At 39.1% G+C, this 72089-nt stretch overlaps 1 protein-coding gene across 1 annotated transcript; it reads left to right on the forward strand.

The window, feature by feature from the left end:
- Window positions 1-3560: 3560 nt before the first annotated feature.
- On the forward strand, window positions 3561-7736 carry LOC111913136 (probable serine/threonine-protein kinase PIX13). Its single transcript, XM_052766089.1, has 6 exons — window positions 3561-3842; window positions 4061-4380; window positions 5267-5402; window positions 5482-5624; window positions 6257-6380; window positions 6801-7736. The coding sequence occupies exons 1-6, from the start codon at window positions 3743-3745 to the stop codon at window positions 7130-7132; spliced, it is 1155 nt and encodes a 384-aa protein (XP_052622049.1). The 5' UTR covers window positions 3561-3742; the 3' UTR covers window positions 7133-7736.
- The last annotated feature ends 64353 nt before the right edge of the window (window positions 7737-72089 follow it).

Raw genomic sequence — 72089 nt, forward strand, 5'->3', positions numbered from 1 at the left:
TTCAACCTACAACCAAATTACCCAATAGTCACAAGCATTCTTTACCTCTTCATCTCAGCATAACCATGGTCGTGGTCGCACCACAAACAATCGTGGACGTGGTTGTGGTCCAAACAATCGAAACAATAGAGGACAGTTCAATTGGGCATCTAATCATAATACAATTTATGGAACATGCAACCGGTGTGGTATTGGCCATATTCCATCCGATTTCCCCAACCGTGACCCTACCACTTTTCGCACCAAACAACAATCTTCAGCCAATCATGCTGACTACCGTTCACAAGCTCCTTCATGGCTTCTTGACACAGGCTCAACCAGTCATGTAGCTCCAGATTCTTCTAGCGTCGGCACCACTGAACCATATTATGGTGAAGACTCTGTTAATGTTGGCAATGGTAATGGTTTACCTATATTACATATTGTAATATAGCTAAGTAGTAGAAGGGTACAAAGTGTAAATATCTACTATATATATATATATATATATTGTAATCGTGTTTTCATAATATAATATATACACACAATATTACAATCTGATTATCTTACCCTTTTACACATTTATACAAAATACATATTATAACACTTATTCTAAATTTTAATAAGGTTGTTACAATCACCCCTTATGATGATTTCGTCCTCATAATCTTTTAAAAATATAAGTTGGAATAGTTACTTTTATCCAGGCAAAATTCCAAGGCATCCACTTTTATCAAGTGGCTGTATAGTTACTTTCATCTTACACATTGATATGAAGTATTTAGGTAATTGAATGATATATGTGCTTATGTGCAAAAATGTTATGTGTTAGATGAAATATTAGAAGATGATTTTTATATGATTTTTACCTATATAATATATTGGGTAGTAATGTGTAATAAGGGAAGAATAGAAAAAAGAGGGAGATGGATGATGAATGATGAAAATAACAATAAAAGGACTTAACTCACTAGTACCATTGTACTAAGCGATATAGTCATCTAACTGAGTATAGATGACGACCATCAAACTATTTGATGACAGTCCCGTCGAACGCATGCAAGTTCATAAACCTTAGGCGATAGACTTTATGTCCATATTATGTACTCTACTTCTCACTAATATGTATTGTGGAGAAATCCCTGTAACAATATTGTCAACAACGATGATTAAAATGATCCTTAGGACAGATCCTTATGAATCAAAATAAACAAAAACCTACTTGCATGTATTGCGGAGAAATATTCGAAAACAATACTAACCGCAAAGATGACTATAATGACCCTTAGGATAGATCCTTTAGGAAGAATAAATAAGAAAACAAAGACAGGTAATCGGGTTAATTGTTTGATAATTAAACATATATTATTATGGGTTGACAACCCTATGTACTCAGTAGGTTTCCCAACCTGACCCACTCAACTACTTTGTATTACAGATAGCGGTATAAATCTACATAAATGATGGGGTATTCAAGGAGATGTAGACTAATAGTCCAAGATACTATAAGGCTTGTTTATGCTTATGTTTTGTATCAGTTATGACATCCTAAACTTTTATAAATTAATGAAAAACATTTCTTCGAAAATGCTTTTACAGGACCAAATTTCACATTTATAAATAAACTCTGTTTTAAATAAGCATAAATAAAAAGTTATAAAATGGCCGTAAAAATAGGGATGTCACTCAAGATTTAGACCCAACAGTTATATGTATATTGCTAGTTGTCTTTGTGATGCTTGTAATGAATATTAGGAGGTGGCTCTAGGCACTTGTACATAGGACCATGGTTTGGCTCCTGATATGGCAAGGAAAGACCATGATTGGCTCATGGTTGATAGTGACAACATGACTTTGGTTGGGCCATATCATTCCCTATCTTATGTACGATATATATGGTATTTTGGGGGAACTCACCAAGCTTTGTGTCTGCGGTTTTTTAGTTTAAACATTTTCAAGTACTTCCAGTTTCAAAGGGAAGTGTTCGACTCGACTGCACAACATCCTCTGATGGTTTTTCCGCATTGATTACTTTTGAGTTATTCTGATGTTTGAAAAATACATTTTACCTTGTTGATTTGAAATAAATGGTTGTATGACTTGATGGTTTAAAATAAAAAATTTTATTGGTATTTTTATAGGACATTACATCTAGTTATTTAATATGTGGGTAGGGGATAATTTCATTCAAAACAAATATTTCATTATATTACAATAAGTAAAATGACATCATTATGACAAAAAAATTGAGATTAATCATTTAAATTCTTCTAGAATAAATAAATTCTTATAAAATAAATATGGTTATTTGATATAAAAATAATTTATAATGCATTTTTGTTAAATGTTTAGTTAGATTGTTTGATTAAAAAATGAGTTATCTTTGTTAAGGTTTACTTAAAGCCTAAGATATGTAACATGAGTATTTAAGAACACATTATGAAATGTGATATATTATTGTAAAATTGAAGGTGCAGTAAACATGTTGGATAATTGCAAAAGAAATTGGGTTAATGTTTTTTAAATATGATAAATGACATCAAGTAGATGTATTATTATTTTATTGTATTTTCGTAGAATAAACATGATCGGCTTAATTATATTGCATTTTGCTAAATTTATTCATAGACCTTATAGTATGTAACGTTATTCTTGTAGAATTTAATATGGCATGTGATATGTAACATGAAGTGCAAGATAAATGAAATGATAATACATGATAGTTTTACGAATATTCACTATTTTTAAAACTAATATGTGATTTATTCTGGTAGAATAATCATGATATGTTTCAACAAATATGATTGTTACAATAGGTCAAAAATCTTATAAATAAGAAAGAATTGCATTCAAAATAAATAGGCCATTATATTACAATAAGTGAAATGCCATCATAATGACAAAATGAATTAGGATTAATTAATTCAAAATCTAATAGAATAAAAATGGAAGTTTGATTTAAAAAAATTATTATTCACGTTTACTAAATGTTTACTGAGAGCCTATAATATGTAATACGAGTCTTAAAAATGCATTATGAAATGTGATATATTTTTGTAGAATTGAAGATACAATAAATATGTTCCATAAATGTATAAGAAATTGGGTTAATACATTTTAAATCATAAAAAATACTTCAACATTCGTAGTTGTATTAGTATTTTACTATATTCTTGTAAAATAAACATGATTGATTTAATTATATTGTTTGTTTATTAGATGTATTTGTAGACCCTATGGTATTTAATATTAATCTTGTAAAATGTAAAGCCAAACATGTTATGTAACAAGGAGTGCAATATATTCTAATGATACCAAATGATAGTTTTATGATAAAATACGTGTTTGGATCGATTATTTATATTTAATCTTTCATAAAAAAAAAAACTCTCCAGTTTTCTTTGGGTCGCAATCCTTACGAATAATTGGATTACAAAAATATTTTTTGGACAATTATGTAATTTTTTTTATACGAGTGAATAAAAGCAACACATTTTGATGAGCAAAAGAAAAGCGACGGCAATTGGCCAGCTAAGACCATACATTGAGAGTTTGACACCCACCATGAACAACGAATTCATTTTCTTGGAAAATTCCGTATTCATAACTGTTTATTTACATCGCTTTCCAAAGTCCAAGCAAATATACCCTTACAAACCAATATTTAAATAACGTAATCAGTTTCTCTCTCCAAAATTAGGCAGACTCGAAGACTAAATCACCATATCATCATGGAAAGATAGCAACTGAATTTTCATCAATAATGGGAAATTGTATGAACGTATCTGCTGCTGCTGCTGCAGATGCTAATTCCACCATCTCTGCTAATCAAAGCTCCAACACCAGACCTTCTTCTACTACAGGTTGGTTTAATTTCGCTTATTGATGCTATCGTATCTTCAATTTCCTCGTTTGCGTAAAGTTATCACATGGGTTTTGTCTGTTTCTTCATTTATTGGTCAAATAGGATGTTCAGATTTTAGATAAGTTACCAATTCGGTGACTTCTATATTTGGGAATTTCTCACACAATCAAAATTCAAAACCCCCAGATTATTTGATTGTTTAATTGGGTTATTCAGGGACTTCGATTAGTACGAGTAATGGTGTTGGAAATTCAGCCACAAGTAGCAGCGCCGGCCACAGCCGGTTTTGGGAGGCTACTTCACCAAACGGTGAAGTGTTGCCGGCGGCGGATTTGAAGGTGTATTCGTACTCAGATTTGAAATCTTGCACTCGAAATTTCAAATCCGATATGGTTTTGGGTGTTGGAGGTTTTGGAACAGTTTACAAGGGTTGGGTGGAGGAAAAGACAATGTTGCCCTCCAAACATGGTACAGGAATGATGGTTGCTATCAAGAAATTGAATCATGAAAGTGTTCAAGGCTTTCAAGAATGGCAGGTGTGTAATCTTTATTGCAACTTGTTAACTTTTGGGAACAAAATTTGCAGTTTTTTCCTTATTTGTAGCGAAATCTATTTTAGGAAAGGTTAGCATTAAAAGGGTATTTGTTTCCCACAATGTTGTGTTAAAAATCTCAAAAAAGATGTGATCTTGCGTCTTTTGTCTTGTGAAGATGTGGAAACTCTTTCCATTTTTGGTAAAAAAACATGATAATACTTTGAAAGACATTTTTAGGGTTAGGTTACATAGAAATCCAAAGGCAACTAGGTTTGGTTATGATGAATTTGAAATAGTAGCAACATACACTCACTATTTTTCTTTTCTTTTTAATTTTGTTACTTAACCATGAAAATCGATACTCAAAGTCAAAAGTCAAACCACTGACTTTACAAAGTTGATTATATTGGGTATTTTGACTGAAAAACCCATAAAATGTTGACGTGCCATTTATTTTTATAGTGGTTTTATGAAAGTTGGATGGGTTATTGACTTTTAGTAAACAACATCTGAAGTCCACTAATGAAATTAGAAAATAAGTGAAAAGTCTCATGTCCCTAACATTTTCCATTAAGTTCTTTTTTTGTTTCTCATTTCCTTTCTATTTTTATGTTACTGATAACTTTGGTGCCAAACACACCTTCACGGATGCCAACAGAATTGGAATTCAAGATTCCATTCCATGGCGAGTTTGGTTGCCAAATGGATAGAATTCAGTTCCGTTGCAATCCTTCAAATTACATGTTGCATGGGGATAAATTCAATTCCATTGTTTTTTTTTTTTCTTATTAAAACACCAAATTATCCTAAATGATATTAATTGAAATAAATAAAAAGAAAATTTCAATTATATATATTTACATAACTTTCTTGAAATAAATTGCAGTCAGAAGTCAACTTCTTGGGGCGTCTTTCACATCCTAACTTGGTGAAGCTTCTCGGGTATTGTAGGGAGGATATAGACCTTCTACTTGTATATGAATTCATGCAGAAAGGAAGCTTGGAAAACCATCTTTTTAGACGTAAGGAATTTGACATATGATGAAAAACGAAAACCGAGGGTCATTTTCGTCAAATGCTGAAACTTGTTTGGTTTTGCAGGAAGTTCGGTGGTTGAACCGCTTTCTTGGGATCTTCGGCTTAAAATAGCGATTGGTGCGGCTCGAGGGCTAGCTTTCTTACACAGTTCGGATGATAATGTGATTTATAGAGATATTAAGGCCTCAAATATATTGCTTGATGGGGTAAGAGTTTTATAATTTATATAATCTCATACTTTATTTATATTTAATTTTTACTTTTTTGTTTTTAGATTTTTGATTGCATCTTTTTAAGTCCTCCACTGACATTGATGTCAATTGAACAAAAATTGCAATCTTTTGTCCTACCCAAAAAGGTGGAACATGTAATTGCTCTCGATCTCTCGTCTGTGCAAAAGACGTAAATGCCCTCCTCATCCTCATCATTGAAAATAGCAGTCGAAAGCTTGTCCGGTCTCATCCTGTACAAAAAGACAAGATGAGACTATGCTAAACTGACAAGCTTTCTAGGGCTATTTCTGGGGATGAGGATGAGGAGGACATTTACGTCTTTTTCACAAACAAGAGATCGCGAGTACCTGTCCCACCTTTTTTGTGTGGGACAAAAAGTTATTATGTTTGTCTCATTGACATTATTCCTACAATGCATGTCAAATGCAGTACAACATGTTTTGTCTCATCCTAAAATCTTTTTAGCAGTGTGTACCTTCTGCATAATAAAATATGAAATATTCCTCTTTTAGCCTCATGTTTGGAAAATATAGCATGCGATTTCTCTTTTTTGTGGTATGGAGATTTACTTGATTATTGATATTTTATCTTTTGAGTATTTGTAGAATTACAATGCAAAGTTATCGGATTTTGGATTGGCAAAATTGGGTCCTTCGGGTGGAATGTCACATGTAACAACAAGAGTCATGGGGACATACGGGTATGCGGCTCCTGAGTACATTGCTACAGGTAACCTCTCATTTCTTTTTATGTAATTTTTAACAACACAAATTTTATTTTAAAAAGTTCCGATTTTAGCTAAAATTGTAATGTTACCCATTTAACTGTTACCAAAATAATACACACAAACCAGAATTTACCTATTTTCAGTTATAATCAATACCCATATAGATGCACGAGTCTTCAACTCATCGCATCTCGTTGGGCTATTGCTTTCAGAGTTATTGAGCTAGTTTATTACTTTCAGTTTGACCAAAACTGAAAGCTATAAACTAGCCAAACTAGTTTACAACTGAAAGTTATAAACTACTTTATAACTTTCAGTTGTTGGGTGAGTGATACAAATGTTATCACCCCAAACTAAAAGTTATATACTAGCCATTAACTCTGAATCAACTTAAAAGTTATATATTTATATGAAAATTTCAGGTCATTTATATGTGAAGAGTGACGTGTACGGATTCGGTGTTGTGTTACTCGAGATGATGTCTGGATTACGGGCGCTTGACACAAAGCGCTCGGGCCCACAACACAACCTAGTGGAATGGGCGAAACCATTGCTCCCAAATAGAAAGAAAATAAAAATAATAATGGATGCAAGAATAGAAGGCCAATATTCAAGTAAAGCAGCAATGTTATTTGCCCAACTTACCCTTCATTGCCTTGAACCCGAACCCCGAAAACGGCCTTCCATGAAAGAAGTAACCGAATCCCTAGAGCATATAAATTCTATGAAGCTTAAGTCCAAAGGAAAGGCCTAAAATTTTACTCATTCATCCTATTTATATAGAAAATTTTTTTGTAGCATTTTGGGTTTTTTGTATTATTTATTTTTGGAAATTTGCATGTTTTTTGTCTTTTACCTGAAAAGCTAATGCAGATTTTTTTTCTTGCGGAAAAACCATTATTAATTTAATTTTTTTATTTTTCATTTAAATCGTTATTTACCTACTAAAATTGGTTAGCATGTTACAATAATTTAACCTACATAAGGTATATCATGCTAGATTCTTTTAGACTCTTAACCGATTTTAGTAGGTAACCACTTAAATGAAAAATTAGAAAAATCTGAATTATCAATGGTTTTCTGCAAAAAATAATTAAATTCATAATGGCTTTTTCAGGTAAAGACTGAAAATGTTGGGGCTGATTTGAAATTTGTCCATTATTTTATAGCCATGATCATAGAGGGAATTAAACACCTAAAACTGTGTCGTTTTGGGTGTTGTCTCAGGAAAACTGCATAGATAGTTGTTGTGTTGTGTTGTGTTTTTTTTTGGGTCGTCAGTTGTTTGTTGTTTTGGGAGTTTCTTTGTATATGTTTTCTTGTGAATGATTATATAATATATGTGGTTATTACGAGTGCGCCTGTTGTGAATAGAATTATATGGTATTTTGGTGATGCCTTGTAGTCTTGTATAACTTGGTATTGTTACTTTTTTTTTTTTGACAACGAACTATTCCAATTTCCACTTGTTCAGTTTAGATTGTTACAAATTATTTACAAAGTCTAATAATTAATTTGTATGACCTTGCCAACATGGCATACAAAATGTATAAACGTCACATGGGGAAAAAAATAATCAATCAGATGCAAAAATAAAAAAAATATGGATTATAAGAGGAGGAATCAGAGATATTAAGGGGGAGAAAAAGTTGAGAAGAATAGGGGGAGAAAAGAATATAATTCAAAGCTTTAACGAGTTGTGAAGCTAGTTAATAGTTATGGATATAGTTGTGAAGGCAGATAAGTTGATAAAATTACTAAGACGCCCAACAGTGAAACATTGAATACTCTCAAAAGTCGATTCCATAGTTTAGAGATTTCATTATTTCAAGGGAAGATTAACAGCTTCACGAATCTAAGTTACTATAATATATGTATTATAATTTATACAAATACACTCATATTTCATTCCGAATGCCTAACATGCTATTTGATGGATAAAAATGATGCATGAAATGAAGAAATTTAGGGGGAGTTTGTTGTCAAAATTTATTAAAGCGCTCAAAATATGTTCCCTATTTTCGGTTCATTCAAACAAAATTTCCAGTCAAAGGTCTTGCTATACATGAGAAATTCTAGAATAATATTTGATAACAGCCAACTAAACGTAAAAAGTAAAACATACGAGTTGCAAAGACTTTTAAATGATTCCCACTTCATAATTGCTTCTACTTTTCCGGGTCAACCTTGATACATTTGTAGTTATCCGTATGACCCATGAACTACACCTCTCAAATAATAATAATAAAAAAAAAAACTTAAAAAATTCCACATAAAGCGTTTCCTTATCAACAACTCCAAAACTTCTTGCAATTGTGTTTCGTGTTCTTCCTCGGTTTTCATATAGGTTGAGATATCATCAACAACACGATGATTAAACAATTCAACACCTCCAAAACTTCTTGCAATTGTGAGGCCCTCGACAAGGAATTTCAAGTAAGACTCTAGTGGAGGATATGCACAACTTTGCAACACCCCAACATTGTTTTACAACAATAGTCACCTTAAATGCTCTCTTAATTTTTCTATCTCTAGAGTGAATTCATAGGCATCTATCATCATAATAAGACTCCACATCGATACATCAATACCCTTAATGGTCAAAAGATTGAAAGAATATATATATATATATATATATATATATATATATATATATATATATATATATATATATATATATATATATATATATATATATATATATATATATATATATATATATATATATATATATATAGGAGTGAGAACAAATGAGCACCTAAAAGGTTGAGAACTCGAGAACGGATCTGAACCATCTAAATATTCAAATGTGAGACGATTATCAAACGGGTCATTTATGTAAATTCTAGAAACAATTGGTATTAAAGTGTAACTTGTAAAGGTCATAAGGCTATAATGGTAAATTGCAATTTAACTCATTCCTATAATTTCTCAATCTCTCTCCTAATGTCGTTCAAATTACTTCCCCCCTCTCCACCTCTCTCTCGTTCTCTCTCTACATACCTAGGGTTCAATCTATTAACTGTTTCATCGTCTGCATTCTACAATTTCTTCTTCTCACAGCCTCCCTCCATCGCACCATCTCTCTCGCAGCTCGAATCAGACCATCTTAAGCCGCCAACTCAAGGCTTTATGGTTTAGTCGGCTTCTCTGGTCTTGCATCGATTTTGCTCTAGCCGCCGATTACATACCATGATCTCTTCCTCCCTCGGCCATCGTTTTTCGCAGTCCTATTCGGACCATCGCACCATGGTGGTGTGTGTATCACCGCAACCCATTTAATCACAGTGATAGAATGTTCCTTTCTCCCAACGACAAATCTGAAAAGAATTGAGGAACTAGGGTTCTTTATGACTTGCCATTCATCAATTTCTCCCAACGACAAATCTGAAAAGAATTGAGGAACTAGGGTTCTTTATGACTCGCCATTCATCAAATTCTCCTTACACCCAAGGGTACAACCAAGGGTCGCTGACTTACCTATTCCGCCGTCCTTCCCGTCACCGGTATGCACACATCCTATTTTCTTTATTTTTAATTCTGTAAATTTGGAAGGCCCACCTGACTTTGTGTCATTGATTTTAGTTAACATTTAGTTTTACAATATCAATATCATATGATTGATTACTAAGTTAATCGATTGTGTATTTTGAATTGATGCATTTTGTTTTGGGTGTTGTGAATTAAGAAAAGCGGAATCAACATGATTGTCTTTTGGTGCTTCTCTTGGTTCTCAGTTTTTTAAAATTAGGTAGATGTTCATAAAAAACCAAAAATCACTTTTCTTATATCAACTTTATTTTGATACATTTCATTCAATTTTTCCACGATTGATCTCTTTTTTTGAAGTATTATTATTAAAATTTGGTTTTTGTTAGTGTATGTTTTTCTTTTACTAATCTTAGATTTAGTACGATGACAGGGAATATGGTTATATAATCATAGATGACTAAAACATGAATTATAATTTGGAATAATGTATGGCAAGTGATTTATTTATAATCTTATTCACTAATGATTAAAATGACCGGAAATACATTAGGTTTGTGGTTTTGCAATTGTATTTTAGTATAATAATTTTTGTTTGGGTATTAATTTGTTGTTTTTTTGACTTATTCACTATGTAACAGGACGAACGAAGTGCAATGAACTTGATGAATTTTCATGGTTTAGATGTGCACTTGGGATATCTATTTTCATATTTCTTATTGCGATTTTTTTTTCTCTTGAATGTGTTTATAATTTGTGAAGATAATTGTTATATATATATATATATATATATATATATATATATATATATATATATATATATATATATATATATATATATATATATATATATATATATATATATATATGAGTTCGAAGTCTTTTAATCAGTTATGAATATAATTGCTTTATATATATAGTCATTTATGAAGGGTTTCATCATTTATGAATATAGCGTTTCATCATTTATGAATATACTTTATTCATCACATTTATGAAGGGTTTCATCATTTAGTACTTTATTCATCACATTATTTGTTGTTTTCCGAATATAAATGAAGTGTTTTAGTCTTTTAAAGATACAATTGTATTTGATTTTTTGATTTTCGTATTTTGTTTTATTCATTTATGATTACAATTGTATTCATAAACAACAATATATTTTATTAATGTTTGAATATAATTGTATAAAAATATGATTAAAGAAAAATAATTCAATAAATTGGTAAATTTATATTGTCTACTATTCACTTCTAAATGAGATTTTGTATGAATCAATTGAAAAAAAGTTGTTTTTTTAAATAGTTAGATAAAAAAAATGTATGAATATTCAAAAGCCATGTTAAAAAAAACCTATAAAATTTTTTTTATCAACGAAAAAAGAAAAAAAAATGATTAATTCGCTTTTTAGGTAATTACTTTAATGATCGCTAGATTTAAGAAAATCATAATTTAAATTAATATGTTCAAATTTAATTTAATTAAACAATGTTTAATTTACCCTTATAAAATAATTGGCACAAAAGTATTCTCGCGTTCTCAACCTTTTAGGTGTTCTCATTTGATCATTTCCATATATATATATATATATATATATATATATATATATATATATATATATATATATATATATATATATATATATATATATATATATATATATATAATGGTCGCTAGATTTAAGGAAATCATAATTGAAATTAATATGTTCAAATTTAATTTAAATGAAAAATGTCTAATTTACCCTTATAAAATGATTGACACACAAGTGTTCTCGCGTTCTCAACCTTTTAGGTGTTCTCATTTGATCATTTCCCTATATATATATATATATATATATATATATATATATATATATATATATATATATATATATATATATATATATATATATATATATATATATATATATATAGAGAGAGAGAGAGAGAGAGAGAGAGCTAGGTTCTTTTGTTTAAACTAATTATTGTGTTATTGTATGCATAAATGTGGGCCAATCAAAATTAAACAAAAAATAAATAATTAAATAAATAAATAAGGGTAATAAAGTAATTTTATAAATAACTTCCACAAACACATCCTAAAACTATGCTAGTTATTTTGACTTTGACCTAATTTCTTCTCATTCTTATATACACGGCCGTTCGCTATCAAAAACTCTATTCCACCAAAAAGAAACTTCCACCGATCCCCCATCAATAATTGAATTCGATTTCTGAATCTGAATGTACCCATTCATCTTCAACCGCTCATTAGATCGAGCTAAGGGATCAGTAGATCAATGGGGACAATCGACGGGATCTTCGTCGACAAATAAGCAGAAGCAGCTCACGAGGTAAGGTGGCTTCAATCTTCGATGATCTGCCCTAGGCATTCTTGATCTCATCTCCGACCATGTCCCTCCAGTTCACCATCGTTGCCAACCCTTGAACCACATCCACCGAGTTCCTCCGTCAACCCTTACATCCATGGTTTTTGTCGTCGTACTGGCGTGTCTTCTCAATCGCCACCCCAACGTTGCACATTGCATCCGTACGTACTCTGTTCTCTCTTCTCGATCATCTCTATTTAACAAAAAATAGAGATGCCTGAATGATTTTGAGATTCACGCAGTACACATGTTCTCACATCTCCATTAAAGTGCCCATAAAGTTTTCCCATCTCCATTGAAGTACCCATTAAGTTTTCCCCAATTCTTCAGGAAGCTACGTCTATGGTCTATATGCACATCACCATGAATTTACCCTAAGAAGCGGAGATACCAAAAGAAACTATGATGAAAAGTGCACCACCTGTTTCACCTTCATTGTTTTCAGAATCCCAGAAACTATGATGAAAAAAGCACCGCCTGTTTCATCTATTTAACATATATGCATAATGCTGATGCATCGAATTACTCAATTTATGTTCATTCAGAGCCTAGTTTCATATTCGATGAAACCACCACAAGGTCAAGCTTCTTCTACAATCGACAGTTAAGCAACAACATCAAGGTAATCAAAGATTCCTCTTTATATTTCTTTCCTAATGTTCTATAAATTCTTTATCTTTATAATCATCAAATCAATAGCATTCAAATTGTCTCTTATCTTGTGAAATGATTTCAGTGGTGATGTTGCAGGTAGATTGGGGTGAATCAACCATGATTGAAGCCGAAAGATTGCTTCTTCAAGCAGCTCTTGAAAATCCAGCAAACTAGAGGTTTCTTCTCTTATCAGGTAAGTATATCCTTAAAAGACTGTTGTTATAGTAGCTATAGTTATAGCAAATCAGAGTAAATAACCATTTTACCCTTTTCCTGCTGTTGTGTTCCCTTGTACAATTTTACCTATATTTACAACTATCTCATGGGCTCTTCTAAGAGTTTCATGGACAGGTAAGTGGGCAACCATCTCTTGTAATAATCCCTTATTTTAAAATTTAAATTAAACCTCTCTTTTTTTCATTCTATAAAGGGTATATAAGTAACTTTACTCTGGTCTGTGTATTGATCTTGGGTTTATGTTCTTGTGTTTAAGCTTTCTTGATATGAAAGAAGGTCGCTCTAATCCTACGATGTATTCTATTATACCAATGAGGAAATGGCGAAAAGGCTCACATGTTAATTATATTTTCATTTTAAATATTATTATAAAACTGTATGCAAATGTACATATTTTTACAATTTTATTGGTTTTTTAAAATGAAAATTTCGGTGGACTGCTTTAATTCAAAGCCATGCAAAAGTTGTTGCATATGATGACGTCATATTAAAAAATATTTTTAATGGAGTCTAATGTATGATGATAAAAGAGGCAAATTTGGTCTAAAAGCTTGAACTCTATACTAAAGTTATGTGTTCTGAACATGTCAATTGCTCTAAAAGGTACAGTTTGTTCTTGACTAGTTTTTTGGCTGCATTTTATGAATTGATTCATATTTCAATTTATTTCTTTTTTTTTTCTAATTTAACACTTCATTTATGTGGACAGTGCAGGATCTTGACAAGGTTGAATTCTGAAAAAGGCATCATGTATGTTTATGTAGATGATTCAATGGATGCTATTAGTGAGATTCCAATTCTATTGGAATGGAATCACGAATACCAATTATGTTGGAATGGAATCACGAATTCCAATTCTGTTGGAATCACAGAAGTTGATGCTTGAAGAACGGACCACAAAATTGAAACGAACCACATTATTCTTTTAGAATGTATTAGTAGTTGTTAGATTTTGATGTTTTCTTTCCCGTTTTGAAAGATTTTTTAGTTTTATTCTTTAACAATAAATGTATTTCTTAGCAATTGTTACATGTATTCTATAAGAATTAATATAATTTTTGTTTTAATTCTTCAATTGCTGGTTCGAGAATTTGTTATTCTAAAAGAAAAATATGTTCAAGAATATTTTTATTATTTTATGGTTCAAGATTTTTTTTTTATTTTTGAATATATTCAATCATATTCTGTCAGAATATTCGAATTAAAAACCTAATACTCCCTCCGTCCCAAATTGATAGTCCACTTTTGACTTTTGAAGTCTTTTTTCTTCAACTTTGACCTTAAATATTTTTATTTGTGTTATATATTATTTGATAAAACTTATTACAATGAAAAAACATTTAAAATACAATTCATTCATATATTTTGCATCAAGTACTATTATCTATCAAAAACAAAAATATTTAAGGTCAAAATTGAAGAAAAAAGACTTCAAAAGTCAAAAGTGGACTATCAATTTGGGACGGATGTAGTAATTCGTAAAATCAGATTTTTAAAATTAATAGAATCTATGATCCCTTAAAATATGCAAACTTCTTTTATTAAATCTATGTTAATTGACTAAAATACCCTTCTAGTTAAACTAGATGATATTTTTCAATTATTTTTAATTCAATAATATGTATTAATCACTTTCTTAAAATAAGTAAAATGATTGGCCCATATTTATGCATACAATAACACAATAATTAGTTTGAATAGAATAACCTAGGCCTATATGTAACGATCAACTTCTGAGGTATTAATTAATTTAATTTCTTGAATGTTAGTGGGCTTTGATTGGTAATTGTCATCTTGGATTGGATTAGACCTTCATGATTTTTAGGCCGAGATGTAAGCTGCCCGTAAGCCGTACGCGGGGCGTAGTGCCTTTAGTTTGCGCGGGTTGTGAGAGGCGTACACGCAGCGTACCTAGAGGTACGCCCAACGTACACGACCAGGTGGCGAAACCCTAATTTTAGGGTTTGAGACGTATTTAAACCCCTTTATAGCCTCCCATTTAGCCTCCTCACTTATCCTTCACCCCCAGAAAACCCTAGTTCGTTCCTTTCTCCTTGTTTGTGTGTGGTTGATCTTTTGGGCTTATTTTTGTGAAGAAAAGTTGGGAAGAAGAAGAAGAGAAGTGGAAGAAAGAGAACTTGAGTACCTTGAGCTCAAGGATCTGGGATCATTCCTTCATTTGGCATTCAAAAGAGGTATAAAGCTTCCAACTTTCCTCTTGTAAGCTTAGATCTAGGAGTTTTTGGAAGTTTGGACCTTTTAGGTCCAAAGGAAGAACCTTTATCATGCAACTTCGTTTTTGGAGCTTAGGATTGCTATCCTTGAAGCTCAAAGTGTCCCCATAGCAGTAAAGTTTCGATTTTTGTGGCTTTCATGAAGCCATGCATGATATATAGCCACCTTCTTAGTAATAGATGGTTGTTTTTAGAAGTTTGAGCTTAAGGGAGTCTTGTAAGCCATCAAGTAAGCAACTTTATGGTTTAAGATGTGGGATAAGACCTGGATCTAAGATTTTAGCTTTTGACTCGGATTATTAAGCAGTTAATGAGATTTTTGGCTTAACAGGGCTATACGTTGGGCGTACAAGGAGGTACGCGCCGCGTACAAGCCAACAGCCAATACGCTCAGCGTACCTTGGTGTACGCCCCACGTACGCTGCCAGTTTGGGCTTCGAGCATTTGGGCCTCAGTGTGGGCTGAGTTTTAGACTTAGGGTCTTTGGGCCTTAGTGGCCATCAGAATTCAGTTGTTGTGGGCCAATGATTAGTATTGGGCTTGAGTAAGGCCCAATAAAGGGCTTTGGGCCCAATGGAGCAAATTGGGCCATTAGTGGGCCGATAGTGGGGCCATAGTTGGACTTGGAAGGAATTGAGGGTTTGGGCCATGTTGTGACCCATGCCATAGCAGGGGTAAAATGGTCATTTTACCCATAGGAGAATCCCTATTCTGATTTAGTATTTTATTACCCTTGATAGCCGGGAAGCAGCTGGAGCAGCAGTCAGGGATTTCTCATTCAGGAGTCCAGCCGTCAACATCATGAGGTGAGTTTCCTTCCAATAGGAAAGGGTCTACGACCATAATGCCGGCCCGTTTAGTTAGCAGTCAGTTCTGGACTTTGGTCTGATGTAGTAGTTTAGGGTGCTTGATGTCTTTGTGATTCAAGCATATCTATGTGTTATGTGTTCCGGACTTCAGTCTGATGCAGTATGCAGTATATGTGTTTATGCTAGTTGATATGTGTTTATGCTATACTATGTTCAGTCAGTTCCGGACTTTGGTCCGATGCAGGGGACAAGGTCCTAGTCAGTTCCGGACTTCGGTCCGATGCAGTTAGTTCCGGACTACGGTTCGATGTAGGGGACAAGGTCCCAGTCATTTCCGAATTTCGGTCCGATGCAGTTTCCGAACTTCAGTTCGATGCAGAGGGCAAGGCCCTGGTTAGTTCCGGACTCCGGTCCGATGCAGTTTCCAGACTCTGGTCCGATGCAGTGGGCAAGGCCCAGTATATGTTTATATGTTATTACATGGTATGTGGTAGTTTAGGGGAGCTCACTACGCTTCGTGCTTACAGTTCAGTTTTGGTTTCAGGTACTTCCGCAAGTAAAGGGGAGAGATCTCGGGATGATGGCATCGCACACACCACAACTTCAGTTTTTGTCCTGGGAGTTGATTTAGCTTTTTATAGATATGATTTGATACAGTCTTGATACAGTTTTCTCGTGAGACTCTGTTATGGTTTTGAGTTATGGACGTATGGGTTTTTATTTTATGGTATTGATCTAATGATTTTAGTAATGAATAAACAAAATGTTTGGGTCGTATTTTGGGTCATTTCACTATATATATATATATATATATATATATATATATATATATATATATATATATATATATATATATATATATAGGGAAGAGTTATATGGAAAATGAATGATTAGGGCAACAGATATTTGAACCAATGAAAACATGACAACACATCACTTCCACAATACATTACTTGTGAAGAAAGAAATGGACACGTGTCATTTGATTATTGGTTCCGGTAGATGTTGCCCTAGTTATATGGAAAATGAATGATTAGGGCAACATATATTTGAACCAATGAAAACATGACAACACATCACTTCCACAATAACTTCCACAATACATTACTTGTGAAGAAAGAAATGTACACGTGTCATTTGATTATTGGTTTCGGTAGATGTTGCCCTAGTTATTTGTTTTCCATAGAACTCATTCCTATATATATATATATATATATATATATATATATATATATATATATATATATATATATATATATATATATATATATAGAGAGAGAGAGAGAGAGAGAGAGAGAGAGAGAACACCACCTATGATACATTACTTAACTGCCAAACATAACTTACAAATTGTAACCGCGATTGAGGTGATTCATATCTACATAAAGAAGAATTAATTTTCTATAAATTTTGTGTTTTATGTTTGAGAAATAGACTTATTAAGCTAATTAACTTTTGGTTTGTTTACATCTGGATAACTATCTTTTTTGTTTGTACACATCTAGGTAACGAACTTTTTGGAAATGTTCACATATGACCATTATGACCGGCTGTAGCAGGTTACATCTGGATTTAATGGTCATATGTGAACACTTCCAAAAAATTCGTTACCTAAATGCTAGAAGCTTGTAGTTTCAAACAAGACTTTCTATTCAAAACAGAGTGTTTTGTCAAACATTAGAAGTTAAAAACTCTCAAATGCCCTAAACACTCCGTGCTAAACATGTCTGATTAAATCTTAAAAATTTAATTTTGGGAAAATTATATATATATATATATATATATATATATATATATATATATATATATATATATATATAGTAAGTACATTAAATTTAAAACAAAATGGATGAATATTATAACACCCAAAGTTTTGAAAACCAAGAAAGTAAAGGAAACCCTAAAATTAAGGGGGACTCGGCGAGTCCAAGGAGGAACTCGACGAGTCTGAATGGGATCCGAGTCGAGGAGTAAGTGACCAACTCGGCGAGTCGGCCAAGGCGACTCGGCGAGTAGGGTCTGTGCGAGAAAAACCCTAAATATGGGGCTTGGAGCCTATTTAAACGTCTCATTCTTCTTCCTAGGGCTCCTTTACTGCCTCTCCAACCCAGAATACGAACCTTAAACCGCCATTGTTGCTTATTCAAGCTCTTTGCCATTTTGTGGGTGATTTAAAGGAAGAAGGAGGGAAGGAATCATTGAGGCTTCAAGGAACTGCAGCAAATCCAATGTGGAAGGACCTTTCAGAGCACTTGAAGGTAAAAAGTCGCTTCCTTCATCCAGATCCACTTTGGTTATGAGTTTTGGGGCTTTTAAGCCATGTTTAAGATCAATCTCGAGCTTGAGGTCCAGATCTGAGGTTGCTACTTCAGATCCATGCTTGTTTTGGTTTAGAATCCCGTAAAGTATCAGTCATTGAGTGGATTATGGAGCCTCTTGGTCTTAAACCTTAATTTATGGTGATTTTGCCTAGATCTCCTTCTCTACACGTAAAGTTTGCAACTTTACGTGAGGAGTAGGCTTGGGAAGGGTAGATCTACGGTTTGGAGTCCCTGCATTACTTGAAAGTCCTCTGCATGTATGTGGAACCGAATGGACTCGGTGAGTAGCTTGAAGATGAGGAGGAACTCGACGAGTGGGATGAACAGCTCGTCGAGTCGGATGAAGATGGGCATGAACTCGATGAGTTGGATGAACAACTCGGCGAGTTGGTTGAAGATTGCATTGTGCTCGGCGAGTCTGTTCTTAGACTCGACGAGTCAGGTCGCGTGGTCCCAAACCCTTCGAGTTAAGACTCAAGTCAGCGAGTCGAGCCAGGACTCAGTGAGTGGGACAGGACAGGATTCGGGAATCAGTAGACTCGGCGAGTCAGGGGCTGAATCGGCGAGTCAAGTCACGATTGGAAGGACTTTGAGCATAAGAACTCGGCGAGTCAGTAAGTGGACTCGGCGAGTAGGGTTGACCTGGAAGGTTGACTTTGACCAGGACTTTGACTTGGACCAGAGTTGACTTGGTTGACTGTCCAGGGTCAGTTATACTAAGTGTTGCATTGACATTGATATCTCGGGAAACTAGTAGAGCCGAAGTTCAGTGAGTAGTCAGGCAGCAGCTAGTGGGATCATCAGCAAGTTCAACCAGTGCAGGTGAGTTTCCCTTTGTATGAATGGGTCTACGGCCACAATGCCGACCCATGCAGTTATGAGTAGAAGACCCGGGGGTTAGCCCTAGGCACAGTATGCTAGTATGATATTCGGGACGAGGTCCAACGATAGAGGGCGGGTGCCCAAGGAATGGTTTATGTGATAGTTTATACTTGTTGTCTGTATGATACATGTATGTGCCTGGTAGGGAGTTGAGTGTGGGCGAGGTCCCGTATCTCACCAATAGCAGAGTGTGGATGATGTTCCACATCTCAGTAGCAGCAGAGCAGGGGCGAGGCCCAAGATAGGGAAGGAGTAAGGGTGGGCTGGGCCCGTACCTCACCATCAGCAGGAGTATGGACTGGGATTCCATGACTCATCAGTAGACAAGGGTGGGGCCCAGAGATAGGCGAGGCCTTAGGACAAGATCCGTTAGTATGTGTTTAGATTATGTGATGTGATGTGATATGTTTACGTGCTATATTGTATGTTAGTGGGCGAGGCCCTGTGACAGGCGAGGCCTAAGTGACACAGATCTGTATCCGAGCGGGGCTCGAAGGCAGGCGGGGCCTGGAGCGGCGGGGCCGTTGTAGCGGGCGAGGCCCGAGGTAGGGGGCGAGGCCCAGGATAGCGGGCGTGGCCCAGTATGTGCAGTATGTGGTTATTCAGGTACTTCCGGTAGCGAATGATGGAGCTCGGGATGATCACATGGCACACACCATAGTTTAGGCAGCCTGGGAACGTTTACTCTGATAACGAACATGTATTTTGGAAACTAATACTTTGTTTATATTTTGGAAATGATGAATTTGCTTAAGGTAATATTTATTCAAAAGAAATTTTTAGTCTTGAATTTTGGGACGTTTCAAGTTGGTATCAGAGCCTTGGTTTGAAGGATTCGGGCATACTCTCGGGTGTGCCTGAACTCAAACCGAGGGGTCGGATAAAAGTTTTCAAAAATGAAAAGACAGTTTTGTAAAAAAGAATTTTGAGAACGAAAAACAGTTTTAGAAAAGCAAAAATGATTCAGAAAGAAAAGAACTTTGAAAAGAGAAAAAGGGGTGTGGTGCATGCAATCAGCCGAGCTCAAGTAAGTACCCCAAAATACCCATACAAGTCTATGTTATGATTATCAGTTAGTAGAATAGTATGCTAGAATAGGACTAAGGATCTAGGAATGATGCCTTATGTGCCTGTTATTTGTGCTTTTGAGCTGCATGATAGTGCTGATTAGTCAGTAGTAGGATAGCCTGTTTACGTTATGCCTGAGTTTATGAGTTTGTGTTGCATGCTAGTTCAGATTCTTGCTATGCGGATACGATTGCTTGAGTATGTTATGGTTATATTTTCCCTTGTCCGAATGCTGCTTGCTTTGTGCATTGTGGGATTCTTAGTGATGGGAGTTAGCCATTAGGTGGATACGACACGCCACATGTGATCAGGGTTGAATAATCTCAGAGTGTTGGACTTGGTCCTATTGCGCAGCTCTTGTTTGAGTCCAACCGTTGTAGGAACGAGTCTTGTACTTGAAAGATTATCTGAGCCTCGTCGCATGTGATGGTATCCAGGTGATGGCTAATTGGCATCGCAAGGGGACCTTCAGCAGCTGAGGACTGGTTTGAGTTGAGTCAAAGGTTTCCCTAGGGTAAGCTTAGGATGAGATAGTGCTGGGAGCAGTAGTAGTGGATAAGGGATCTGGTGGAGTCAAAGCAATTCCTGAGGAAAGTACGGATAGATGTGGAAGGTAGTATGGGCCCGTACTACTGAAAGCAGAGGATCCGTACTCGATTCGGGAAAGGCCGAGACAAGACCGGGAACCTGGTAGGGTATGTTTGGTCTCGCATCAGTGATGAGTATTCTGATAGTGGTTGTGGTATATTTTTCAGCATGGTGACGTTGCGAGAGAGACCAGCGGGCGGATCAGGCACCGGAGAGGGATCGGGCTCAGGTTCAGGGGCTGAGCAGCTCGAGGAGCGGATGAGAGAGTTGATATCAGCTGAGGTTACGCGCAGTATTCTAGCTCAGACTCCTGTGATCTTTGGCACGGTCAAGGAGGGTATACTGGAGATCTTGGATGAGAGGCTGGGAGCCTTCCGTACCGAGATGATGGCTTTGTTGGGGGCGCATACCTTGACATTTTGAGAGTTCAGGGCCTGCGGGGCACCAGATTATCATGGGGCTAGGTGATGGGTTTTTTTCATAAGACATCCTATGTGCTCATACAAACCCTAATGCTTGGATCTAGGTTTCTCTATTGTACATGCTTTGAATCCAAGACTATAAACCCTAATTCTAGCATATGGAAATCAATATTAACATATAATTAGGCTTAAGATATTACCTTAATTGTTATGTAACAATAACAATCCCAATTCTTCCTTTGAATTGACTTTGGAAGGCTTAGAGTCACAAGTGTCACTCCTCTAATGGTTCAAAAACACCATAAGCAAGAGGATGATGAGGAGAGAGGATGGAGGCTGCCAAAACTATGTGAAAACCCTAACAAGAAGCTAGTCCACGTTTTTGAGCCTTAAGGGTTCTATATATAGTGAGGCAATTAGGGTTGTCTAACAAGGAAACCCTAATTTGGTTGCTTAAGCCCTAAGCAACCCATGGAGCCCTTTCTTAAAGCCTTGGACGACTTCATATGGGCTTCCCCCATAGAATTCGTCCACCTTATAATAAAAGGCAATCCATGGCCCAAATTGCAATTATCTTATAATTACAATTCCAGTCCCTTAAGTTTAATTAATCTCTTTTAGTCACAAAACTAATTACCAATTATTGACTAATATTAATTAAACAGTATGATTTCTCCTTTAATATATTATTCTCATAATATATTAATAAATCATATTTAATCCTTTCTCTCCATAATTCATCCTATCAAGTTACTTCGGTGAAGGCAACCCAAAAGGACCATGCACCATCGGGTCAAGTACATACCAAAATAGTTATGGACTTAGACACTAATCCAACAGTCTCCCACTTGGATAAGTCTAATAACTATTATGCGTATGACTTCAGATCCTGATTCGCAATCGTAGCTTTCCAAAGCCGCTGTCAACTCTGATCCTATCAGATATGCGTGTCCTTAGATAAGGGATCATATATTCCTCCATTCTAGATATCATATGAGATATGATTTCAAATCATTCTCTTTGTACTATATCTCGATTCCCGATTTATGACGACTGACTAATTGAACAAATCAAATTAGCCCTAACCCGGCCGAGCATTTACGTTTGTCATCACAAAATCATCGAGGGGCCCAAAGATATCGCTTTTATCCTACTTTGGATAAAAGGAACGTATAAACTTTGATAAAATGCTTGCTTGCACTCACTAACCAAATCACACACAACAATATGTTTTATAACACCAAGTTACTAGTGCGTTTACATATTATCAGTGTGCTACCGATTCACAATATACAACTCACACATCTCGGTTTCAAGAATATAAGATGTTATCGTCTCACCAATCACTCGTGATACAATTCATGGAGTGATCCAAGTGAGCGTGGGTTTAATCCAATGCTCAAATCATATTCGTAAGCACTCATGAATGTTGCAGCAAACATTTGCTTATGTCTAATACTTTTCTAGACAATCCACACACCAATTCACGACAATCTTCATTCATATATACTTCCATCATATGAACGACTGTGGCCCGTTTGAATAATTCGATTATTCTTAATAAACTCAATTATTCTGGAAGTCAAAACATGCAAATGTGAAACACAAGAATAATACTAATCCCATATGGCCTCAACCCTTTGAGCATAAATAAAACACCTTTTATTTATCACCATATTGATTACTCATTATTTGTCGTTTCGGGTAATCAACTTCTTACTTAAATTATTACATTTGTCCCATGCTCCTAGCATGCACACAATGTTTACCTATGGTTCTAACTTTGTGAAATAGATCAAATTGAACACATTTCCAATCTTTCTCATTTCACAACTCCAAATCCTTTTCCATAAGTGAAAGAATATCAAATTCTTTCTACTTATAGAATATGCTAGATTCTAACATTCTATGCAACTATCCTTTCGTAATGTCACTGCACCAAAGTCACAAAGACTATTGCCAATGATATTACAAAGTCCTCTATTGGAGATTTGTTACAAGACAATTCCTTAGATATGATGTCTCTCACTCAAAGTACATTCCTTTGAACATCCTTTTGCATAAAGGTTTCTAATCTAGACATAGTTATTTCAATATTCAATTCCCCATATGGACACGTTTCCATATTTTCCATATGACAACTCATTCTTAATATAATCTTTTCTATTCATGATAATGTCGATATTGTCCATCCAATATGGAAACATTTCCATATTTTCCAATACTATACTTCCAACTACTCACAAGCAACCAATCCTCGTCGAACTTTGGATTGTCCTTTGATAGTTGTTTAATTATTTTAGTCAAAACCAATTCTAGTCCCTTTTCCCTCTAAATGCGCTCAACATTTGTAAAATTTTAGAATGGTCAAATATCAAAGCATTTGCAATCGATCCTATACCCGAAGCGTATGGGACACGGCGCATAATGTTTTATTTGCTATGTTCTCAAAATTCGAATTATGAAGAGGAATGCCGTAATCATAATCGAAATTTTAAGAACACACTATGTACCCTTGACTAAATTTATTAACATTTCTCAACCTAAACCTTTAGATTTGAAATGAAGCATAATATTCTCTCCCTTAATTATAGCAAAGCAACTTTACAACCCTTACGACTTTGCAAGGTATAACTCTTGTTTTCTATAATTAATATTGCCAACTTGCAATATGTGCCTTAATAATCATACAATCATAACATTTATGCTCCCACTATCATGATGATTATTATAAAACATAACACTTATGCTCCCACTAGCTTCGACATGTATTCATAAACATCTTAACTTTCAGAAAAACAATGCTTATTGAATTTCTTAAGTTCATGTTTCTAATACTTAGTGCTTCGATAATCTTTTATCAAGGCGTCTTGAACTTATACACCTTTGTGTTCGATAGTTCATATGTGTGTCTAAACACTTAAGACTAATTGCCAAACCTCACAATTCAAATTATGGAAAGGGATACCGTAACCATAATCGAATTCGAGAATGCAATTTTACAACCACTATCTTCTTAAAATCTTTCTTAGTGAAAGCATTTCCTCAAAATCATTTTCATGATGGAGGAAATCTTATGACACTTAGATTTAAACGGTGTATGTGTTCCTATCCATGTGAATTTGTTAAAACCAAAGTTTACGACAAATTCAAACTCATATGGACCGAACTTTCTTAATCTTGATTTCTTACCTTAGGGTAGCACAACTGCCCACCATGTCTTCCAAGTAGTTAAGCATCTCACCCTTTCCTATCAATGTACCTTTCACTGATTAAGGTGCTTTGCCTCTTATGCGTTCAAAATGAGAACTCATAGAACTCACATGCATAATTAACTCGATTGGATTGGCACAGAAACAAAATAATGTCAACACGATAGGTTGTAAACCTCAACTCGTGTGCTAGTGATGATTGATAAGGTTTATTTGATTTGTTCTTGAAACCTTTCAAGACCATTAAAACTCCCACTTACTCCTTGACATATAAGATTCTCTTGTCAAAACATTTCTTGACAAACAAATATTCAAGAGTTAGTGTAGTTTTTATCAAAACACTTCATAAATTGGTCTTAGCTGGTCTTTGTCTTATCCAAGACATCACAACTTTCCACATTTGATGAATGTTATAAACCTTTAATACTTTTCACTCAATGTCACAATCTTAACTTTAAGACTTGTTATTGGAATGAAGTATGATTGACTTCTTGATTTAACCATATCTTCAATCCTTGATTCCTCTTCTTAAACATACAATTGTACTAAGACTTCACTTAGAGGATTAATTGAGATATGGTTCTTAATCATTAAGACCTATCATAAAGCATAAAAGCTACTCTCCCTTCTTCTTAGAATGGAGAAACTTTTATCTTTCTGCCTACTTGATTCTTCTTATTCATTCTGCTATTGATCTAAACCCTTTAATCAATTCAGAATTACACTTAATCTTGTAAGTATAATCATATTTACTAAGCTTTTAGTAAATCATGATGAATATCTTTGTTACTCTTATGGTGAACTTGATCAGCACACAACTTTGTGTACTCGATCTCCTAGTCCTTCACTTGACACTTTGTCAATGAATTAGTCTAATTTCCAAATATGAAATTTCTCATTCATCGTGCAACCAAGTTGCATGATTCCAAGTTTCTGTCCAATTGAAACTTGGGCGATAAGAAACTCTCCCTATTTGGTAAATTCTCGACTTTCCATAAATAACATAATAAGAACCAAATCCATTATTGCTAATAATAGAAACATTCAAATATCAATTTTTCATATACGCCATTGCAAGGATAAATAAATAATATAAAATCAAAATTTATTTTATTGCGGAAAAAAATTGTCCTTACAATGCAATTCATTGAAAAACTATGCTAATACATCTTTCTTAGCAATCTAATTCTAACTCTAAGTAGTAGCTCAAGAATCTAATCTTCAAGTAATGCGATCGAAATCCATTTCTTCACGGTTAGATTCTGCTCACTTCTTCTCTTAAGCTTCCTTTCTTTTCTTTGATCCTACAAAACATCAATTGTAATCTTATCACATTATGTATTAAGAATCTAGAATAGAGGCGTAAAAGAGTTAGTCAATAGATTTTACCTAAAGCAGAGCCATATGTTTCGACTCTCCCATCTCTTAGATCTCTTAGGTAAATAGGGCAGCTTCGTCTCCAATGCCCCTTCTCTTGGAAATAAAAGCAAATCGACTCTTTTGGAACAGCACATGGAACTACTTAAGACATTGCCTTTCTCTTATGATCAAAATCTTCGATCATAGCATGTCTTTCGTTGCCATTGTCTATATCCATAGAGGTCTTGAAGGCAGATTCACCAATCAACTTTGCTTTTTCTATTGCGCCAAAACATTGCTGATTCAGCAGTAATAAGCATATAGGTGAGATCTATAAGGGTCACGTCGCGGTTCATCATATAGTACTCTCTTACGAACTCACTATATGAGTTAGGAAGTGACTGAAGAACCCAATCAACAGCCATTTCCTCATAGACAACGGATCCCAACATTCTTAACTTATCAATGTGTGACTTCATCCCTAGGACGTGTGCACACACCGGCTTTCCTTCTTTATGTTTACTTGCCAAAAGGGCTTGAGCAATCTTCAACTTTTCAAGCCTTTGAACTTGTGGGTTAGGCAGAATAATTGGAGGAGGTGGAGGAAGTGAAGCATGATTTCTTGTTCCTTGATCGAATCGTGGAATATCATCTTCATGTGGAATGCTTGTTCCACGGGATTTGAGAAGACCATAGTTGTCAAACTTTGACATCTACAATACGAGAGAAAATGAATTCAAGTTAGTTGATTGATTGAGTCCTTAGTAAATAACCCAAATGAGATACTAAGGCTAGGACCCAACACAATATTCCACAACTCGGGAGACGGATGTCGTGACCCTAATTGCAGAATATTTGAAGGTAAGTGAATGACGATTCACTAATTTCCACAAAAGAAATTTAAGTTTTAAATCTATGAAAACTCCTAGATCCTTTGAGATTCATTGAACTTTCAATGGCATGTTTAAATCTCGATATGCCCCTCTTGTTTGTGACTGGGATGCCGAGGATCACAAAGCGGGTGTGAATAACCATGCAAACTACATGGTTCCCTCACATGTTATAGTCACCTATTCGATGTGCCGGTAATCCACACACGCTCCACCGAACTATGACAAACATTGAGTCACCCTTTGCTACCTTTGCTTAGAACCATTTAGTGTGCCGGTAAACCACACACGCTCCACTAACGTCTTCGCAAGGGCACAAAGTGTAATTTCATGGAATTGCATCAATTCACTTTTGCCTAAGTAACTAAGATTGGGAATTTTATGAAAACATTTAGTTACTTTAATAATTCATTATACTTATAATGGAAGGTTTCGTCCTATCCTACCCGTTCGGCTAACGACCCTCCACTAGTCAAGAGTGTGGTGGGTAAGAGTGGATACCCATTCAATCGCCATTTTATAGGCAATTTCCTTAAACACCCCTTATAGACCAGCTTCGTGAATGAGGCCTACTAACGGTAAGACTGACTTTTACTCATACATATATATAATGTTAGACTTTTAATGTTATATATAGTATAGGGTGTATTTTATACTTTCAAAATACTAGGTAGTTTAATTTAACAATTATACTTTTAATTCAATTAAATTATAAACCTAAACTTTTATGGATTTATTAAATCTCTATTAATTATACACCTTAATTAATTAATAAAACCATAAGGGTGTGATTTGAACTTTTTCAAAACTATACTTAGAGTTTTAGAATTTAACATTCCTAATTAAACTTTTAATCAACTTTTAAATTCCAAAACTTGAGGGAAAGTTTTGAAACATTTCAACACATTAGGGTTTAGAATTTAAATATACATCAAAATTAAACCATTTAATCAAAATTTAAATTCCAAAACTTGAGGGCAAGTTTTGAAACCTTTTCAAAACATTAGGGTTTCAACTATTTAAATTTCAAAACAACAAAACTTTTGGGTTCAAATTTAAACTATAAAACCTAAAGGGCAAAATATGAAACTTTTCATAACAACAAGGATCAAATAACAAATAATTCAAATTAACATTTAATCACATAATTATCCATATTTGATTTATTTAATGATTTCTTGCCAAACAATTTATCAATTTACTCAAAATAATTAATCAATTATCACATAAGGAAACAATTATCTTATTAATTGATAAATATCTTCAATTAGATCAAAATTATAGTCAAATATATCATATAATCGGATTAATATTGATCTAACATGATAAGGTAACAATCCATAAGCAAAAACATCAAGAAATCGCGAAATACCCTCCATCTTACGAGTTGACTCGTCGAGTCAGGCTTGGACTCGTCGAGTCTGCATGGACTCGGCGAGTTCAGCCATGGACTCGGTGAGTCCAGCCTCCAGAATCCAAAAAATCGAATTTTCCAGTTATACAATGCATCAATATAATTGAAACCAAGCTAGGCTCTGATACCACTGATGGGTTTTGGTCATAAGACATCCTATGTGCTCATACAAACCCTAATGCTTGGATCTAGGTTTCTCTATTGTACATGCTTTGAATCCAAGACTATAAACCCTAATTCTAGCATATGGAAATCAATATTAACATATAATTAGGTTTAAGATATTACCTTGATTGTTACGTAGCAATAGCAATCCCAATTCCTCCTTTGAATTGACTTTGGAAGGCTTAGAGTCACAAGTGTCACTCCTCTAATGGTTCACAAACACCATAAGCAAGAGGATGAAGAGGAGAGAGGATGGAGGCTGCCAAAACCGTGTGAAAACCCTAACAAGAAGCTTGTCCACGTTTTTAAGCCTTAAGGGTTCTATATATAGTGAGGCAATTAGGGTTGTCGAATTTGGTTGCTTAAGCCCTAAGCAACCCATGGAGCCCTTTCTTAAAGCCTTGGACGACTTCATATGGGCTTCCCCCATAGAATTCGTCCACCTTATAATAAAAGGAAATCCGTGGCCCAAATTGCAATTATCTTATAATTACAATTCCAGTCCCTTAAGTTTAATTAATCTCTTTTAGTCACAAAACTAATTACCAATTATTGACTAATATTAATTAAACAATATGATTTCTCCTTTAATATATTATTCTCATAATATATTAATAAATCATATTTAATCTTTTCTCTCCATAATTCATCCAATCAAGTTGCTTCGATGAAGGCAACCCAAAAGGACCAAGCACCATCGGGTCAAGTACATACCAAAATAGTTATGGACTTAGACACTAATCCAACACTAGGGACCCCATTGCTAGCAGCAGATGGTTGGCTGATGTTGCCAACGCTTTTCGTACAAGCAAGTGTCTCGAGGGGGACAAGGTTAGACTCGCCTCCTGTCTTCTGAAGGACAGAGCGAGGGATTGGTGGGAAGAGATTGGTCATTTCCTGGGAGATGATGCCGCTTTGGACGCGATGACTTGGAGTGATTTCTCAGCCAGATTTAGAGCGGAGTTCTCAACGACTATTGAGGTGCACCAGCTGGCACGAGAGTTTCAAGATTTGACGCAGACTACTGAGACTGTGGCGGAGATTACCGCCAAGTTCGGGGAGAGGGCTCTTCTTGTACTGTAGTATGTCGCGGATGAGGAGATGAAGAGGGCCCGATACCATGAGATGTTGAGAGCTGACATTAGGGAGTTCGTGAGCAGGTCCGGCTGTAAGACGCTGGAAGATATGATTTCTCGGGCTAGAGAGAGAGAAATTGATTTGGAGCAGATCCGAAAGAGGAAGCCGGACGAGGTTCAGGTAGCTACAGGTCCGGGCAAAAGGCCCAAGGGATCGGATTCGAGATCGAGGGACTATCAGGACCGCAGTCGGTGCGGGAAGTGTGGCAGGACGCACAGGGGTGCGTGCAGGAGTGGTAGCGGTGGTGAGTCTGGTTGTTTCAAGTGCGGTCGGACTGGTCATTTCAGTAGGGATTGTATTGCTACCACCGCACAGGGATCCGATTTGTTATGTTTTCATTGCCATCAGCGGGGCCACAAGAAGGCCCAGTGTGCCAGTTTGTTTTCAGTAGGATGGGTGATGGCACTCGCCCCTGCAGCCTTGAGGATCACGGATGGCCGTCAGGGCCGGGTGGAGGCACCTGCAGCAGGGAGCAGGGCTTTTCAGATGATGACCTTGGTGACGCGAGCGACGCCAGACGTTGCAGGTATGCAATTTCCATTTTCAGTTCTTTTATTTTGTGCATGATTATGTTGTTATGGTCCTGCATCATTATCGGTATTAGTATTTTGTTTGAGTGGTTGATTGTGATCGAGTTATATGCCATCTGCATACCTTGGATATTTGTATGATAGTAGGGGATGTGATCTATTGAAGAAGGTTTCAAAGGATGCAGTATCTGTAGCATGCTTGGAAGGGATTTGGTAAGTCTTGCTAGTTCGGAGTGGTACAGTGATAGAGATGGATTGGTGAAATCCCTAGCTATGGCTGGCTTGGGTTCCTCAGTAGATGGATTATGGAATGGTAGCAAAGATCAGGATCTCTTTTGAGTATTGAGCAGCAAGGGGTAAGCAGGATCGAAGTGGGGGAGAATCCTCCGAGTGTGCCCAGGGAGGAGCACGCAGACCCAAAATGAGTACAAGACCTCCGAGGAGGAAAGGAAGTAGTTTAGCGTTTGATGGTTTGAGGAATTCAGGGTTGGGAGTTTGAGAAACTCCCCATCAGTTAGTGTGTGTGTTGGTATGGTTAATGAGTGGTTGGGAATTCAGGTTGTGGATCGCCTGAAGGACTCGAGGGAGTCGGAGTGAGGATCTTGAGAGCTGATGGCGCATGGGTGCCTTTGTATTAGCAATCAGTGGTAGGAGGTGATGTAAGACTACGAGGCAGCCGTAGCATTCACTAGCAGTTAGTGGTGGAAGTGTTGTAAGACTACGGGGCAATCGTAGCATTCACTAGCAGTCAGCAATGGATGGTGATGTAAGACTATGGGTAAGCCGTAGCATTCCTTAGTAGTTTCGTTAGCGGAGTTGGGGCGAGGCCCTTATCTCCTAGTGATCAGGATTGGGTAGTGGATGAGAATGATAGGGAGTTGCCTGTACAGCCCTAGAGAGGTGAGACCTTGGGAGAGGCCGCTCCAGGATATAGTTGGGTGAGACCCATGGGCGAGGCCTGTATGAGATTAGCGGTGTAGGTGAGACCTGAGAGCAGGGTTGCTCAGTAGTATGGTTGGGTGAGACCCGAGCGGGAGAGTGGTTAGACAAGTGGGACTAGGAAGTTAGAGGTTGGTGGGACCCGTGGGCGAGGCCTGAGAGTTTTAGCAGCACAGGTGGGACCTGGTAAGGACCTTAGTGTCGAGATAGGGGATCGAGGATCCGGGATTGTGGCGCCGGAATGGCGTGATAGAGTGAGTAGTGATAGGTGGTCAAAGTTCCTTTGGAAGTCGCTGAGAGCGACTAGGAGTTGTGATGGGTCAACGATCGGTGGGAGCCGGTAACCCAGACATTGATAGCTTGGTAGGGACCAGGGTGGTCTCAGTACATCCGGGAGTCAGATGAGGAACAGCAGAATTGCCAGTCAGTGTCAGTGTGAGTATGCAGCGTATGGTGGGAATTCAGCTGGTTGATCGCGAGGTGCTCGACACCAAGTTGTGGCAGAGAGGAGTGTCAATGGTTCCTGACAGTGATGACCCGTGCTGGTAGTAGCAGGAGTGATGGAGTTGGTTAAGGATAGACCTTCACAGCGGCAAAGGAAATAGTTAGTTTTGGAGCGTTACCTTAGGGAGGCAAGGAAATCGTGCAAGGAAAGGAGGGGTGAATCCCTATCGGTTCAGTGTGGTATTTAGAGGGTACCAGAAGGATTGTCGGTTGAGTAAGTTGTGTTCCAGGATGTTCAGGGTCAGGGATTGACCCGAGGTGATTATCTGCAAGGATTGATGTTAGTCGGAATAATTGTTGGGATATTGCAAGCAGACCGCAGGCGGTGGGCCATAGCAAACTTCGAGGACAAAGTTTAGTTTAAGTGGGGGAGAGTTGTAACACCCAAAGTTTTGAAAACCAAGAAATTAAAGGAAACCCTAAAATTAAGGGGGGCTCGGCGAGTCCAAGGAGGAACTCGACGAGTAGGGTCTGTGCGAGGAAAACCCTAAATCTGGGGCTTGGAGCCTATTTAAACGTCTCATTCTTCTTCCTAGGGCTCCTTTACCGACTCTCCAACCCAGAATACGAACCTTAAACCGCCATTGTTGCTTATTCAAGCTCTTTGCCATTTTGTGGGTGATTTGAAGGAAGAAGGAGGGAAGGAATCATTGAGGCTTCAAGGAACTGCAGCAAATCCAAAGTGGAAGGACCTTTCAGAGCACTTGAAGGTACAAAGTCGCTTCCTTCATCCAAATCCACTTTGGTTATGAGTTTTGGGGCTTTTAAGCCATGTTTAAGATCAATCTCGAGCTTGAGGTCCAGATCTGAGGCAGCTACCTCAGATCCATGCTTGTTTTGGTTTAGAATCCCATAAAGTATCAGTCATTGAGTGGATTATGGAGCCTCTTGGTCTTAAACCTTAGTTTATGGTGCATTTTGCCTAGATCTCCTTCTCTACACATAAAGTTTTCAACTTTATGTGAGGAGTAGGCTTGGGAAGGGTAGATCTACGGTTTGGAGTCCCTGCATTACTTGAAAGTCCTCTGCATGTATGTGGAACCGAATGGACTCGGTGAGTAGCTTGAAGATGAGGAGGAACTCGACGAGTGGGATGAACAGCTCGTCGAGTCGGATGAAGATGGGCATGAACTCGGCGAGTTGGTTGAAGATTGCCTTGTGCTCGGCGAGTCTGTTCTTAAACTCGACGAGTCAGGTCGCGTGGTCCGAAACCCTTCGAGTTAAGACTCGAGTCAGCAAGTCGAGCCAGGACTCAGTGAGTGGGACAGGACAGGATTCGGGAATCAGTAGACTCGGCGAGTCAAGTCGCAATTTGAAGGACTTTGAGCATAAGAACTCGGCGAGTCAGTAAGTGGACTCGGTGAGTAGGGTTGACCTGGAAGGTTGACTTTGACCAGGACTTTGACTTGGACCAGAGTTGACTTGGTTGACTGTCGAGGGTTAGTTATACTAAGTGTTGCATTGATATTGATAGCTCGGGAAGCTAGTAGAGCCGGAGTTCAGTGAGTGGTCAGGCAGCAGCTAGTGGGATCATCAGCAAGTTCAGCCAGTGCAGGTGAGTTTCCCTTTGTATGAATGGGTCTACGGCCACAATGCTGGCCCATGCAGTTATGAGTAGAAGACCCGGGGGTTAGCCCTAGGCACAGTATGCTAGTATGATATTCGGGACGAGGTCCAATGATAGAGGGCGGGTGCCCAAGGAATGGTTTATGTGATAGTTTGTACTTGTTGTCTGTGTGATACATGTATGTGCCTGGTAGGGAGGTGAGTGTGGGCGAGGTCCCGTATCTCACCAATAGCAGAGTGTGGATGATGTTCCACATCTCAGTAGCAGCAGAGCAGGGGCGAGGCCCAAGATAGGGAAGGAGTAAGGGTGGGCTGGGCCCGTACCTCACCATCAGCAGGAGTATGGACGGGGATTCCATGACTCATCAGTAGACAAGGGCGGGGCCCAGAGACAGGCGAGGTCTTAGGACAAGATCCGTTAGTATGTGTTTAGATTATGTGATGTGATGTGATATGTTTACGTGCTATATTGTATGTTAGTGGGCGAGGACCTGTGACAGGCGAGGCCTAAGTGAAACAGATCTGTATCCGAGCGGGGCTCGAAGCCAGGCGGGGCCTGGAGCGGCGGGGCCGTTGTAGCGGGCGAGGCCCGAGGTAGGGGGCGAGGCCCAGGATAGCGGGCGTGGCCCAGTATGTGCAGTATGTGGTTATGCATGGTATGTGGTAGGGTGGGGAACTCACTAAGCTTCGTGCTTACAGATTTCAGTTTTGGTTTCAGGTACTTCCGGTAGCGGATGATGGAGCTCGGGATGATCGCATGGCACACACCATAGTTTAGGCAGCCTGGGAACGTTTACTCTGATAACGAACATGTTTTTTGGAAACTAATACTTTGTTTATATTTTGGAAATGATGAATTTGCTTAAGGTAATATTTATTCAAAAGAAATTTTTAGTCTTGAATTTTGGGACGTTTCAAATATCGATAACAATTATAGTTCTTATTAAAAAAATTAAGATTTCTAAGTTTGACCGATTTAATCGAGTTGGACCGAGCTCGACCGATATCGAGTTCTTTTGTCTAATTTTATGAAAACACATCGACATATACCTGATTCTGAGTACTCAGTCGAGTAGGTTGAGTTTTACAACACTAAATGTGAGGCCCTCGACAGGGAAGTAATACTCTAGTGGAGGATATGCACAACCTTGCAACACTCCCGACATTGTTTTACAACAATAGTCACCTTAAATGCTCTCCTAATTTTTCTATCTCTAGAGTGAATTCATAGGGATCTATCATCATAATAGGACTCCACATCGATACATCTAATGTTCAATAGGTTCATATGATTGAAAGAATATATATATATATATATATATATATATATATATATATATATATATATATATATATATATATATATATATAGACACACACACACAATACAACACCATATACGATACATTAATTAACTGCCAAGGATAACTTGCATATTGTAACCCGAATGAGGTGATTCACAACTCTACATATAGAAGACTTAATTTTCTATAACTTTTGTGTTTTATGTTTGGGAAATAAACTTATTAAGGTAATTAACTTTTTGGTTTGTTCACATCTGGGTAAGTATCTTTTTTTTGTACACATCTAGGCAACAGACTTTCTGGAAATGTTCACATATGACCATTATGACCGGCTGTAGCAGGTTACATCCTGTCATAATGGTCATATGTGAACACTTCCAAAAAATTCATTAGGTAGATATGTACAATAAAAAGCTGTTACCCAGATGTGAACATTAGGAGTGTGTATGAGGTGGTTTGGTTCGGTTATTGGTCAAAACCGAACCATAACCAGTATGATTGGTTAATTCATTTTGGCAGCCATTGGGTATGGCTAATATCGGTTATAGTTAATGGTTTTTGTTGGTTAACGGTTTTTGTTAATGGTTAATACTTAATACTGGTTAACCATAATATTCAAAATAATATAAATGACGAAAGTATAGTGGCATAAAAAATGAAAAGAAAATGCAAAAGAGTCCTTGGAACCAATGTTTGTAACCTAGCTTATATTAATAGAATAAAATGTGTATCTTTGATACTCGACGTGAGATAACACATAGTCAAATTCAAAATAAAAAACATTCAATAAAAATATAAAACATTAAAAATTTTGACATTAATAATTTCATATATTGATAATTGATATTAACATTAAAATAAAGTCAAACATTTATACACGTTCAATGTGATTAAATAAAAAACTATAAGATAAAATAGTCAAACATTCATATTATGTGTTGTCTGGATAAAAAACATCAATCACTCATATACATTAAATGTGATTAAGTCAATAACAGTAAATAAAAAATTAAAAAAATACATTCTTAATATATCACAAAGTCAAGAAAAACCAAAAACTTAACTTTCCTAGAAGTTGTGATTATAAAGTAAAAAAAAGTCCTTCGAAAAGAACTATAAAGTCAAAACAATCTTTGATTAGGATTCACGGTGTGAGAAACCTTCAAATTAGGATTATGAGTGTGAAGATTAAACTAAAGATGAATAATGTTTAAAATTATAGAATTAGCCGATTAAGAATTACAACATTAATCAATAATATAACTCAATGCTTGATTGGAAGATTGTTTGTCTTCTGATAAGTGATGATTAATGAATTATATTTTGAAATTTTAATGAGTATTATATAAGTTTGACTATATTGTTTTATACATAATCTATAATTTTTATATATTAAAATATAAAGTTAGCAGTTCGGTTAACCTATAAAATCATAACCAAACTGTTAGTTATTGGTTAACAAAAACTTAAAACCAAACCAATGGTTTTTATAATGGTTTGGTTATTATGGTTTGGTTTTTCGGTTATTATGCTCACCCGTAGTGAACATACAAAAAATGTAAGAGTAAATTACATGAATGGTCCTTATGGTTTGGGTAATTTGTGCGTTTGATCCCTAACTAATTTTTTTAATCTCGAATGATCAATATTGTTTATTTTTGTTGCATGTTTGGTCCCTGTTTTACATAAAAAGAATATTGTGCCCTTTAATTTCTTATTTATGTATTTATTTTTTATCTATTTAAAAAAAAAATAATAGATCGCACATATGTGGTTTCAGGTTTAGGGTGAATAGATAGAAATATGTGAGGTCTATTCATTTTTTTAAATATATAAAAAATAAATACATAAATAAGAAAATTAATTAAAAAATAAATTAAAATGGCACAATAGTCTTTTAGGTATGATAAGGACCAAACACACAAAAAAAACAGTAGGGATCATCCAAATTGAAAAATAAGTTAGGAACCAAACCCTCAAATTACCCAAACCACAGGGACCATTCGTGTAATTTACTCTTACTTTTTCGGTTTGTTCACATCTGGGTAGCTATTTTTTTGTACACATCTAGGTAATGAACTTTTTAGAAGTGTTCACATATGACCATTATGACCGTGTAACCTTCTATAGTCGGTCATAATGATCATATGTGAACACTTCCAAAAAGTTTGTTACATAAATGTGTACAAAAATAGTTACCCAAATGTGAACAAAGCGAAAAGTTAATTACCTTAACAAGTCTCTTTCCTTTTATGTTTTTATTAGTTCCACAATAATATTCCTCAACATCGTGGCAAATATTAAGGACGCATTTAGGAACGCCTCTTTGTTGAAAGAAATTTCCCTTCATATGATAACCATATTCGGCCACCAACTTATCCATAAAAAAATGGTTTGCCAACAACCACTCTTGATGTTTGATACGTTTTCAATGTAAAAAACATTGAACCTATAATGTATTGTTATCGATGCTAATTACTCCAACATTATCAATTGTCACCTAGTATAAAGAGGTCAATAAAATATTGCAACTTTTCAGTTTCAAGTCTATGATTATGATTTTTTAAAATTACCTAACTTAATCAAAATTTAAATCATAATAAATTCCTTAAATCTATTCCTCATAAATAACGCCTTTAAACCAATAGGCATTCCATGCTTGTATGCCTCCAACCTTCGCATATGGTACAAATAACAGGGATACATATGCAATCCTAAACATGTGAACATACATTCTTGAAATGAGGGAATTATGGATTAGCAGAATTGACAACTTTCCTCAATTTTGTTCTCTCATTGTCTGTCGTTATCACCTTATTGGTCAGTAGTAATTGCTAATCGTCTAAGGCTTAATCCAAGTCTAAGGCTACAATCCACCCCTTTCACCCTCAATATAGCCTTAATCAAAGTCTAAAGCCTTTTTGAATAAACATGATGGATTTTAAATCACCAAACAACAAAGTATTAAAACCTATCATTGTTTTTTTGAATAAACATGATGGATATTAACTCACCAAACAACAAAGTATTAAAACCTATCATTTTCATTCAATTTTAAATGTTTTTACCACTACACCTTTTCTGTAAACATATATTTATACTCCTATATGTCTATTTCAAATAAGAGGAACTCATTCTTGAGTTGTGGTACATATAATTCTATGTCGGAGTATTCTTTCATGTTCTTCTTACACCTTTTATTTGCCATGTTGAAGGTGTTAGCCTAATAGACTGTTTGGACTCATTTTCTGTTTTGGGGCTTGTTTGCTTCTTTAGCAAACCCCAGTCCATTGTTTTCTTTATTTATATTGTTTTCTCTAGGTTTCTCCTTTTTAACACTTATTACTATAAATGTAAAAACCCTACTTCTCTTTGTTAGTTTACATGGTATCAGAGCATGGTTGATCATTTGCATTTTCATTTTTAGGGTGAGTTGTAGCAGGAACGATATTGTGCGGATTGATTTCCTGATTCACATATGTATTATGCTTGGTATGATTTATTTGATTTGGTTGATTTCGAGATCTTGATTGTTGTTGTTGCTTTTCATATTTGTTGTTAGTTTTGGTTATTTTTTGTTTAACTGTTATTGGTAATATAGCTTCAAAAGATGATTCTCTCCAATACATTAGTACCCAACTCGATGGCAGGAATTATGCCTATTGGAGTTATGTTACAAATAGTTTCTTGCGAGGCAAGAGTATGTGGGTGATTGTTACAGGTACGGAAAAAATCAATAGATGACAAATATGCAACCTTATTGGATTTTTTGTGGATTGATAATTCCCAGATTATCACTTAGATTAGCAATTATGTAATTCAGTTAATTGGCACTCGATTGGAAAAATATGAGACATCAAAGGAAGTTTGTGATCACTTGGCTAGATTGTACACTCAGTCTAATTTTGCAAAATAGTACCAATTAGAATTTGATATTCGCGCCCTTCAATAGATTAGAATGAGTATTCAAGATTCGTATGCTTCTATGTCTGATTTGTAGGATCAGTTAACCCTCATAGAAACTATCGAGCTTAAGGATTTCATGCCTTACATTGCTAGAAGGGTAGAGTAATGATTGGTTTAATTTTTGATGGCATTACGTTTAGATTTTGAAAGCTTATGTGGAGCAATTCTTCATCACAACCCTCTTCCCACGGTTAAATCGGTTGTTCATGAGTTGGTTGCTGAAGAAACTCGTATCAAGTCTCAAGATGATAAAAGGGTCTAAGACAGTCACTACTCCTGTTGTTTTTGTTTTTCTATAAAAGCTTAATACTTCAAATCAGTCTCGACCAAAAGTTGTATTTGATGAGTGTGTTTTCTTTAAAATGAAAATCATTGGAAGTCTCAATGACCATTGATGGTGGGCAAGGGAAATCAACAACAACAAACCATGTCACATGGATAATTTCGTCAATAGGGAAATCAACAACAGCAAACCAGGCCTCCTGGAAAATTTCAGCCACACCCCTCATTACCACCATTTCACCCTCCACAGTTCACTACTACTTTTCACCTTTAGTAGATGATTATACAATAGTTACTCCACCTTTCACCTTGGATCTTCAGGTGTTTGAATAGTCATGTAGTTTCTTGCCTCTAATCCCACTGCCATATCAACATCTCACTCGGATTTGTCTTCATCTAGTAATTCAGGTATTCCTTCATCCTTGTGGATATTGAATTCTAGTGCTTCTCATCAAATGTCACCACATTTGTCATCCTTTGCTTCATTATCACTTGGTTTCATGTTTGTGTTATGTCTGCTAGTAATTGAATAGGATGACTTTTAAAGCGACATATTGGTTTATTGATTAATAAATAGCAATAAAAGATTTATTAATATATTATGAGAAAAATATATTAATTAGAAGTAGTATGTAACATCCAAAAAATCATAAGGTAAAAATTTCATTTTTAATATATATTCAAACATTCATTTATCTTTATTCAAACGTTTAAAGGTATTCCAAAGTAAACAATTATCAGAGTAAAATCCCAAAATCATGAATTGCGGAAAAACACTGGTGTATGCGCTGTGATCAAGCCGGGCCCTTCCCTTTCTAACCGGAAGTATTTGAAACCATAAACCACAAAATGTAAGCACAAAGCTTAGTGAGTTCCCTAAATACCACATACCATACATATCAAACGAGACATACATATCATACATATGCAACACTCGGTAAAAAGTGTTATGTGCCAACCATAGTCTTGTCATTATGCCACGAACCGTATCATGGTCTCCCTTGCCAGGCCAGGGGCCAAAACCTTAGGTCTTACAGACAAGTTCCAGGAGCCACCTCCTGGTCTTCCATGCAAGCATCACAAAGAAAACTAGCATACGATCTACAACTACCTAAATACTTAATTGCTAGAGTTCAGACTCTGGTCTTGCATACAAATTGCTAGGAGCCACTTCCCCGTCTTTCATACAATTGCCAAGGGCCACCCCCAGGTCTTCCTATAAAACATAAACCACATGGGCCGGCATGGTGACTTCAACGCATAGTACAGTGAGGAGACTCACCTCAACAACTGAACCCACAAAAATATCTCAGACTGCAGATCCGCTAGAATTCCCGTACTATCAAACAAACAGCATCCCAATTAATAATTGAGTTTCAAACCAAATCCATTAATCCATAAATGGTCCAAGTAACCAAGCCCACTAATAAACCAAGCCTATTGGGCCCATAAAGACTTAAATCCTCAATCCTAGTCCTAATAAGGCAAGCTCAATAAATAAATGCAAACTTAAAGAAAATGCTCAGCCCAACCAATTAAGCCCAAAAACTCAACCAAAGCCCCAAAGTCCAAATGGTCCAAACAGGTTCTGAACTCAAAGTTGCATGTTGGTCGTGTATGCACGCTAGACGACTGGGATCGGGAGAAAAACTCAGTACACGGGGCATACTACACATTACGCCGGTGTAATGACATCTTACCAAAATTCTTATTTCTGGCTTAACCCATTAAGTACTTTGCATCCAAACCTCATAAAACCTTCCTTATAAGTCCTTAACTGATAAAGTTGGCAACTTTATCAGTTTGCATATCTTAATGGGACTCAACTTCTAAATATAACCATTAAGACCCATATTAATCACCTTCACACATGCATGGTCCATTCTTAAACATCAAGAAAGAATTTTTATGAACTAACAATATCAGAAAGGGAAAGATCTATCACTCAAAGATCTTGAAGTGGCTCAAACTCACAAGAATAACTTAATACACCATAAAATCTCCTAATCTTGCCCTAAGATCAAACTAGTATAAGCATAATTCAAGATAATAACTTTTTACCTCCTGCAGCTTCCCAAGAGTGAAGGTTATGGATCTACAAACCCAAGGCCACTCCAAGTTTGATCACTAAGATTCACTTCCTTGAAATAACACTAAAAACCTTTCAAAATCACCTCCAAGATGAAGAATACACCACCAAGGGGATTAGGGTTCAAAATGAGGCTCTAAGATCAGTGGAGGCTGAGAAATAAGAGAGCCATAAGCTTATAAGGATGTTTAAATAGTGCCCAAACCCTAAAAATTAGGGTTTGGCACTCATCTCATTATGATGGGCGTACACACCCAGAGGCGTGCCAACCTACCATGCACACATGGGACCTTTCTGCCAGCTTATTCCACCAAGGGCCAAACTTGCGAAACACTTCAAATTGCCAAAACTTCTTTGTGATAAGTCTGTTTCCAATGAACTTTATATCCGCAGAAAGGTAACGAGAAGCCCTATGCTTCCGACAATTCAACATCGCCTTAAAACCTCTTGAACAAGAACCCAAAATTCATAAAGGCCCAAACTAACAAATTACGATTAACCCTTGGGCTCCAAATCACCATCGAACACTCGTATCACTTAAACTATAGCACCTAACATCCAAAAAGGGCCAAATCCTTTCTTGCCCAAGGCCCTGAGCCTCATGACAACTGATGATTGGGTTGCAGCCCCGAATAATGAAACAATTCGGAACCGGGTGTTACATAGTATTATTTAATTAGGAGTTAATAAACAATTAGTTAGAATTAATTTTGAGAATAATTAGATTAATTAAAAGTGCAATGACCTAAGCTGTAATTGTTAAATAGTTGAACAAAAGGGATTCCAGAATCTTCCACAAGAGGTGGATGGTTTTGAGGACTATTCTAGGGTTTCTAGAATATCCCTTGAAGATAATATTGATTATTACGAACTAAATAATTACCTGATTTGAACTAATATTATTTTAATCAAGAAAGGGTTATTTAGAGTTTTCCTATCAGTTATAAATAGGCCATTTCCTCTTCATATTTTAACCACTCCTTTTGCTATGAGCATAGCCAAAAATTTGCCTCTCTTCTCCTCTCTTCAAGCTTCTTAGTTGATAGGGTTTGGGTGTAAACCATCAAAGGTGTGAGATTTTTGGTGCTTGCTTCCAAGAGCCATTGAAGAAAGATTGGTTTGATTTGTTAGCTACAACAAATCAAAAGTTATGTAACTTTCCCTTATGAATTTCGATTTCAATAAGGTTATAATAGTTTTGTTTAATTAAAAGTATGTTGCCTTTATGTGAAAGACATAGATCCCTTTAGGTTGCATGTGCCCAATTCTTAATTGTTAAGTATTTTACACTTTGAGCATTGTTTTTGTAACCTAAATAACCTATAAGTGGTATCAGATCCATTTATGTGTCTTGCATTAATCGCACATTTGTTGAATGAACATAATTTTTTTTGAAAAATTGATGCTTACGACATGACATGCATCTGTCACGACATGAGCATAACTCAAATCCATATTTTTGGATTATCTTGACTAATATGATTTATGTGGTTGTTAATTGGTAATTATCTATTTCCATATCTGCTAAAAATCCGATTTTTGCCTATATTAGATAATTAATTGAATCCCTAAATGTTAAGAGATATCCTTAGACTTGATAAAGATGATTTAATATTAATGTTTTAAATAAAAGAAAATTATAAAATCCATAAATGGTTTAAATTTAATTAAATTAAAATATTAAACCTTGTATTTTTTAAATGGTTTAAAATACACCTTATATATATATATGTATATATATATATATATATATATATATATATATATATATATATATATACTATTAAATATTATATGTATAAGAAAAGTGATTTAAATCGCTAGTATGCTTCATTCATGAAACAATGGTATAAAGAGGGTATAAGGAAGCAACCTATAAAATGGTCGTTAAATGGGTGTCCACTCTCACCCACCGATCTCTTGTGTGGTGGAGGGTCGTTAGCCAAACGGGTTAATAGGACATAGTCTCATTAAAAGTATAATGATATAAAGCAACTAAATTTTTTCCCACTCTTAGTTACTTTAGGAAAAATATGAAACGTATGCTAATCCATGAAATTGCACATTATGCTTTGTATGTAGTTAGTGGAGCATGTATGGTTAACCGACACACTAATAGTGACTGTAAAGAGTAGTGATGGGCATCTCAAAAATTATAATTGTTATTGTAGGACGTGTGGTTTATCGTCACTTAATTAGATATGATAAATGGCATCGAGGTTGCCAAGCATATTTGCATGGTTATTCACATCTTGTTTGTGATCATTGACATCCCAATCACAAATAGAAGATCATAATATAAGATTAAACATGCCATTGATAAGATTCAATGAATCTCAAAGATATAGTAATTTCATTTTGATTGAAATTGGTAAATTGCTATTACCTACCTTCATAAATTCGCAATAATATTATGTCATCCCTTTTCTTAGATGTGAATTTTTATTTCGGATCCTAGCCTTAAATATTTATTATGGGTTAAGATATTAAGGATTTGTTTTCATCTAACTAAAACTACCTTTTTCCTTATATATGTCTACTCCTGGTGATGCTTCTGCTTCTCAAACCTCTACTCACAACTTCTCACCACTTTCAATCGTGTCCAAGGTGACATTGGATGACACCAACTACAATGACTGGATGCAAAACATCAAGGTGGCTATTCGATACGAGATCAAAGAGTCTGTACTTGAATAAAAACTTGTTGAGATTGATAAAGCCACTGCTACTCCTGAAGAAATTCTCTCCTATTAGAAACACTATAATGATGCAACAAATGTTGCTTGCATCATGGTCACCATCATGGTTCTAGAATTGTAGAGGTTCTGTGAGGACTACTGGCCATAGGTGATGAACTTGGATCTTGTGGAAAAGTTTCACAAGAGAGATAGTTAAAATAGTATGATGTCGTCAGAGCCCTCATGGCTTGTAAGTTAAAGGATGGACAGTTGGTATGCAATCATGTTCAAAGGATTCAAAGATACATGGAGTGCCTTGAAAGACTTAATGTGAAATTTAACGAGAAGTTGACCATTGACATGGTTTTCAACTCTTTCCAACCTTGTTATGTTTAGTTCATTTTGGCTTATCATTTGAACGATACTAAAACCACATTGGCATAACTCCACAAACTATTGTAGCCACCAGAGTCGGGAATGAAGAAAAGTCAAAACCCTACTTGTAACATCCATAAATTTTACGCCAAATTTAAACTTTTTCAATCATAAATAAAAACCAAACAGTATTGTTTAAAAAATGTTTTCAAATCATTTTTCCATCAGAGTGTCCCAAAAATCATAACATAAGGATGAGGAGCGGTACGGTCACACCTTCGCCTTGCCATGATCTCCTAAAGTACATAAAACAATAAACTGAAAACTGTAAGCCCGAGGGCTTAGTGAGCTACCCCCAAAATACCAATACCACACTGACAACACCATATCAGTAATAATCAATCAATCAACATGCATACTTGGCCATCGGCATGACTGGACCGCCCTATCGGGCCTACAGTCTGTCTGAATCTATCACGAGCCTTCGACATGACTGGTCTGCCATGTGGGCCTACAATCTCCCTGGACCGCTCATAGCGTATATTGGCCTTCAGCACAAAGCAGGACCGTCTCAACCCGACCACAAGCAAATAACCATGTGCGCATACTATCATATAAAGGCATAAACAAACATCAAACATATCTGTCACACTGATCATCAATCATAGGATTTTCCTGTAACTAGTGTACTCACCTGGCAGGTCACTACCATACCAATCCCTACGGATCATAAGAGCATAACATACTGTCTACCCTGATTTCCGATCTAACAGATCATAACCACACATAGCATATCGTAACAATAACAACTAAAGGGCCGACCTTTGTGCCGTAGACCCTATCGATATAGTGAGGATAACTCACCTCGCAGATGTCGACACGGAAGGTAAACTCCAACTCTTGGATCACTTGACACAGGCTCCACCACTTATTATCATAGTACATCATACTCATAAGTCCTTAACCTTATAAGGTACTCCATAACCCACTAGTAAACCTTTGGTCAAAGTCAAAGTCCTCAGTCAAGGTCAAGAATCCATGTTGACCTTAACTCGCCGAGTACCCTTGGCTACTCGTCGAGTTCCCTGAAGTACATTCCTGCTCGCCGAGTCATCGGAGTGACTCGTCGAGTTCCTTTGATTCTCGATCAAACTTTAAGGCCACCTGTCGATTTCCCTCCTTGCAACTCGACAGATACACACTCATACATATCCAAGAGAAAACTCATCCGACTTGCCGAGTTGTTCATCAACTCGTCGAGTTCACGGCCATCTTCATGTGACTCGCCGAGTCACTTTGCGACTCGCCGAGTCACTTTGCGACTCGCCGAGTCCATTCAGTCCTTTTTCCATACAGACTTATTTTTGAACTATGCAACGGCTCCAACTCGTAGATTCAAGCTTCTAGGGCATGCTTATCTTGTAAAGTTGCAAACTTTACGTGCATTCATGGCTATCAAGGCTCTAAATGTCTATTTTATGCTCTTAATGGAACTTCATGCTCAATAGGGACCTTAATAACAACCAAGACTGTGACTTTATGCTTCTAGAATCCAAGGAGAGTCCAGATCTGAAGTTACAACTTCAGATCTAGCTCATAGCTCATCATACCAACTTGAAAAATCCATAAAAAGCCCTAGAAACTCAACAAAAGGGAAGTAAGGATGGCACTTTGATACCTCCATAGGATGCTAGCTGAGGTAAATCCTGCTTTACACTCCTTCCTTGCTTCAATTTCCTTTGCACTCTTTGCTTTCTTCCTCCAAGATTCTCTTTTCCAAGCTTCAAACACCACACAAAGGCACTCACACACACACGTATTTAGGGTTTTAAGGGCTCTCAAAGACTGCAAAGAGGCCAAAGGAGGCTAAGGCTCCTTTAAATAGAGGTGCAAACCCCAGGATTTAGGGTTTCATCTTCCAGTTCCTACTCCCTGAGTCCCAATATGGACTCATCGAGTAGGTCACTTAACTCGCGATCTTATCCAGCTGCTACTCGACGAGTAGGTCAACCAACTTATCGAGTAGAGCTTAACCCCAAGAATTCTTATTTAAGCAATACCTGAGAATCGGGGCGTTACAACTCTCCCCCACTTGAACTAGACTTCGCCCTCGATGTCCGATGGAATAAACAATGTCGGGTAATGCTTGCGCATCTCCGCCTCCGACTCCCATGTCCACTCGGATCCCTTCCGATTTTCCCACTGTACCTTTACTAATGTTATTTCCTTGTTCCGCCGAATCTTCTTCTTCCTTTCCAAAATAGCCACAGGCCTCTCCACATAGTTTAGGCGCTCATCGACCTGAATGTCATCCAACGATACCACTGCCTCCTTGTCCATAATGCATATTTGCAATTGCGAAACATAAAATGTGTTGTGGATCCGGCTAAGCTCCTCGGGAAGCTCTAGCCTATAAGCCACCCTGCCAACCCTGGCAACAATCCTGAACGGCCCAATATAACGGGGACACAATTTTCCCCTCTTCTTGAAGCGGATCACACCCTTCCAGGGTGAGACCTTCAGAAGAGCCATGTCACCCACCTGAAATTCCAGCTCAGATCGGCGTCGGTCGACATAACTTTTCTGTCGACTCTGAGCGGTCTGCAGTCGCTGTCTAATCTGCTGTATCATCTCGGTAGTTTGCAGAACTACCTCTGTCTGACCCATCACCCTGTGCCCAACCTCACCCCAGCAGATTGGGGTACTGTACTTCTGGCCATACAACAGCTCGAAAAGTGGGGAGCCGATACTGGAATGATAGCTGTTGTTGTAGGCAAACTCTGCAAGCGGTAGGTGGGAATCCCAACTCCCACCGAAATCAATAACGCACGCCCTCAACATATCCTCGAGGGTCTGAATGGTCCGCTCACTCTGCCCATCAGTCTGCGGATGGAATGTCGTGCTAAAATGCAGTCTCATACCTAGTTCCTCATGGAACTTCTGCCAAAAACGGGAAGTAAACCTGACACCTCGATCGGAAACGATAGAAACTTGAACCCCTTGGCAAGAGACAATCTCTCTGATGTACAGGTCGGCCAACTTCTCTACCGATGAACTCTCCCGTATGGCTAGAAAATGGGCACTCTTGGTCAATCGATCCACGATGACCCATATAGAATCGAACCCCCTTTTCATTTTCGGCAACTTTGTGATGAAATCCATCGCGATCCATTCCTATTTCCGCATAGGAATCTCCAGAGGTTGTAGCTTACCATGCGGCCTCTGATGCTCGGCCTTGACCATCCTACAAGTCAAGCACCTCTCAACAAACCAAGCGATATCTCGCTTCATGCCAGACCACCAATAACTTGAACTTAAATCAAGGTACATCTTGGTGGCTCCCGGGTGAATCGAAAAACAAGACTTATGAGCCTCCTCCATCACTGTCTGCCGGACCCTCTGGACATCGGAACCCAAACCCGACCGTAACGGGTCAACAACCCGCGGCTATCCTGAACAAACCGAGCAATTTCTCCCTTAATCCTATCGATCTTCCAGTTCTCCGGTCACATGCCCTCAATCTGAGCATATCTTACCAAACCCACCAATGGGGAATCCACCGCCATCCTTATACACCTGGCTGGGGTCGAGGACCCAGCTGACTTGCAGATCAGAGCATCCGCAACCACGTTCGCTTTACCAGGATGGTAAAGGATCTCAAAATCATAGTCCGTGACTACATCTAGCCACCTGCACCGCCTCATGTTTAGGTTCGACTGATCCATGATATGTCTCAAACTCTTGTGATCCGTGTATATAGTACAACGGACCCCGTACAGATAGTGCCTCTAAATCTCGAGAGTGAAAAACCACCGCTCCCAAATCAAGATCGTGCATAGGGTATCTCGTCTCATGCGGCTTCAGCTGCCACGATGCGTAGGCTATCACTCGTCCCCTCTCCATGAGGACTGCCCCCAAGCCTGTGATGGACGCATCACAAAATACCACAAAATCCTCAACTCCCTCGGGGAGTGTCAACACCGGCGCCTTGCATAAACATCGCCGAAGGGTCTCAAATGCCCTCTGCTGCTCAGGTCCCCACTGGAAATCCACCCCCTTCCTCGTTAGACGAGTGAGTGGCACGACAATCTTGGAGAAATCACGAATGAATCTCCGATAATACCCTGCTAAACCCAAGAAACTCCTGATGTCCGAGGGAGATTTCAGAGTCTTCCACTGCATAACCGCCTCCACCTTAGCCAGATCGACCAAGATCCCCTCCTGGTTAATGAGATTTCCAAGGAACTGGACCTCTTGTAACCAAAACTCGTGTTTCAAGAACTTGGCATACAGTCGTTCTCGCCTCAGAACCTCCAGCAGCTCCCTAAGATGCTCCTCATGCTGCTCTCGAGTCTTGGAATACACCAAGATATCATCTATGAACAAAATGACCGAGCAATCGAACATCGGTCTGTAGAATCGGTTCATCAGATCTATGAACACCGTGGGCGCATTGGTGAGCCCAAACGGCATCACCACGAACTCGTAATGACCATAACGAGTCCAAAACGTGGTATTCTCGATGTCCTCCTCCCTCACACTGACCCGGAGATATCCAGATCTCAAATCAATCTTGGAAAACCAAGATGCACCCTGCAGCTGATCGAAAAGATCATCTATCCTCGGGAGTGGATAATGGTTTTTCACCATTAACTTGTTCAACTCCCTATAGTCTGTAACACCGTAAATTTCAAAACAATTTTTCATTTAAAAATAATCGTTTAAATCTTAAAAACACTTTTCTTAAAATCTCATTCATAATCGAATTACAAAAACATTACTCCATTTTCACTTGCATAATAAACCAGGATCCTCAAAACATGACTCTTTCTCTGGTGTGTACAATCGAGCCGGTGTCGTCCCGTGATCCTGAGAGAAACCTGAAACACATAACACAAAACACTGTAAGCACGAAGCTTAGTGAGTTCCTCAAAATACCAGACATAGCACATATTAGCCACTCGAGGCTATAACTCTATGGGTCCGTGGACCCTACTCTGTGAACCTTCTGGTTCTAACTCTGTGAACCCTCCGGTTCTAACTCTGGGAATCTTCCGGTTCTAACTTTGTAAACATGCACATCATAAATCACATAGAAATAATGCAGTACAACACATAACATACATAGCATACAAATACTCTGTCACATAACTCTGGTTACCTACTCAAGGTAAAGTATAGTGAGAAGACTCACCTGGCAAGCAACAAGCAGATATCCTCATGCTTGCATCTCAAACTCGCCACCATCTATCACATAAGGCAAATGCTCTCATGAACATAACTCTCGAGACTAGACTCAAACCTCTGTTGGCACTCTCTTAAGGGTAAAAGACCATTTTACCTCCCCCCCTTCTAGGCTCAAAGACCACATTGCTGACCAAACCCTAAAAGTCAACAGAAGTCAACGGTCAAACTTTGACCCAACTTGCCGAGTGCACTCCGGTGACTCGGTGAGTACACACATGTCCACTAACTCTTTGTCCCGCTTGGTACGTCGAGTCCCTCCCTATGCTCGACGAGTCATACCAGACAGGAATCGCGGGGCCACCCCGACTCAACTCGCCGAGTCTCAAGAATAACTCGGCGAGTACCGCCTTGAACTCCAATCCTCTAACCCCCTCCTGACTCACTGAGTCATCCCCCAATTCAGCAAGTCTATTCACTGAGCAATTTACGTGAAACCCTAACCCTACTCGCCGAGTCTCAAGAACAACTCAGCGAGTTCATGCCATGCACAAACTCTACTGACCTCCTGAGGTCAGATCTGTTTCCCCAAACCATAGATCTGGCCTCCCCAAGCATGAATGTCACGTAAAGTTCGAAACTTTATGCTTGTAGAAACACAACAAGGCATCAAAAGGAGATTTAGTCCCAAAAATGGCAACCTAAGGCCAATAACCCCAAACTGGTCCATAAAGCTCCAAGGGTCAAGGTCTCTGGACCTCTTTGATTCCAGATCCAAGGCACAAAATCGAAGAGGGACCATTTGCTTCACATAATCACTCTCCAAAGGGGTTAGCAAACCCTAAATCTAATGATCAACACCAAAACTGAAGGAGGTTCGAACCATTACCTTAAAATGATGTCTCTGAACTCTGGAACTGCTTCAATCGCACCTCCTCTTTGCTCTTGTCACCTTCATCTTGCTAAACCAAGGGTTCAAGGATCAAAAAGTGACTTCTTCTCCCTCACAACGATTTGGCTCACTTAGGGTTCTCTCCAGGGATTGGTAGCCTTAATGGGAGGCTATAAGTGCCCTTAAATAGGCTCTAAACCCGGGGGATTAGGGTTTCACTAAACAACGTGGACTCGCCGAGTCCGGATGTGAACCCGGATGAACATCCGTGACCCTGCTCGGCGAGTCTTGGCTCCAACTCGCCGAGTTCCTCCTTAAACACCAAAATAATTAAATAAAATAATATACCTGGGAAATCAGGATGTTACAATTCTCCCCCACTAGAATCAGACTTCGCCCTCGAAGTCTCACTCTGGAAACAACTCCGGATGCTGCTCACGCATCTCGTTCTTCGGTTCCCAAGAAAGCTCTGACCCCTTCCGGTGTTGCCGCTGGAGCTGCACCAGAGGCACCTCTTTGTTCCCCAGAACCTTGATCTTTCGATCCCGAATAGCCACCGGTCTCTCAACATAGTTTAGGACCACATCCACCTAAATATCCTCTAATGGCACTACTACCGACTCATTGGCTATACACTTTTGCAGCATTGACACATGGAAAGTGTCATGGATCTGACCTAGCTCTGCATGTAGCTCCAACCGGTAGGCTACCCTGCCTACCATCGCGATCACCCGAAAAGGACCGATATGTCGGGGCCCCAATTTGCTCCTCTTCCTGAATCGGATCACTCCTTTCCAAGGAGAGATCTTCAGGAGCACGAAGTCACCGACCAAAAATTTGAGCTCGGACCGGCGCCTGTCCGCATAACTCTTCTGGCGACTCTCAGCGGTCAACAACCTCTAGCTGACCTGCTGTATCTGCTCTGACGTCTGAAGCACGATCTCTGTACTTCCCATCACACATTGCCCTACCTCTCCCCAGTAAATGGGGTCCGATACCTCCTTCCCTACAACAACTCAAAGGGTAGCATACTGATGCACTAATGATGGCTGTTGTTGTAGGAAAACTCTGCCAAGGGAAAATACGGGCCACAATTCCCCCCCCCCCCCCCCGGAAATCTAATACACAAGCCCGAAGCATGTCCTCGAGCGTCTGAATCGTTCGCTCGCTCTGACGTGTCAACAGACATCACCATGGTAAACTCTAGCTCATTTCTCATATTCATCTTTGATACCGAGCACCAGGTCAGCTTTTGGCCCCACAGCTGAACCCCCAAAGGTCACACATAACATGATCCAAAATATCTCACTAACTTCCTCCCCGTGACCACTATCACGGCCCAGTGACACGCAAGTCACGAAATTACCTTTTCCTCAAAAAAATACAATCCAATTGAAGATCGACTCAGCTCTAACCTTTGGCGTCTGCTGCACATATTCTCCCGCGCGCCTCGCTGACCCTCCCGACAGAGACGGAGACCCCAGTCTCGCCCCGGTTTAACCACTAGGCTCCATAAACTCAACACTAGGGCTACTGAAGCCTAAAACTCTTCTGCATCATGCACTTATCGGAGAACACTCCCTCATCACACTCTTTTGCCATCTAGTGGGTACTATGGCTTCCCACAACATTACGACAGCCTCTGACTAGTGAGTACTATGGCTCCCTCCCTCTGACTTGTGAGTACTACAACTCCCCTTAGCATCACAACACCCTCTGACTGGTGAATACTATGGCTCCCCGTAGTATCACGACTCTCTCTGGCCTGTGAGTACTACGGCTCCCCGTAGCATCACAACACCCTCTGACTGGTGAATACTACGGCTCCCCGTAGCTTCACCCTATACTCTCATTCTCATTATAATGCCACACTATGTTCACTAACTCTTGCATCGAAGACTATCCTAGATAGTTACACACACACTTGCCCCGATATGCATTATAGACTCTGGCGGCAACCGCCATAACACAGAACCTACCTCTGCGGAGATCCACTTCCTTAAATAATCCCTCTTGATGACAATACACGAAGGGCTCCCACTGGAACCATAGATACATGATACATCACTAGTCGTCTTAAACCTAAGACTCTAAATAACTCCGAAATCGGGACGCTATACGAGGAAACCACAGAACACCATAACAGAGCATCACAATGTCTTGCCTATACCACTGATTCCCTTACTCCCAATACCATACACATACAACAATACATTTCCTCTGAATCCCATAATAATTTCTTATTTCACTCAATGCGCACCTTCAGTGCATCCAAACACTCAATTGGAATACAAGGAAGGCACTAACTCTTCAGAACACACTGATGATCCTCCGAAACCCTTTCCACTACTGCTCAAAATCCAAGCAAGACTACACATCCCAACCCGGGAGTTGGCTACTCGACAATCTTCTACCCATATTTCAACCCAGAAGTTCTCAACTGCCCATACCATCATTACGAGTCTTCCACTTGAAACGACTCTGACCACTACCAGATTCCTGACCATTGACCACTAGCCGTGGAGACACCCATCCTTCTCTCAGACATATACCACATGCATTATCTCGCCCTGCACCTTTCCCTGATCACCAATGACCCTGATCTCATGAATTCAAGCCGCAGGTTTCTGTATCCAACCCTTAACCGCTCTTGAACAAATCTCTGGTTCTCTCAATAAACCACCCGGTTCTCCCCCACTTAGGGTTCGAACCATCACTATTTGACACACCAACAATCTCAAAAACTATTTTCACCAGCAATAACGCACCTGCCACTGGAAAGTGCTACGCAACGCCCGATAATCCCCTTTAAGGAAATCAATCGATCTCATATACTCTGAACCTCGGATGAAATCCTCTATCACTTCTCGTCACGACTGCCTCTAGTCGTTCCAAGTCTCGTACCAATCCAATACCAAACAAGTCAACTGTCCAATAACATCACTGACTCATAGACTGGACCACGAAATCATCATACTCCCCCACCTCAACTCATCAACCGACGTTCCAACACCTGGATCATCCCAAGAACAGGGACCCACTCCCATATTCAATACCCAACATAGATAGAAAAACCACTGCACTGATAAACTCGACTGGACTCCCCACTGATACCTCTACAATATGCCCTACTATACTCAAATAGGTGTAACGTGGTCCTCGACTATCTCAGTCCAAACTGACTATCTGCTCATAGTAAATCACTGCCTCGCGGCACACATGCTACCTGATACTCTGATGGAAAATCACCATCAATGACAACCTGCAGAGTTTACCCCCAAACCCAAAACTTAAATCATGCCTCTCATGTTTCGCACACGAACATAAATAGCACCACCCAGGTCATAGAAGGTGATATCTCCTCTATCGACTGATTGCTCAACTCAGACCGAAATTCTCCCCTTCTTACCAAAATACTCTGAAAGGCTCTCGACCTCCCTCTCAATGGACGCCTCTTCAAACTCAATCATGGCCCACTGGCCTAAAACCCATAGCGTCCAATCTCTACCTCATCAATCATGACCGAATAACCGGGGAACTACAAGCATCATTTACTACGAACCATGGTACTCATCCCATGACATCTCTTCTCAATATGCTCCGGTGTATGCTACCCGAACCATAGCATTACTCCTCCATCCGCTCCGATGTATGGTACTCGAACCATAACTTCACTCCTCGATCCGCTCCGATGTAAGGTACTCGAACCATAACATCACTTCCTCAATCCGCTTCGATGTATGGTACTCGAACCATAATATCACTTCCTCAATCCGCTCCGATGTATGGTACCCAAACCATAACTTCACTCCTCGATCCACTCCGATGTATGGTACTCGAACCTGAACATCACTTCCTCAATCCGCTTCGATGTATGGTACTTGAACCATAACATCACTTCCTCAATCCGCTCCGATGTATGGTACTCGAACCATAACATCACTCCTCAATCCGCTCCGATGTATGGTACTCAAACCATAACATCACTCCTCAATCCGCTCCGATGTATGGTACTTGAACCATAACATCACTCCTCAATCCGCTCCGATGTATGGTACTTGAACCATAACATCACTCCTCAATCCGCTCCGATGTATGGTACTCGAACCATAACATCACTCCTCCATCTGCTCCGATGTATGGTACTCGAACCATAACATCACTCCTCAATCCGCTCCGATGTATGGTACTCGAACCATAACATCACTCCTCCATCTGCTCCGATGTATGGTACTCGAACCATAACATCACTCCTCAATCCGCTCCGATGTATGGTACTCGAACCATAACATCACTCCTCCATCTGCTCCGATGTATGGTACTCGAACCATAACATCACTCCTCCATCCGCTCCGATGTATGGTACTCGAACCATAACATCACTCCTCAATCCGCTCATTAGAACCTGCAGAATACTCCCTGTATCAAGTATGGGTCCTCTGCTTTTAGTAGTACGGGCCCATACTACCTGCCACATCTCCCCATACCTTCCACACGGACTATCCTGAAGCTCCTAAGTAGCTGCTCGACCTTCTCGTTTACCAATTCCATCGCACGTGCTCGCTCCCCAGCGAAATTCTCTACTCTGCCAGCGCACTCATCTGGCTAAGGTTACTCCCTAGGCTCTTCCTTGATTCCCACACTTCTCTGCCATCAGCTGCTGAAGAGCTCCTAATGATGCCAACCATCTACCTCCTAAATATTGTCATATTCGCTTGGTAGCTGACTCCCATCATCGAGAGTTCCACAAAGCACGAAGCAAGCAACATTCAAGCATCGAAGAATACATAGGACTCACTCTGGGTGATAACTCCGCTTGCTCTGCTCATCCTCGAAAGTACCACCGAACTCTGCAACTCTTCCCCTCGCGGGTTCTAACTATTCTTTCGCTAAGTACCACGGTATTCATCTAGGCATCTCCCCTAGATTACTCCTCTACTCAAATCCCCTAAAGGATTCTAACTAAATATACTCACTCATCACATACTCAAAAGCACATCGCATATAACAGCATTCCCTAGGCTAAGGCATCACAAATCAGGCCACTCTAGTCCTAAGATATGAAATACCTAGCCTGTCGCTAGCATGCAACAATATCTCATAAAGTGCATCTTAAATATCTCATGACACAAAAGTAAGGGTATTTTGGGAAATCACCGTTCGGGCTCTGGCTGATTGTACACACTGCTCTTTCTCGCTTTCTCTTTGAACTCTTATTCGGTTTAGAAAATTATTTCTTTGAAAACTTTTCTTACTTCCTCAGTTTGAGTCCAGATTTACCCGAACGTGCATCCGAATCCCTCAAACCAAGGCTCTGATACCAACTTGTAACACCGTAAATTTCAAAACAATTTTTCATTTAAAAATAATCGTTTAATTCTTAAAAACACTTTTCTTAAAATCTCATTCATAATCGAATTACAAAAACATAACTCCATTTTCACTTGCATAATAAACCAGGATCCTCAAAACATGACTCTTTCTCTGTTGTGTACAATTGAGCCGGTGCCGTCCCGTGATCCTGAAAGAAACCTGAAACACATAACACAAAAAACTGTAAGCACGAAGCTTAGTGAGTTACCCAAAAAACCACACATAGCACATATTACCCACTCAAGGCTATAACTCTGTGGGTCCGTGGACCCTACTCTATGAACCTTCCGGTTCTAACTCTGTGAACCCTCCGGTTCTAACTCTGGGAACCTTTCGGTTCTAACTTTGTAAACATGCACAACATAAATCACATAGAAATAATGCAATACAACACATAACATACATAGCATACAAATACTCTGTCACATAACTCTGGTTACCTACTCAAGGTAAAGTATAGTGAGAAGACTCACCTGGCAAGCAATAAGCAGATATCCTCATGCTTGCATCTCGAACTCGCCACCATCTATCACATAAGGCAAATGCTCTCATGAACATAACTCTCGAGACTAGACTCAAACCTCTCTTGGCACTCTCTTAAGGGTAAAAGACCATTTACCCCCCCCCCCCCCTTCTAGGCCCAAAGACCACATTGCTGACCAAACCCTAAAAGTCAACAGAAGTCAACGGTCAAACTTTGACCCAACTCGCCGAGTGCACTCCGGTGACTCGGCGAGTACACAAATGTCCACTAAATTTTTGTCCCGCTTGGTACGTCGAGTCCCTCTCTATGCTCGACGAGTCATACCAGACAGGAATCACGGGGCCACCCCGACTCAACTCGCCGAGTCTCAAGAATAACTCGGCGAGTACCGCCTTGAACTCCAATCCTCTAACCCCTACTGACTCACTGAGTCGTCCCCCAATTCGGCAAGTCTATCCACTGAGCAATTTACGTGAAACCCTAACCCTACTCGCCGAGTCTCAAGAACAACTCGGCGAGTTCATGCCATGCACAGACTCTACTGACCTCCTGAGGTCAGATCTGTTTCCCCAAACCATAGATCTGGCCTCCCCAAGCATGAATGTCACGTAAAGTTCGAAACTTGATGCTTGTAGAACCTCAACAAGGCATCAAAAGGAGATTTAGTCCCAAAAATGGCAACCTAAGGCCAATAACCCCAAACTGGTCCATAAAGCTCCAAGGGTCAAGGTCTCTGGACCTCTTTGAGTCCAGATCCAAGGCACAAAATCGAAGAGGGACCATTTCACATAATCACTCTCCAAAGGGGTTAGAAAACCCTAAATCTAATGATCAACACCAAAACTGAAGGAGGTTCGAACCATTACCTTAAAATGATGCCTCTGAACTCTGGAACTGCTTGAATCGCACCTCCTCTTTGCTCTTGTCACCTTCTTCTTGCTAAACAAAGGGTTTAAGGATCAAAAAGTGACTTCTTCTCCCTCACAACGATTTGGCTCACATAGGGTTCTCTCCAGGGACTGGTAGCCGCAATGGGAGGTGATAAGTGCCCTTAAATAGGCTCCAAACCCGGGGGATTAGGGTTTCATTAAACAACATGGACTCGCCGAGTCCACTAATGGACTCACCGAGTCCGGACGTGAACCCGGATGAACATCCGCGACCCTACTCGGCGAGTCTTGGCTTCAACTTGCCAAGTTCCTCCTTAAACACCAAAATAATTAAATAAAATAATATACCTGGGAAATCAGGATGTTACATAGTCAATGCACATCCTGTACAAACCGTCCTTCTTCCTGACAAAAAGGATCGGTGCTCCCCAGGGTGAACTACTCGGACGAATAAACTGCTTACCCAGCAGTTCCTGCAACTGAGATGACAACTCCTACATCTCTGGCGGTGTCAGTCGGTATGGAGCCTTAGCGATAGTGGCCGCACCCGACACTAGATCAATCCTGAACTCAACCTGCCTCTCCGAAGGCACTCCGAGTAACTCTTCCGGAAAAACGTCAGCAAAATCCCTCACCACCGGGACCTCAGAAACTGATAGCTGCTCTCTAACCCGCGTATCTACAACATACGCCAAATAACCGGTACACCCATGCTGAATATACTGTCGAGCCCTGGCTGCCAAACAAAACCCTGATCCCAACCTGGTGCCCTCACCATATACTACAAGTTCGCCCCCACTTGAGGTTTGAACCACCACCCGCTGTCCCTCCTAGTCAATCATGGCACCAAAACGGCTAAGCTAATCCATCCCTATAATCACACACACTTCTCCTATGGGGATAGGAATCAAATCTATCGGGAAGGACACCCTGAAAATCTCCAACTCGTATCCCCAGTAGACCGAAGAAGCAGAAACCCTGTGGTCGTTGGCGATCAAAACTCGCAACAGACACTCAAGATCATCTATCGGCACACTAAATCCTCTAGAGAAGGTCTAAGATACAAACGACCGACTCGCCCCCGAGTCAAATAATACCAAAGCAGGCAAAGAATTCACTAAAAACGTACCTAATCATAGGTACAATTAATAAGCATAACACAGATACAATAACTGAGACAGAAAATAGAAACGTACCAGCAACCACATCTGGTGCTGACTTGGCCTCCTCGATCGTGAGCTGGAAGGCGTGACCCTGAGCCTTCGGAGGCTCCACCTTGACTGGCCTCCCTTCTCCAATCCTCACAGTAGCGGGCGCGGAACCCTGCGCCGGATTTACGACGAGCTGCGGACAGTTGGTCTTCACATGACCAACCTGATGACAATGGTAACAAATCTTCATATCTGCTGGAGGGGCGAACTGATGGAAGTCCCTGGCATAGTGCCTCTCCTTGCCACATTTGTGGCACCCACCTCCTGATCTATAAACTCCCGAATGAACCCTACCACACTTTCCACAAGTGTGGCTCTGCTGACCCCCCAGATCGTGTATCAGCAGTCTTAGACCGCTTAGGCGCCGACTGAGACTGTGCCGGTGCCTGACGCTTCTCCTTCAGCTGCAGCCCTATCTCCAACTCACTCCGCTTCGCGGCTTCCTGAAGATCCAGGAGGGTATCACATCGCTATGTAGACACAAACTGTCGAATATCAGTCTTGAGCATACTCAGATAACGAGTCATCTGACACTGCTCTGAAGCTAACTCCGGGAAAAACATAGCCCTCTCCGTGAACATACGGGTAATCTCCATCATAGACTCCCCATCCTGTCTCAATGTCAAAAACTCATGCGCAAGACATTTCCGCTCAATGCGTGGAACGTAGCGGGTGCAGAACATATCTCTGAACTGCTCCCAAGTAACAACAGCCCGCTGATCATCAGTATACGACCCAGTCGTCAGCCTCCACCAGTCCTTTGCCCCAAGCCTCAGCAGGTTCAGGGCACACCTGACCTCCTCAGCAGGTTCAAGGCACACCTGACCTTCTGGTCAGCAGGACATGAGCACGTGAAAAAACAGCCCTCCATGTCAGATAACAACCTTATAGCCCTAATCGCATCCTGTGTACCATCAAACGTTGGGGGATTCGTATTATCGAAGTCCTGGTACTGGAAAGCCCTGCCGGCTCCTCCTCCAACCCCTGCCGCAGTTACAGCCGAAGTGGCTGCAGCGACAACTGTTTCTACTAGGGCTTCATATCGCTCATCAAAGTACTCAACCATCACGGTCTTAATTGACCCAAACATCGCTGGGAGCTGCGCTCGGAACGCAACAACAATCTCGTCGTGCATGATCTCCCGGATCCTAGCATCCAACTCCTCGGTCCCTATCTGAACCACGGGCTCAGGTGCTACCGGCACCTCCAACCCTTCGTCTCCCGACCCCGATACTGATCCGGATCCTGATCCGGATCCCGAAGCAACACGTTTTGTCACCACCATACTGAAATATATATACAAGTCATTAGATAACTAACATAATGTCGGGAGACCAATACCCAAAATCCTAGGGGTTGTGATTTCCTTGCTACGCGTATGGGTCCTATGCTTTCAGTAGTACGGGCCCATACTACCTTCCACACCTACCCATATTTGTCTCAAGTATCACCACAACGCCCTGACAATATCATCAACATAGAAAATACGCTCAACCCTCATCTATAGGGGAATACCAATATCTCGCATCTAGTCTCACCACTTATCACGACTCACACATCCATGAAACTTGCATCATCCCCTGCAGCGCTAGTGCATGCTAGCTGCACATAACGTTGGACCCAATAGACTTTCGAATATCCAATCCTACCCGAAGGCTGAATTAACATTCTCAAGCTATAAGTCCTTTATTATGCACAACCGTGATGCATACACTAAACATCCACATTTATGATGTCAATTCCACATACAAGAAACCCTAGGCTAATAGGCATCATATAATCAGGCAAATCTATCATGCGATTCCCGAAGATTCCTAGCCTAACACTAGCATGTTGTTCTAACATATCAGAATATCAAATAACTGCATGGTATTTTGGGGTTTACTTACAGGCTCCGGCTGATCGTACCCTCTACATCATCCATCCTTTATTTTAAAAACCATTTTAAAAATTATTTTCCGAAAATCTCCTTGATTTGAGACTGGATTCACACGAGTGTTCCTCCAATTCACTCAAACCAAGGCTCTGATACCAACTTGTAACATCCATAAATTTTATGCCAAATTTAAACTTTTTCAATCATAAATAAAAACCAAACAATATTGTTTACAAAATGTTTTCAAATCATTTTTCCATCAGAGTGTCCCAAAAATTATAACATAAGGATGAGGAGCGATACGGTCACGCCTTCGCCTCGCCATGATCTCCTAAAGTACTTGAAACAATAAACTGAAAACTATAAGCCTGAGGGCTTAGTGAGCTACCCCCAAAATACCAATACCACACTGACAATACCATATCAGTAATAATCAATCAATCAACATGCATACTGGGCCATCAGCCTGACTGGACCGCCCTACCGGGCCTATAGTCTGTCTGAATCTATCCCGAGCCTTCGGCATGACTGGTCCGCCATGTGGGCCTACAATCTCCCCGGACCGCTCACAGTGTATATTGGCCTTCAGCACAAAGCAGGACCGTCTCAACCCAACCACAAGCAAATAACCATGTGCGCATACTATCATTTAAAGGCATAAACATACATCAAACATATCTGTCACACTGATCATCAATCATAGGATTTTCCTGTAACTAGTGTACTCACCTGGGAGGTCACTAACATAACAATCCCTACGGATCATAAGAGCATAACATACTGTCTACCCTGATTTCTGATCTAACAAATCATAACCACACGTAGCATATCGTAACAATAACAACTAAAGGGCCGACCTTGGTTCCGTAGACATTATCGATATAGTGAGGATAACTCACTTCGCAGATGTTGACATGGAAGGTAAACTCTAACTCTTGGATCACTTGACATAGGCTCTACCACTTATTATCATAGTACATTATACTAATAAGTCCTTAACCTTATAAGGTACTCCATAACCCACTAGTCAACCTTTGGTCAAAGTCAAAGTCCCCAGTCAAGGTCAACAGTCCATGTTGACCTTAACTCGCCGAGTAGCCTTGGCTACTCGCCGAGTTCCCTGAAGTACATTCTAGCTCGCCAAGTCATCGGAGTGACTCGTCGAGTTCCTTTGATTCTCGATCAAACTTTAAGGCCACCCATCGATTTCCTTCCTTGCAACTCGACAGATACACACTCATACATATCCAAGAGAAAACTCATCTGACTCGCCGAGTTGTTCTTCAACTCGTCGAGTCTTATGACGATCTTCATCGGACTCGCCGAGTTGTTCATCAACTCGTCGAGTTCACGGCGATCTTCATGTGACTCGCCGAGTCCATTCGGTCCTTTTTCCATAAAGACTTATTTTTGAGCCATGCAACGGCTCCAACTCGTTGATCCAAGATTCTAGGGCATGCTTATCACGTAAAGTTTCAAACTTTATGTGCATGCATGGCTATCAAGGCTCTAAATGTGTATTTTAAGTTTTTAATGGAATTTCATGCTCAAGAGGGACCTTAATCACAACCAAGACTGTGACTTTATGCTTCTAGAATCCAAGGAGAGTCTAGATCTGAAGTTACAACTTCAGATCTAGCCCATAGCTCATCATACCAACTTGAAAATCCATAAAAAGCCCTAGAAACTCAACAAAAGGGAAAAAGGGAAGTAAGGATGGCACTTTGATACCTCCACAGGATGCTAGCTTCAGGTAAATCCTGCTTCACACTCCTTCCTTGCTTCAATTTCCTTTGCACTCTTTGCTTTCTTCCTCCAAGATTCTCTTTTCCAAGCTTCAAACACCACATAAAGGCACTCACACACGTATTTAGGGTTTTAAGGGCTCTCAAAGACTGCAAAGAGGCCAAAGGAGGCTAAGGATCCTTTAAATAGAGGTGCAAACCCTGAGATTTAGGGTTTCATCTGCCAGCTTCTACTCCCCGAGTCCTAATATGGACTCGTCGAGTAGGTCACTTAACTCGCGATCTCATCTAGCTGCTACTCAACGAGTAGGTCAACCAACTCGTCGAGTAGAGCTTAACCCCAATAATTCTTATTTAAGCAATACCTGAGAATCGGAGCATTACACTACTCCTACTGGTGCTCATGTCCTTGCCATTGGGCAAAAGAAAGGAAAGAAGATGAAAGTTGCTCCCAAGTCAAACTAGAAGGGAAAGGCCCATGTTGGGTCATCTAGCAATGGCCCAACAGTAATGCCCAATTCTGAAATTCCTTCTGCTAGTGATCCCCATGGATGCCACTTGCTTCCATTGCAATGATAAGGGCCATTGGAAATGAAGTTTCCCCAAGTACTTGCATCACATCAAGGATGGCAAGGTGAAGCCATCATCAGCAGGTATTTACACTATTCAAACTAATAACTTACAACCTACTCATCCTTGGGTCCTTGATATAGGATGTGGTGTTCACATTTGTTCTGATTTGCAGGGATTAAGAGAAAGTGAAGTGGTGGAGCATGGAAGGATGAATCTAATCATGGGAAATAGGAAATCATCTCCTAGTACCAAGATTGGAATTTATAGTCTTGTGCTTGGTGGTGATGTTAGATTAGATTTAGCTGATTGTTGCTATTCGTCAGAGATGACACGAAACATTATTTCTTTTCATGCACTTTTTAGACAAGGTTTTCGATATTTATTTAATGGTGTAAATGGTTTGATTTTGCTTTATAAAAATATTATTTTTATGTTTGAAGCTTTACCTTGAAATGGTGTATATGAAAATATGATTTGTGTTGATAGCTTAGGTAATAGTGCATTTCATATTTATTTGTCTAGTGGTATAGACAAGGCATGCTTGTGGCATTCTCATCTTGGGAATGTGGAATAGTTTCACAATTGACTCCTCCTAGGACACCACAACTTAATGGTGTGTTTGAGAGGAGTAATCGGACCTTGTTAGACATGGTTCGTTCCATAATGAGTCGGGCTTCTCTTCCCATTTCTTTTTGGGGATATTCCTTAGAGACAACCGCCCATATCCTCAATCTTGTCCCTACCAAGAAGGTTTCCAAAGCACCATACAAGATGTGGAAAGGGAAAGTTCCATCATTAGTGCATATTAAGGTTTGGTGTTGTGAAGCTTTCGTTAGACGATAGACTCGTGACAAGATAGAACTTTGAAGTGGGAGATGTATTTTCATTGGTTACCCAAAGAAGTCCTTTGGATATTTGTTCTACATACCTAGTGAGAACATGGTCTTTGTAGCACGAAGATGAGTCTTTTGTGTGAGTGAGAGAGAGAGAGAGACAGAGACAGAGAGAGAGAGACAGAGAGAGATAGAGAGAGAGCTCATATGCAAACAGGATAGTGGGAGTACAATTGACCTTGAAGAGATTCAAGAGTCAACCAGTGAAGGAACCTTAGAAGATACTGGCGCTCAACCATAGGATGAGACTCCTATTGAACCCATTGACAATTCATTACCTCTTCAACGTTCAAGTAGAGTTATCACACCATCTGTGTTCTATGGTTTCCGTATAACTATAGATAGTTACATGTTTGTCAACGATCGTACACTGTTCAATCTAGATGAGCCAACTAACTACAAGGAAGCAATGGTAGGCCCTGAAATTGCCAAGTGGAACGAGGAAATGTATAATGATATCAAGTCCATGTATGATAACCAAGCTTGGAATTTGGTTGATAAAGAACTTGTTCTGTAACATCCAGAGATAAGGTACTTCAAATTTCAACCCTATAATTTTTTATGTTGCATTTTGGTCCCTAAGTTCAAGAAAGTGTGCAAAGGAGCCCTAATGGCATTGTTGTAATTATGGCCTTCAGAGTAAGCCATGCGTACGTGGTGTACGTTGAGCGTACTAGGGCACGCCCTAGTACGCTGGGCGTACAACAGTATACATTGGGTGTACTTGCCAGTTAAGGAAACCCTAATTTTTAGGATGTGTCTCATATTTAAGCACTCTTATAGCCACATTTCACCCACCTTAACTGCCTCCATCCCTCTCATATGTGTTTGTAACCCTAGAACCACCTTGAGGAGCCTTTTCAAGCTTAGAAGTGTGTTTTTGGTGCCTTAGAAGAAGAAGGAAGGAAGCCAAGCTCATCTTGAAGGAGTGGAACACTTGGATATGGGATTTCTACTTCATGTGTAACCTTTCTAAGGTAAAAATATTGCAACTTGATCCCTCTATCTCATAGATCTAGTTTTGGTTGTTTTTATGGAGATTTTTGGTCCCAAAACGATAAATCTTGAATATGGCATATTCTTGACCTTTGAGATGTCCTTCCAGACATTAGGAGGGGTCTTAAGTCATAAAAGTGGGGCCCAAATGGTTAGTTTTGCTTCATACATCATTTAGAAGGTCTTAATGGAATAAGACCTTATGTTGAGCACTTATTGGACATGCTAGGTCAAAAACTTGGAGACTTTATGACTCTTAAGAGTATTTTAGCCATGGATCTGAAGTTTGGACGTAAGAACTTAAGTCATTAAGCTCTTAATGGGATTTTTGGACTTACGAGGGTACGCCCTACGTACGAAGTTTACCACCCTGATGGTGGTCAACCTACGAGGCTTCATGTACGCCCAACGTACCTCAGGAGTACGCCCCACGTATGCACCTTGAGTTGACTCGGTCGAGTTAACTTGGTTGGGTTTACTCAGCTGAGTTGACTCAGTTGACCTAGTTGGCTTGACCAGTTGACTTTGACCAATTTTAACCATGACTGTTTTTTGGGATTTTGATAGAAATTGGTCATTTGGTGTGAATAGGTGTCTGTTAGAGAGCTGAGATTCGGGGTCGAGACCTCATCAGCTTCTGTTCAGTTTGTGAGGTGAGTTTTCCTCACTGTACTTGTGGGTCGAAGACACCAAGGCTGTCCCTTTGGATTCGATATCTTGTTATGCATACTTAGTGATATGTTAGATCGATATCCTGGTATATAGGTTGATGCTATTCTTAGTGATAGGTAGATCTATCTGACTGTCTGTAGACTGTTGTATGATTATCTGTTATGTGTGTACATTTTTGGTAGGTAGTTGAGGCTTTAATGCTTTGTATGTGAGGCAACAGACTGGGGCATTCTAACCCGATGGTTGAGTGGGCCCGAGGGTATTCCATCCTGAGGATGACAAGACCCAATGTGTATTGGCATTCCAACGCAATGATTAAGGGGCCTAGGGTGTTCTAACCCAATAGTTGACTGGACCCATAGTGTATTGGCATTCCAACCCAATGGTTGAGGGGCATGGGGTATTCCAACCCGATGTTTTATTGGGCCTGACATGCTGTTATCGTATATGTTATTTGTTTTGTGTGTTGGTACTATGGGGGAACTCAATAAGTGTTGGCTTACAGTTTTGGGTTATGTTTCAGGTACTTCGATGGTACACGATCAGTGCCCAAACCCTATTTTCGTGGTTTGATCCCTACTTAAGCACCTTAACTTCCACAAACCCATTCCATTCTCATCCCCCACGTCTCCAAACCACTCTATTGTAACCCCAAACCTAGATTGAACCTTGTGAGGAAAAAGAGGTGTTTTTAAGTGGTTTGGAGTGTTCTCGGTGCACCTTGGAGAAGATGTAACTCATTGAAGAAGTGTTGGTTGCATTGGAGCTTGTAGATCCATACTTTGTTCACCTTGATCTTTCTTCTAGAGGTATAAAGTTTGAATCTTGATGATGAAATTGTTAGATCTTGCTAGTTTTGGGTGTTACGAGCTTTTGGCCACTTTATCCATTATGGAACCATTATGAACCATAAAAATGTGATATTGGCCCTTATATCCCTTCCATACAAGAGTTATGATGTCTTATTGGGTTAAGAATTTAGGGTTTTGGACATTAAGTACTTTATAGCCATAAAACGTCATGAAGTTGGAAACTTTATGAATTAAGACATCATTTTGGGCTTGGATACGAGTTTTGGACATAAGGGCTTAATAGAATAACTTTTTAATGGGGTTATGGGACTGAGTTGTGTACGTTGGGCGTACCTGGAGGTACGGTGCACGTACGCGGTCATCACCCCGCTTTTGGTCAACTTCAAAGTACGCTGGGCGTACTCTCTTGGTAAGCATGGCGTACTCTGCTCGGAAGGAATATTAACTTGTAGACCTTCACTGTTGACTTTGAGCAAATTTCACCTAAGGGCATTTTGGGTAATTTGATTTATAGTTTGAGATTTGGGTTCCTGTTAATTTAATAGGTGACCGACAAAGATAGCTTTTAGAGCAGTGATCGGTACAACTATTTTTTCAGGCTGTGAGGTGAGTTTTCTTATTGTATCAATGGGTCGAAGGCACCAATGCCGACCCATTACTTTGTTATGTAGAATGTTAGTTGTCTCCATGATACTTGCATGAAAGACCTAGATCTAGCCCCTATCAATTGCATGAAAGACCATGATCTGGACCCTGGTAATTGTATAAAAGACCATGTCGGTAGCCCATGTCACTTTCATGTAAGACCGGGATTTGGCCATCAATATTGCAAGAAAATAACATGGGGGTAACCTATGTCACTTGTATGTAAGACCAGGATTTGGCCCTCGGCATTGCAAGGAAAGACAATGGGGTAGCCCATGACACTTTTATGTAAGACCGAGATTTGACCCTTGACAATGCAAGGACATACCATGAGGGTTTCATATTGTTTGATTAGGTGTCTAAGCTCATAACTATAATTGGTATACACTTGAATTGAAAGTAGCATAGTCCTTTGGGTTGCCCTCAAACCTAGCAATTGAATAGGATGGATTTTAGAGAGAGAATGATTTATTAATTTATTGTACGATTAATAAATTAATTAGAAATCATAATAAATGATTTATTAATATATTGTGAGAATAATATATTAATTAGAAATCATATTATTTAATTAATAATTAATCAGAAATTAATTGGATTAATTAAAAGTGCAAGGTTTATTTTGTTATTTATTGAAAGTTAAGGAAAGGAGCCTATGGACCTCATTGGATGAGGTGGACGAAAATCTCTTGGGAAAGCCCAAGGAATTTCGTCTAAGCCCCTTAAAAGAGGGGAATGGGTTGCTTGGTAACCAAGCACAGGGATTAGGGTTTCCTCCTTAAACCCTACCTTTAGCACCAAGCTACCTTAACTATAAAAGCACCCTTGGCCTTAGCTTTTCGTTCAACACTTCCCATTGGAGGCTTAGTGTCGAAATTCCACTATTCTCCTCTCTCTCTCTCTCTCTCTCTCTCTCTCTCTTCATGCTCCTTGGTTGCTAGGGTTTGGGTGTTAACCATTAAAGGCATGACACTTGTGGTGCTTGCTTCCAAGAGTTTTTCAAGAAGGTTTTAATTAGTTATTTACTACAATAACTAAAATATATGTAAATCGTAACTAATATCAGATTATTGATAGTTTTCTAGGGTTTCTTATTTTATGTTAAAAGTTGTATGTTCAATTAGAGAAAACATAGATCTTTAATTAGGGTTACATGCACACATAGGTTTTTTGTTTGTTATGCTCAAAACCCATAAGTGGTATAAGAGTCTTGGCTTGTTTTCTATTGAATTTGATGACAATTGTTTGAATTTGATCAATTGGGGTTTATGGCAAATAAACCCTTTGGACTTAGGGTTTTCGCAAATTAGGGTTTCTTAACCCTAGATTTCAAAATTTTGGAAAAGGGTTTCAATCCTTTCTTTTGTCCTACAAGTTTCAAACATTTGGGTTTCCTAACCCTGTAGATTTTCGAAATATGGCAAGAATAGAAATCCTTGCCTTCCTCCCCAGGATTTGCCTTTTTCGAAAATTAGGGTTTTTGGTAGGGATTTCTTATTTTAGGTAATTATCTCCTTATTTGATTTTCAAGATAATTATAAGATTTGGAGAATCCCTCCCATGATTTTCAAATTTTAGGGGGGGAGTGGATTAGGTTAAATTATCTTGATTAATTTAATTGGCTAATCCATATCTAATTTAATAAATTAATTAAAGGTTTAATTAATGTATAATTATTAAATCATTTGTTTTTAATAGTAAATTTGAATTAAGTTGTTTAATTTCGAAATTTAAGGATTAAAAACCCAAGTATTTTGAAAAGTTTAAAATACATCCTTATGGATCTTATTATTAATTTAATTAAATGATTAATGAAAAGATAATCAATAAATCCATAAGATGGGTTAAATTTAATTAAATTAAAAGTTTAATTTATTAAAAGATTAAACCCTTGCTATTTTAAAATGTTTTAAAATATACCTTATATTATATATATAATTAAAAAGTTTAATATATACTATATGTTTCACACTAAGGCATTCGAACCATTAGTACGCCTCATTCACGAAGCCGATCTATAAGGGGGTATAAGGAAATTGCCTATAAAATGGTAGTTGAATGGGTGTCCACTCTCACCCACCGCTTCCTTGATTGGTGAAGGGTCGTTAGCCTAACGGGTTTGATAGGACATAACCTTACTAAAAGTCTAATGATAAAAGTAACTAAACTCTTTTTTAAAATCCCACTCTTAGTTACTTTAGGAAAAATGTGAAGTTGATGCTAATCCATGAAATTACACATTGCACCTTATTGGTTGTTAGTGGAGTGTGTGTGGGTAATCGACACACTAATATGGACTAATAAGGATTGGCAATAGGTGTCTCATAAATTATCATTAATTAATGGAGTGTGTGTGGTTAACCGACACATTAAAAGGAGGTGATAAATGACATCGAGAGTACTAAGCTAATTTGCAAGGTTATTCACATCTTGTTTGTGATCCTTGGCATCCTAGTCACAAAGTGAGAGCATAATCGAGATTAAACATGTCATTGAATAGTTTAATGAATCTCAAAAGATCTAGGAGTTTCATAAGATTGAAATTAGTAAAAGCTTTACCTACCTAAAATAGATTTGAATTTGATTATGACATCCCTCTTCAAAGCTCAAATAGAAAATATGGATCCTAGCCTTAATTGTAATTTATGGGTTAACAATTAAGGATTAAAATCAACTAACTTGAATTCATCAGTTGCTTCAACTAAAGAATCAGTCAAAACGAACCCTGAAACTAAATCCGCAACAGAGCGAGTAGCCAGGTGTGAATGTTATGGATCTAGCTCTTCACGAGCAGCAGAGCTAGACAAGCAAGCAACAAGGCTTCAGCCGGGTGTTTATCCTAATGAAATAGAATATATGTATATACAGGCTCGCTACTACTACTCGAACTACCCGAGACAGAACCAGACTTGCGTAGGAAAGAAAACAAAGTAAGTCCTCTCCTTAGCTCTTAGGCTAGCTCGAGGGGAACTGCTGGCAAAGAATCCATGCTGGGAACAATCTCTCTCCGCTTGAATGTTCTCGCTTCCCTTGCCTTAACCCGGCATTAAAAGGCTCGTCACTTAGACTCTTCATCTTAGCTTGTAGCTGTTCGATTGTCCTCTGATTCTGCTCGGATATTGTCCTGTGATGAAAAGGAACTGAGCTTCTGACAATGCCGATAGGAAATGAGATGATTACTAGTTGGAACATCTATCTCGATTTGGCCTTTGGTCCGCTTTGTTGGGTTTTTGAGGGGTTTCTCCTTAGCGACCTATCAATATTAGCTTGGTACTTTTGCACGATTGGTACAAGCATCCGGTAGAGTTCTAGAGGAAAACCTATCCGAAAAAGTAAAGTGCAGTTGATTTCGCTTTTCCCTTCTTGTTTGGCAGGAGCAACTCCCCGCATAGAGGTTTGTTATGGGCATCGAGTGTGAAAAGTGTTGGATGGGACCGATAGCATGAGAGCATGATCCCCAAGCTTCTGATACGAATGAATAAGAGACTGAAGCATAATTTAATTACCAATTAGACTAGTAGTAGAAGACTGAAGCTACTGAGCTAGCGAGTTAGCGCAACAACTTACTGTCTTGTTTTCTTCGCTGCTTATTATTATTTTTTTTTTGTATTTTTTCATTCGGGGTCTTACCTTGGGGATAGACGATGGACCCGCCATTTGACATGATACAACATTTTGAAAGAAAATTCCATCAAATAAAAGGAGTTTACATTTCTGACATCTCTTGACACCCTTACTTTTAATAGGGGGCCTTGCCTCATGATTTTCTTGGCAAGCATTTGGATGTTGACGTGTCCTCTACACCCACTTGAATGAGCTTGTTCAACAATGTGTGCTCCTTATTTCAGAAGGGCACGTGACCTTTTGTAAAGGACATCTCCCAAGATCACAAATCGTCGGGAAAGTTCCCTCCGGGCTCTCCTCTGGCCACGAGTGGCGTACTCCGGTATGAACCCGTCTTGAGGTAATTGTAGAAAGAATAATACCATGGTTCCCATCGTCCTCGTAATCTTCCTCGTCTTGACTGGTGATAGTTCATCATCTTCCAACTCCCGATAGTCTTCATCCAAGAAGAGAAATGAGTCCCGTTCGGCGAAAGGGCTCTCTGTGGCTCGGATGTCGATGACAAGCGACTCTGTGCTTCGGTGTACTAGCATGTGTACTAGAGCGGCTGAGTATGAATTCCATAAGGGTTGGCGAGTCAGCCAAGCGATTTTCTATTCTCGGAACATGGGTGAAGGTGATCTCTCTGAAGCATACCTTGCATCGTCTAACTGCCCCCGCTAAATCATGATTGAATGTCTCATTTTCCTCTTTCTTCTTTCTTGTCTTTAACACCATTCGTCTAATCATGGCTAAGACTCACTAACATTCTCTTTGCCAGCAGGCTCCCACTTGCTGGTTCCGGGCTTGCTGGCCTATAATCCAGATTGATCTATTCAGATTGAGGAAACACCGAGTTTTCACGACGATAGAACTGCGTCCGCATCAGTCGAAGTGGTGGAAGGCCCCCTGAGTTAAAGGGAGAGCTTCTGCACCTCTCTCCAAGAGAGACGATTTGGTATCTAAATCGGCTGAAGGAGAGTGAGAGTTCGAAGTTGACGGTAGGTCAATATCCGGGGGTTTCTTTCCCTTAGTAATAGTCCTTCTTTGAAATACGAGGCCCAGAACCCTATACGGGGCAGTGAGAGGAGCTGCTTCTTCTATTTATACTTGCCCATCAGGACCCTTGCCCTATGTTAGCCAGTTTCAACACTGGACCATACCACAGCAGCGGTTGCCGCTCGATCGAAATGGGTCTAATCCTGATATGGGTATTGGCGCCTTTGATTAAAGAATGTTCTCCGCCTTTTTCCTCCACAAGAATAAAAAAAAAACAGTCTTTCTCGGATTCTTGCCATCACTGTCAAATCAATTTTTATGTAGGCATCAAGGTAAGGGTTCTTCGGGTTGATCACAGATTTTCGGCCCTGTCGTTTCGTTTGGCTTCCACTCCAGTTGACCTCTCTTGTTTCCATCCCCGTGAGAAGGTAGAGAGCAAAACCAACCCAGCAAACCACTATTACTATGCATTAGTAAAGCATGTACTTCTTGCAAGGCTTGCTGAGCTTCTTCATGTGACAGACATCGCAAAAGTAGTCTGTCGAACTATCGTCGATAGAGGGCATCGAGATGATCCCTTCTCTCCTGTGAGTGCAGTGAAGGACTCTCGCCTAGTTTTGAAACTCTTCCCGCAACCTTGCCCTTATTGCCCTGCCTACCTCGGCAGGCATACCCCGGAACCAATTAATCTCATCGGCCCGCTTTGCTAATCCGTGGACCAAGGGATGTAGGCCTAGGAAAACTTGAAAGAAAGAAGCAATACCGACAGTACCAAAAGAGCTAAGAGCTCAAAGGACAACTCTTTACTCACCTGTTCTACGTATACCGTTCACCAGCACTCACGGACACTCCCCCCGGGCTGGGAAACTTCCAACCTTCTATACTGATACCTTTCTTGCATACCACTTATGGGATTGCTTGAGAACCTGCTCCATGATCCGCGTCATTCTTTTCGACCTGAATAAAGTAATGAACTAAAAGTCAAAGACAAGTTAACTCTAGGGGCTTATGGGATAGGTTAGCTCACCTTATGAATAGGTAAGCTCGACTTATCATCCGAGAAGAGTGAAGAGAGGAACCTTCGGAGCTCCTCTTCTATCGTATCGATTGAGCGGTTCATATCTTCTATCATCTCCGTAGAGGGTTCAGTCTCCACTATTTTAAGTCCGTATTTATTTCTACCCCTGAGCTCGAAAACCTGGTGGAGGACTCATATAAACCTCTTCGTGGAGGTCTCCATGAAGAAAGGCCTTTTTGACTTCGAGCTGATGCTATGACCAAGATCTGTTAGCTGCAACTGACAGACTGAATCGTATGGAATCAGTTTCATTTGGCTCTAGACTACGATTCGATAGAGAATGATTTGGCACATCTTCGA

The sequence above is a fragment of the Lactuca sativa genome, chromosome 8, assembly GCF_002870075.4.
Source record: "Lactuca sativa cultivar Salinas chromosome 8, Lsat_Salinas_v11, whole genome shotgun sequence".
Classification (NCBI taxonomy): Eukaryota; Viridiplantae; Streptophyta; class Magnoliopsida; order Asterales; family Asteraceae; genus Lactuca; species Lactuca sativa.

What these genes read in the sequence shown, in the direction of transcription:
- LOC111913136 (XM_052766089.1), top strand. Translation starts at nt 3,743, where the DNA reads ATGGGAAATTGTATGAACGTATCTGCTGCTGCTGCTGCAGATGCTAAT. An exon ending in CAGACCTTCTTCTACTACAG is followed by an intron (nt 3,843 to 4,060) that starts GTTGGTTTAATT and finishes TGGGTTATTCAG; the next exon opens with GGACTTCGATTAGTACGAGT. An exon ending in GGAAAACCATCTTTTTAGAC is followed by an intron (nt 5,403 to 5,481) that starts GTAAGGAATTTG and finishes TTGGTTTTGCAG; the next exon opens with GAAGTTCGGTGGTTGAACCG.